The 72,089-nt window shown below is 37.7% G+C and overlaps 3 protein-coding genes, 1 long non-coding RNA gene and 2 pseudogenes across 5 annotated transcripts; 2 read left to right on the top strand and 4 right to left on the bottom strand.

Moving 5' to 3' along the window:
• Window positions 1-35,363: 35,363 nt before the first annotated feature.
• LOC143579268 (secreted RxLR effector protein 161 pseudogene) lies at window positions 35,364-35,819 on the bottom strand (annotated as a pseudogene).
• A 519-nt stretch (window positions 35,820-36,338) lies between these two features.
• LOC143579267 (uncharacterized) lies at window positions 36,339-37,669 on the bottom strand. Its single transcript, XM_077062622.1, has 2 exons — window positions 37,309-37,669; window positions 36,339-36,754 (listed from the first exon to the last, which is right to left on the bottom strand). The coding sequence occupies exons 1-2, from the start codon at window positions 37,667-37,669 to the stop codon at window positions 36,339-36,341; spliced, it is 777 nt and encodes a 258-aa protein (XP_076918737.1).
• Window positions 37,670-46,509: 8,840 nt separating this feature from the next.
• LOC143579274 (uncharacterized) lies at window positions 46,510-46,967 on the bottom strand. Its single transcript, XR_013143431.1, has 3 exons — window positions 46,951-46,967; window positions 46,804-46,878; window positions 46,510-46,608 (listed from the first exon to the last, which is right to left on the bottom strand). It is a non-coding gene; the product is annotated as an uncharacterized LOC143579274 (long non-coding RNA).
• Window positions 46,709-49,128, top strand: LOC143579272 (putative leucine-rich repeat receptor-like protein kinase IMK3; annotated as a pseudogene). The gene is made up of 2 exons (XR_013143430.1): window positions 46,709-48,626; window positions 48,917-49,128. The product of XR_013143430.1 is annotated as a putative leucine-rich repeat receptor-like protein kinase IMK3 (transcript).
• A 285-nt stretch (window positions 49,129-49,413) lies between these two features.
• LOC143579266 (putative leucine-rich repeat receptor-like protein kinase IMK3) lies at window positions 49,414-49,965 on the top strand. The gene has a single exon (XM_077062621.1). It carries the CDS (start codon window positions 49,414-49,416, stop codon window positions 49,963-49,965), a length of 552 nt encoding a protein of 183 aa, XP_076918736.1.
• A 362-nt stretch (window positions 49,966-50,327) lies between these two features.
• On the bottom strand, window positions 50,328-54,874 carry LOC143579273 (sorting nexin 2B-like). The gene is made up of 5 exons (XM_077062625.1): window positions 54,032-54,874; window positions 51,180-51,389; window positions 50,841-51,101; window positions 50,678-50,764; window positions 50,328-50,570 (listed from the first exon to the last, which is right to left on the bottom strand). The coding sequence occupies exons 1-5, from the start codon at window positions 54,833-54,835 to the stop codon at window positions 50,490-50,492; spliced, it is 1,443 nt and encodes a 480-aa protein (XP_076918740.1). The 5' UTR covers window positions 54,836-54,874; the 3' UTR covers window positions 50,328-50,489.
• Between the last annotated feature and the right edge of the window lie 17,215 nt (window positions 54,875-72,089).

Raw genomic sequence — 72,089 nt, 5'->3', positions numbered from 1 at the left:
TGTTTTTTGTTGATATCTAATGCAAACACATGTAAATTTGTTTTTTTTGGTATTATTCATCATAATGTAAGTATGTGTTGATGGATATTAATATATTGAGTTGAAAGGAATTATTTTTGGATAGAAAGAAATTTTAATGTATGAATAAATTATAGCTTGTGTAGGATAAAAATTCAAGAAACAAAAAGTAAGTTATAAAAATAAATGAGTTCTTAATATTTTCTAATTATAATAATTTAATTAGTTATATTAATTAAATAAATAAGTATTATGGTTTATTAGTTATATTAATTGAAGAAATAGAATAATTAATAGTTTCTTTATTTAGCTTTAAGCATTTAAAACTTAAAACAAAACTAGTGGTCCATATTCATTTCTTACATTTCTTGCAATAATATCATTTCTCTCTTGAACCATCCCCTATATATATATATATATATATAACTATCTATATAATTGTCTACCATGAAATCCTCTGTGTCGCTCTCAGATTGTTCCCCTCATTCTCTAGAGCAACCATATTGCTTAAGTTCTAAATGGAGGTTTCTCATGCATTTGACCCGAAATCGCGGATATGATTCTTGCCAAACCCATATAGTTTTTAAATGGGTTATAACATCTCATTTATTTGTGAAACTCTTTCATAATCCAACAATAATTTTCGCGGGTCATGGGTCTCACCAAACCCGGATTACCCTTAAACGGGTTATAACATCTCATTTATTTGTGAAATAATCCCTTAATCATCAAAGAATAATTTCCTCGGGTTATGGGTCTTACCAAACCCTAATAGCCCTCAAATGGGTTATAATATTTTATTTATTGGTAAACACTCGCGGTTAACTTCCGATATCACCCACTATCGTCAACTACATCAACACCCCCTTTTTCATTAGACAAATACTTGTGTTCATATTTGCTCATTTAAAAAAATCAATATGCTCGTGTTCATTTATGTTTGTTCGGTAAAAATCTAAAAAACCTACACATCTCAATTAAAGATACCCAAACGCTAAAAAATATAATAACAAAATAATATATATGCATTGAATTAAAATAAAAATACGTTAAAAAATAAAATAAATCATCATAAAATAGCAAAACGATTAAAAACAAAAGCTTAAATAAACCCTCGTAACACGGGAAGATCAAACCAGTATATATATATATATATATATATATATATATATATATATAATTGAAACAGATTTATAAAGACATTCAATAACGAGAAAACACCAATAACGGTGTCGGGTTTTTAAATAAAATAGCGATGATTTATTATTATTAAAAATATGCTTATAATTCATTCATACATACATACATACGAAAACTTATACGCGAGATTGATTTACGAGAATGTTATCTTTAAAGGTGTCGATTTTATAAAATAAAGCTTACTTGATGATTAAAATAATTATAAACCATTAATATATTTAAAATAAAAAAAAATAAAAATAAAGAACCAAAAAGGGGGCTGGCCAGGCTCGAACCTGAGCTGATGGCCGGCTCAGAAAACCCGCACACACTTGTAGCCAACTGAGCTAAGTGATCAGCTGATTATAAACTGAAAATAAAACCTTAATTACATTACTGACAAAAACCCCAAATATTTATAAACCCTAGATTTTTCAATTGGATAGACGGATTGTTGTTTGCTTAGTTATTGTTAGGGTTAAGGAAGATGAATAAATGATGATTGTAACCATGAATCTAGTTACCTATGGTGCAGATGAATCGAGGGTCAATGGAACCAACAAGCGCCAACGAGAAGAAACTTACAAACTGTTAATCACAGAGTGCGGTAACGAAATTCGTTATGGGGTTTAGATTGGCGAGGTAATAAGGGTTGTATATCTTCGTTTGATAGCATTAAGGTGTACATTATATTATAAACGGATTTTCGAGATGTGTCGGGTCAGTAAATTAGGCACTACGATCAATATTGATTGCTGTTTCTTAATTGATTATGTCGGTGAGGTTCGTATTACGTGCAATATCAATCTAAACAAATCACATCCCAAAATACAACGAAGATTATGGATCAAGAAAGGAAATCGGGTATACGGGTTGAACCAAACGGGTTTGGATTAACATATACAGATTTGATTAAATGTATATTATAATATTTTAGTTTAATTTACAGATTAGTCCTTGAATGTTATGTATGGATACAAAATGAGATTAAATCTTAGTTTAGGATAGTTTTTTCCATATCTTGAAAGGTATATATATTACACAAGTAAATATAATAATGTTATAATAATTTGCTTACTCGATAAACGCTATAATTTTATTGATAAAATTTCCCGAACATATATATGGGTGGGGTAACGATTATTAAAATAATAATATAAAACTAAGTAACTAACTCAAACCATAATCTTCTTCAATCGGATGTGATGTGATTGTTTGATTACGACTATTAGTAATAAACGGAAAACATAAATTAATAATAAACATTTGATCCACAATAGTTGGAATGACAACAATCGATTAAGGACGGATTCTGATAACTTTAGCGGTTAAGACTAAGCCTTCTTTACCTAAAATTATATTTAATTTCAAAACTAAAAGTTTATTCGTGTATCTTGGGTTGACCCGAAACTTATAAATCAAACACGAAAACCAACCCGAATTACTTCTTTCGAGTTCGGGTTAGTCTTTTCTCGGGTACGGGTTTTTTCGGGTTGGGTTTTGGGTTTCAGGTAAAAGTGACAGCCCTAACTTGCTGTCATTATTAATATATACAATTAACATATTTGGTGATGCAAAGCCTCTATTGGGCCACTTTGCATCACCTTATTTGTAAAGTCATTTTTTATTTTGTTTTAGTTCTTGTATGTAAAAAATGTAAAAAAAAAAAAAACTGACCGAAAGCCAATTTTGTTTTTAATTGTGTTAGTTCCATTACCATAACGAAAAAGATTTAATGCCGATTTTTTTTAGTTCCTGTACCATAACGAACATGATGGAACCCAACCGAATTTAAATACACTCACCGCCTTAACTCCCGAGACCGACATGGTTTTACCAATGCTTGATTTTTACCGACCGACACACCATATTAGTCCACCTCAGGCCCGGCTCCGAAAAGCCAATAATTTTTTTGGGCCGAAGGCGAAAACTTTTTCAGGCTTCAAGTAAAATGAGTATTTTGTTAGATTTAAACAATTAAATTTTTAAATGGCCATACTTGGTTATGATTTGAGTTGTGCAAAAAAGATTTATATAAAAATAAGCTTAAACATGTTCTAAATGGGACTAGAACCCACAACCTTTTGATTGAGAGTAATACCTATTTGCCACTAAGCCAAACTAGTTATTATGTAATTAGGTTTAAACATTAAATATACATCTTGTTATTCATAAAATATATATAACTTTAAAAAAAATCAGGTCTAACGGAGTGTCGGGCCGGGGGCCGTCGACCACCGCGCCCTCCCTAAAGGCCGGCCCTGGTCCACCTAAATTTTTATAATTTTTTGTTTTAGTTCCGGTGTAATAACACATGTAACCAAAACCGATGAATATACACCGACTTACCGCCTCAACGCTTGGGTTTCCCAACGCCTAGGTTTTACCAACCTGACCCAGTGCCGAGGAAAACACTAGTTAGTTGTCATGATGTAATCATATAAAAGGTACCATCATCAGATTTATAATAACTAAGGCGGCCAGGCTTCGGCCCTGATTAGGTCCACTTCAGGGCATGGAGGTGACTTTTGGGTTTGCTGGAGATTGACAAATCCAATTGCGGGGAATATACATTAAGGGGGGGTGTTTGGGATTCCTTATTGAACCCTCCTTTTGGCTTTATTAAATTTTGGAAGAAATTAGTAGGTTAAAAGATGTTTGGTAACCCATAAGTTATTTTGGTTTTTAACTTTTCACCAAGTGTAGGAAGAAAGTTTCTATAAAGTTAAGATATTCTGGCTTTTTAGACTTTTGGGTTAGGTGAGGAGTAATGCCATTACGATTTACGCTCCTGCAGGTCTCTCATCATCCTTTCCACCATCAATAACCATTACAGCTTATTGTCAAACACCAATTTAACAACTACATATCTCAACAACATCTCTACCACCTTCAAGTCAACACCAATTTAACATCTGCGCTCTCAACTACATCCCTACCACAATCAATTTAGCCCCTGAGGCTCTCAACCACATCCTTACCACCATCAATTTAACACCAGTTTGACATATGCGGCTCTCACCTACATCCCTACCACCATTAATTTAACCCTACCACCATCAATTAAAACCTTGCAGTTATCAACTACACCCCTGGCTCCCCTCTCTTCAATTGTAAAACACAAGGTCCATTCCAGCCACCAGTTTCTTCTCTTCTCAACTCGTCCCTCCACCAGGTTTGTACAATTCGGTTTTAGTAAATTCATTTGATTTTGTTCTATTTTTTTGTGTATTTGTATGTGAATTTTTCTACTGTTATATATTATTATTATTCTTAATGGGTTAATAATTAGCTATGGGTTTTTTTCAGCGATGTGTGAATTGCTAATATGTTTAATTATATTGCATAAAACAAAGTAGATTTTGTTTTTTTTTTCATAAATCTCATATAAAAAACTATGACTTTTAGGTTGGAAAGCTAAATAGAATTGGTAGAGTTCTTGTAGAAAATAAAAGTGTAGTTATGCATTTTGTAATAGTCAAAGCAGGGGATCATTGTGGTTAAGTATGTTTGTTAAATTGGTAATATTTTCTGCTTGTAAGATTTAAAATTGAGTTTTGTACATTGTGCGCAACTATAAACTCTCAAGTACATTCTGTTCACCATCTGTTGATTATCATATTGATAGAGTCTAGAATCCTGACTCAAGCAAATGATTCGATTACTTAGATAAAAGACCCAATTCGAGAAGGGTTGGTCTCCATATTACAATTAGAATAGAACTTGATATATTTTAGATAACTTAGACTTCTTGAAATAGAAGAAACCTAGCTTTATTTATACTAAAAAGGTCATAAGGAGTTTTTTCACTAAATACGCCTCTTGACTTTGACTCCCCTAATTCAACCCTTGACTCCCCCTAATTAAGCGACTTTGCCTCGATTTGGTACCGATCTCGCGGCCCGCACCAAAACAGTGCTTTACCCCTAAATGTCCAGTCAACTGCTGCACCTCAACGCATTTTGGGGAGAACCAGCTAGCTCTGGGTTTGAGTGGCATTTCACCCCTAACCACAACTCATTCGCTGATTCTTCAACATCAGTCGGTTCGGACCTCCACTTAGTTTCACCCAAGCTTCATCCTGTTCATGGATATATCACACAGGTTCGGGTCCATAAGCAGTGACAATTGCCCTATGAAGACTCGCTTTCACTACGGCTCCGGTGAGTTCCCTTAACCAAGCCACTGCCTATGAGTCGCCGGCTCATTCTTCAACAGGCACGCGGTCAGAGCCCCAGGATCCTCCCACTGCTTGGGAGCTTATGGTTTCATGTTCTATTTCAGTCCCCGATGGGGGTTCTTTTCACCCTTCCCTCACGGTACTACTTTGCTATCGGTCACCCAGGAGTATTTAGCCTTGCAAGGTGGTCCTTGCTGATTCACAAAGGGATTCCACATGCCCTATGCTACTTGGTTCAGAGCGTAAGCTAGTGATGCTTTCGGCTACTAGACTTTCTCCATCTAGGGCGCAACATTCTACTACTTCGCCTAGCAGCACGACGCTTGTATTGCTCTCCCACAACCCCGTTTTCACGGTTTAGGATGCTACCATTTCTCTCGCCGCTACTACGGGAATCGCTTTTGCTTTCTTTTCCTCTGGCTACTAAGATGTTTCAGTTCGCCAGGTTGTCTCTTGCCTGCCCATGGATTCAGCAGCAGTTTGAAAGGTTAACCTATTCGGGAATCTCCGGATCTATGCTTATTTTCAACTTCCCGAAGCATTTCGTCGCATACTCTGCCCTTCCTCGTCTCTAGGTTCCTAGGTATCCACCGTAAGCCTTTCATTATTTGAACCTCACCCTTCATTTTAAGGCTATGCCATCCTAAGGTGTTGCTAAATGGATGGATCTTATCAACGTCCATGAATGATAAATCATAGATCGAACCATCGAATCGGAAAAATTGGGTGCTATCATATAGCCTTGTATCGGCTAAGTTCACGACTATGATAAACGGACTTGAACCGCTGACATCCGCCGCAGGGTAAACCACCGCCTCTCGGGTCCCTCGACTGATTCTACCATAGAGGCCAACGATAGACAATAACTCCCCTCCGAACACAGCTTACAACTTTCATCGTACTGTGCTCTCCAAAGAGCAACTCTTCTCAAAATCTCACTCAAAAGGTTCTGAATTGGGTAGGAAAGCATTTGGTGGTAAATTAGCTGTCATGAGCTGCTGGAAGGTAACAAAAACCATCGTCCCCGCTGCTGTCATTTGTAACTTATGAGTTTGGCCATTAATAGAGAAAACTATGAACATCACCTTCCAATTTCATTGTATTGGAAAGCACCCACTCCCGATCTCCATGTTGTTCAGCATACCCTGAAACTTCATTTTTGTGCTTGTTTCACAAAAGAGTGCATGTAGGCTAATTTTAGGGATGTCTTCATGGTGGTTGATGGGTTCGTCATCTTTTTCAACAATCTGACCTTCTTTCTCAACAACTTCAAGTGTGAGGGTTTGAAGGTCGGTCTTAAGATGGTGTTTGGTGCTGAAATCAGGGAGTTGTGAGGTGTAGATTTGCAGCAGGTGATGATGTTTGGCACAATAGTAGATGGAACCTTGAAAGTGGTAGGTTGCATCCCTTTTATGTGTTGAGCATCATCAAATCTGCCAGAATCGTTACCTGATTTCCCTTGTTGTGGAAGGTAGTGTGCTTTAAGGGCCGCTATCTCATCCCTAAAATGACATTCTATAGCTTCAAGGCAAGAGTTAACGGACGCTAATTGGGCAACAATGGAATCTATATAGGAACCCCCGTCTTCAGTGGTGGAATGTGCCATCGTTTACCGGCAATGGAACCATATGATAGAGTCTAGAACCTAGACTCAAGCAAAATATTCAATTACTTAGATAAAAGACCCAATTCGTGAAGGGTTAGTCTCCATATTACAATTACAATAGAACTTGATATATTTTAGATAACTTAGACTCCTTGAAATAGAAGAGACCTAGCTTTATTTATACCAAAAAGTTCATAAGGAGTTTCTCCACTAAATACGGCTTTTGACTTTGACTCCCCTAATTCATCCCTTGACTCCCCTAATTAAGCGACTTTGACTCCTTATAGATGACTTTGACTAGGTCCAATAAATAGCTTTGACTTTGACCTGACCCTTCTTGTGTGATGGGTTCGTATCACATATATTCATATTCCAAATCATTTGACTTATAGAGTAGTTTTCAATTTTAGTATCTGTGATTTGCTCTCCATCTATTGACTTAGACCTGCATTAGTTTATTATTATTATCCCTACTTTCAAAAGAAGTCATAAAATGTTTGTTAATGTTTTGGAAAGCTAAACAAATTTTCAAATGTTGATAGATTGATATGGTTAGAATATATGTGTTATAGGGTCGAGTTACATACTAAATGAAAAACCGTAGGAAGTGAAAAAAGGAAAAAAACACCCAATGGCAATTTGTTTAGGACTATAAAATGTGATTTTAGGACTACATTTATTTGTTGCCATGTATCAAATAATGGATGTAAACCGCCCAAATGTTGTTGCTTGTGAAAAATCAACTAAAACAAAAAAAACCAAAATTCGTGTGGAATAATGACGCATTCAAGGAGTTTATCGATGCGTGCTTGCTTGAACTTAGAAAAGGGAAGAGACCCGGTAATCACTTTAATAAGGTTGGGTGGGAGAATATAGCAAAAATCATGTATGAGAAAACATGCATAACCCTTGATAAAAAACAAATGGGACGCCATGAAAAGAAAATGGAAACTTTATGACCGCATGATGAGGCTTGAAACTGGGATCGCAAGATACGAGAAGCTTAATTGATGCATCACCTAAGTGGTAGGAGGAGAAAATAAAGGTAAGTTAAATTTTTATTTTTAATCATTTGTTGTTATGATTGCATAGTGAAATCAATTTATATTCACGTTGAACACCGCTCATTAATTAATCCATTTATCTTGTAGGTTGATAAAGACTTTGCCAAATTTATGGGCGCAAATTTAGAAATATTTGAGACTCATTATGCTCCTTTGTTTCGGGATTCGGTTGCCGTAGGAGATCAAACTATGACTCCGTTACAATTTCAAAATATAGAGGGCAAAGGAGATAGTGATGAAATGAGTTTAGATGAGCCTTTGTTTCCTAATTACTTTGAAAGTAGTTCGACTAAAAGGAGTCTAAAGATGTTGGCAAAAAACGTTCAACCAAGAGCAAAACTACATCTTTTGAGAACAAGCTAGATGTTGTATTGGATGCCTTATCAACAAAAAGCACACATACTTTTCCACCAAATGTTACCTTTCCAACAATTGAAGATTTCATGAACATTGTCAACACGTTTCCTGGTTTCGAAGAAGGTTCCAAAGAGTATTCAAACGCATTTCATGCTTTCATCTCAATGAAAAATCGTAAAGCTTTTATGTATCCAACGACTCACGAAGCAAAGATGGAACTCCTTATGTTACTCTTGAAAGAATGATATGTCGTTTCACATTATATCTTATCGTTTGACTCTATGTGTTGTTTTTCTACTTTTTCTAGTTTTATGATCGTTTGACATTATGTGTTATTTCTACCTGTGTTATCGTTTGACATTAATGTATTCTTGTTTTAATCTTAGATGTGTGTTAATAATATAGGTCATGGATTGCATAACAGACGAACGCCATGTGTACCATCACGGGAATTTTTGGCCAAAAATGTCAAGTTTCCAAAGTTAAGGGATTAATTCTGTCAATTTCCAAACTCTAATGGCTAAAATGAAAATTCGGTTTTTCTTGCCCTTCGCGATACGTGACCGGACAAAGGATGAGCCCATCGCGTACCGCGATGGGGCTTGGTCAAAGATTCTAGAATAGGTCAACGGCGATACGCGATCGCTGTTGAACCTACGTCATTGCGTACCGCGATGACGTGGCCTGACACCTCTGACACCTTTTTACCACGTATCCACACGTGGCACACCGGTCTCCACGTGTCTCGACACGTGGCCACACGTGGCATGCCGTCCGCCACGTGTTAACACGTGGCACAGCGTCTGCCATGTGGCAGACCTACGTTGTGACTCATTTGGGCTACGTCGCGCTACGTGACGGGGTCCTTGGTACCCGTCGCGTACCGCGATGGGATCCCAGATTTTGCCTATAAATAGCAAGTCCGGGATCTCATTCAAGGCACACCAACTTCAGCATATATCTCTCTCTCTAAGCATCTCACTACACCTCGAAAATCGTGCCTTCGATCCATCACGATAAATGTGCCCAAATCCTCGTTTTCCGTGCCCTACCTCGATAAGCGTGCCATTTTTTGAAGACGTGTATACCAAGAAGGTGATCCCATACCGACGTCCCGACAATCATTTTAGAGTGCATGCTGTGAAGTGTTGGTGCCTCGAAAAACGTGCCAACGAGCGATAAGGAGTGGTGGTTTCGTTTGACGTAAGAAAGGGTTGATCAAGTGGCGTGGAAGTGCTGCTCAAATCATTAGGAATTCCAAAACGCCAACAAGATTAGGCGTAATGTCAAATGAATATAATATAATATTATATTAAAGGCTTAATACCCTAAGTCGAAATACTATACCTCGAGAATAAATGATATAACAAAGAAAAGAAGAAAGAAAAGAAATGTATATATACTTATGTGTTATATAAATTCTTAGTTATAATTATAATTATTATTTAAGTATAATGAGTATTCTTACGTAATAAAGAAAAGATTACGTTTCTTTAAGAAGAAGAAACGTAAGGTTTTTATAATAAACTAAAGGTTTATAAACAATACTTTTAAACTAAAGGTTTTCAAGTAATTGAGAAATGAACTAAAGGCTCATCGAGGTAAAATAAAGACTAAAGGTCTTAAGCCGAATTGTATATCCGACTAACAAATAGTTATACTCGTACTATAGGTGCGAGATAGCAAGAAAGTGACGACGGTGTTGGAAACCGATCCCGATCAAAGGTGAATACACCCCACTTTTACAAACTTGTTTTCAAACAAATAAATGTGTTATGTGTAAAACTTTACATGAGGCCACGTGTCTCTAAAAACATTGTAAATAAGAGTATGAGCCTAGCCCTCAGGCTGTAGTATACATTTGTCTGGATCCTTACATATGTGGTTAAATGCGGTGGGCACATCGCACCACACCTGGTCACGACCTCCAGCCACGATGGGCCGAACCAAAGTATGTTCGAGAGAGAATGACCTTGTGTATATTTATGGCACCTAAGTACGTCGAAACGCTGCGGTGTTTTGCTAGGGTGACCTAGTGTAGAGACTCGAGTTTATAATGATGTTGTTTTAACTTTGTTATTCCTAAGCCAAGATGGGCCGAGGCTTGTGTAACCCTCTAGGGGTAACAAAGTAAAGGAAAACATTTTTGCGTCAGCATATTCACCAGCAATCATTGTTTAAATATCAAAATATGATAGTTTTTGTAAAACAAGTAAACAAGTAAATGGAACTCTCGTGCAATCTTTTGTAATGTAAATATTTAACTTTAAATCCACATGTTTTATAAAGACTTCCGCTAAAAACCCGTAACTCTGATTTATTTACAAATGTGGTACCAACTGTTGAGTCGCACTCCTAGGCCTAAGATAGGGGTGTGACACCATGTTACACATCGGATCGCATCGGGCGCATGTTTATTAATGAAATATTAACTGGGCATCCTAGACGGTGTTATTAAATATTCAGATTGGAGATACCCGTTTTCATACAGTTATGTGCAGATCTTGTTAATAATTACGGTTTGGAGAAAACCTACAATATATCTGTTGAGGAGTCGGGTCGAAATCTTCTTGATGACTTTGGCTCAAGGGTGTATAAATAGGTTTGTTCAAGAATCTTTTAATCATTTTGGTGAACATTCATAGACATTTCTATAAAGTTTTGCATGTCGTGCTTAAGATGAGTGCTAAAATCATTAAGCCAACCGGAAACCATAATGATGATGTACCGCATATATATTAAATAATCCTCGATATGATCCAATGTTCAAGGTATTATCTAATGTTTAAGGTATGCAATGTTCCAATTACTTTAACAAATTATTTAATTATGATATCTTTTTGTGTTTGTAGGACTGCATTGGCGCTATTGATGGGTTACACATGTATAACAAACTACAAAATAAAAGTAAGGAAATGAAAGAAGGAAAATTCCATCCCACATTGGTGGAGGAAATAAAAGGAGAGGCTTCCACCTTAGTATAAATAGGCTTGTAAGTTTCTTGTCCTACATCGCTAAATTATAAAACTAGTGAGCTCTTTATAAGAAAGAAAATTCCTATGTTAATGTTCTTATAAGACATATCACACCCAGTGGTCCTAGCGGAGGGTGCGAAGCACACGAACGCGCACGGGCACGGGCTCGGGCGAAGTGCGATGGGCGCAATGTGGCGCTTTGATGGCGCACTTTGCCGCTTAAGGGCCGCCTTAGTATTTTTGTCTCCCATCGCGATACGCGACAGGTTTGGGTTAGGCTCATCGCGTACCGCGATGATGTGTAACCTTATCCAAATATATGGCGGCGTAGCGATACGCGATAGGCGGATATAACTACCCATTGCGTACCGCGACGTGGAGGTTACGCAGACGAGACACGTGGCAGGCCTAGGGCTGACTCGACATAGATACAAGATTCTTCGCGATACGCGACGACTTTCTATTTATGGTCATCGCGTACCGCGATGGGGTCCAGAACTTGCTATAAATAGGTTGGCATCGGGACTTCATTCCTTGCTTTAAAATCTGTTTTCTCTGAAATTTCTCACACACATATAATATTTATTAAGAGTATACTGAGTTATTGTAACGATATCCGATCGAAAGAAATATACACGAATCCGAAAGCTCTGCCTGTTAAGGTATGACATTGTGCCATCGTGTAAAGTTTCTACTCTCGTGATTATCGTTATGATTATTGGTTTTATACTAATCTAGGTATACTACATTGTGTTTATCCTAGGTGCTTAATACCAGGAGGTGTTATTTAAGTGTAAATTTGCAAGGTGAGACATTCAAGTTTTTATACCACTCACATTTGCATGAGACAACTACTTTTCCGACACTGTCATGGTGATTTCAAAACCTACAAAACCCATGATAGATTGTCTAAATATTTTCAAATGTATTTATAAAGTATTTTAAATCCATTACAGTGATTAAGTCTCTGTATACTTACGGGATGGTTACTACTGGTATTGTGGGGTTTTGCATACAAGGCTTGTCTATTGGGCTATTAGACGTTACTTATTGGACAAGTGTTAGCCAATAAGTAATAAGACCACAGTCATAGATACGGTCGAGTGACAAGTACCTTTTGGTAATTTGTAAGCATGAAGGTGTAAAAACATCTTAATGTTGTAACTGTAAAATGTGTCATTTACAAATGAATGTACTCACCAGTATTTCTTGCTGATCAAATATTTAAAACATGTTTCAGGTGACTTGTTAGAGACAAAGGAATGATGCATGCGGGCTTACAGCTTAAATAAGTGGCTTGTCACCAGAATAAAGAAACGTGTTTTGTAAATTAGGGTTTAACCATATAAAACTTATGTTTGTATCAAAAGGGATTAAATTCCCATTTTATCATAATAATAATCATGGTGTTTTTATAACTCTGATCATTTTTCCTAACTACGGTTCTGATGAAATTTTCCGCTGCAAAATAATTTAATAAACACCGATACCACCAATCAATGTTCACGGCTCCCCTCCCGGGGTATAGGGGTCGGGGGCTGTGACAACATGTGAGGGCATCAGTTCGTTTGAGCGACCAACCAAAGTAAATTGGTCAAAAGGGATATGCCACACAAAATATAATGGTTGTTTGTGATTTTAACATGTGCTTTACATTTGTATAGGCCGGATGGGAGGGGACTGCACATGACATGAGAATCTTCAACGAGGCCTTATAGAGACCGGATCTTGGTTTTCCACATCCATTGGGTGGTTAGTATAATTTTAGAAATGCAATTTTTATGATTTTAGTACTTGTTTGAAACGGCTAACAACTGTTTGTTTTATTTGTAGATAAATATTATGTTGTTGATGCCGGATACCCAAATACTAAAGGGTATCTTGTTCCATACAAGGGTGCGAACATTGGCTAGCATATACTAGATTTTCAACGCGGACAGACTAGCGCTATGTGTGCTCCTCGCGGACCAAAAGAGACAGTTAATTATCACCATTCATCATTGCGAAATATTATTGAACGGGCATTTGGAGTGTGGAAAGCTAGGTGGGCGTTATTAAGAGATATGCATGTGAATTACACATACGAACACCAAGTGAGTATTATGTTAGCATCGATGGCGATTCATAACTTTATTAGAAAGGTCGGTGGGTTTGACGAAGCATTTAACACGGTACAGCAAGTGTCTTATAATGCCATAGAAGGTAGTACTCGTAATGAAGTTAATGAAGAAGTTCCGACTACAAATTGTACGGGTGATGATGTTATGCATATGGCAGCGAGAAGAGATACTATTGCGCAAGAAATAATGGAATCGCGGATAAGAATGTAGTATGCATTATTTTGTTATTATTGTGCATTTTGGTGTTTTTTAACAATTCAAATGCAATATTATTATGGTCTAATCGAGAAATTATAAATATGTAAACGAATTTATGTTATATTTTTTTCAAAAAAGTCCTTCTGGACTTTTCTTATAAGTTAAACCAAACACTTTTCTTATGAACTCCTTTTCAAAAACGTATATGTTATAAGGCATTTTTACATAAAGTCTTTTTTCTACTTAAAAAAGCAATCCCAAACACACTTTAAATAAAAATTAATCTCACTCTGCAAACCTCAAAGAAAGTTCATTCTTCATAATGCTCTAGATCAATGCCTTGTTTTCATCCAAAGTTGTCGGATCAATTCCTTACATACCTAGGTCTACCAAGATACAACAAGAACAAAAAGGTGTTCAAATTACAAATCTACTTATAAACTTTCACATATTACTTTAGATTGTCAAATTAAAATGAACTCAAATAAAGACTCTTTAGTAATCAATCCTCCAAATAATTTCAGGAATTCTCTTATTAAAAATAAGAAGAGCTATTTTGGAGGCTGTCTTTTAAAGATACCGATGGTCTAAAATTAAAAGCAACAAAATAATATTAATACTTGAATATTGAGTCTATGAAATTGAAAGCCTCATGTAGAGTTCAAACCTAGGATCCATAGACAATCCTAAATTAATGCTCTTGTTGTGTGTCGTAACTTGAAGGATCTTATATATATGTTTGTTTCACTATAAACTTTTGCATCCTAGATTTAAATTGGAATAGGTTGAACTTTGGTTATATGATGCATAAGTTGCCACAAATTTAACCTCATAAGAGATGTCTAAACAACATATCTTGTTCTATGTTTAGAATTTTATTTCTCCCAAAAAAAACACCAAGAAAAACCGGCACCCTCCACAAGCCGGTGAGAGCCGCCAACCACTAGACACGAACAATTAAATAAAGACAAAATTACACGAACTAGACCAAGCTATCGAGTTTCTTTTGGAACTATTCTTGTAAAAAAAACTTAAGGATTAAATCTCCCCTATCATCTCTTCTATGTTTAGATATATCTAACTTTTGAACCATAATAGGTTCATGAATCTATGGTTTAATATTGGTTCTAAATAAATTATGATTTCATAACGGAAAAAAACGAATAGTATCACATATAAATTAGTGTCGTGCTTATAAAGGTCTTCAACTCTGAGAAGTATCATCATCTGTAATGTGCAATTTTCAACTCTTAACCCGTATAAATTTATTATTACTACTTCAACTCACATGTTAATCGTAAAAAACTTTTATGAGTGTAGATGGTAAATCGTTAAATTAAAGTGCTTATAAAGTTTGCATTTGATGATAGCACACACGCATATACTTCTAGTTTAGGTTACTTAGTTACGGAAAATAAAAGAATTCGCTTAAAGCCTTACAATGAGAGAACTATTGAACATATTTTTAGAGAATCCATAAAAAAATATTGCGTTTTCTTAAAGGGAACACGTGGATTCCCTCCCTTAAATAAGTTATCATTTTTTTCTTATTAAATTGCTTTAAAAGTTTGGTACTTTTGCACATCATTTTACATGTTGTAACGATATTATATAAAATATATCATAAATTAACTACAATGAAATTTAAAACTTTTTATAACCTTTATAATTGATTCATTTTTAATTTCCTAACATTTATTTTTAGTAATTTATCATTGAAAATCATAATTCTTTTTATGATCTTCTTTCCCTGGCTCCTCCCTCTCTAAGCAAGGATTAAGCAACATCGTTATACCGCTAGACCACATATGCAGAACTAGATCACCATCGTGTGACGCATGGCACCGCCAACTTAAAACGTACCTACATTGCCAGTCTGTCACGACACTTCCTTCACCCTCATTCTTCATATATTCTCCTCTCCTTTTCCCACTAGAGCTACTCTATTGAACAACCATGTAAGAATTACAATGAAATCGACACTATAAGGAAACCAAGACATCACGATAAAAATACTCTAATAATGAAAACAATAGTAACATTTATCATATGACTCCTCTACTTAAACGTGTGTAATAACGTGAATGTTGAACCAAAAAGTATAAATGTGAGTTGAGGACGTGATCTTTTTATTGGAAGATATGCAGTCTAATTGACAGCAATAATATAACAAACTCTATAACTGTGAGCTAACATCATATCTCGCATGAAAACACAAGTTAATCTCAACTCTGTTAGGATTAGACGGGTCAAACACACGAACACAAATCACACCACTCAACTCACAATCAAGAACAACACAAAGATTTATAGTGGTTCGGTCTGGCTCTGACCTACATCCACTCTCGGTAACTAGGAGGTTTTTATTACTTGCTTGATGATATAAACATATACAAGATCAGTCTCTTATATAGAGATTATAGAGAAATTTGTCAAACAAAGAAATTAATGTTGCAGAAGAAAATGGATAACAAACAGCGTCTTCAGCCACTTCTTTTGACATGCTACAAACATGGTTACAGGTTTCACACATGTTTTCTGCTGCTGCTTTTTGACAAACCACAAGAGTGTCTTCACACTCAACAATCTCCCACTTGAAGCCACTAAACAATCTTCACCTGTGCTTCAACTATGCTTCTGTAATCTTGTAAGAAACTTCTGATCTTAGTACATTCCTAGTTACCCGACCTTCTCTTCAATTATCCTGAAGGCCAGTTGAAGCTATGCAAAGCTTCAACTTCTCTAAGGTGACAACCTTAGTCAACATATCAGCTGGATTTTCAGTTCCTTTGATCTTCTTCAACTTCATAGTACCATCACTAACTGTCTCTGATGAAGTGATATCTCAGTTGTATGTGTTTTGTCTTCGAATGGAAGACAGGATTCTTTGCAAGATGAATTGCACTTTGATTATCACATAATAGTGCACATTCATCTTGTTCTTTGCCAAGTTCATTCAGAAAATTCTCCAACCATATAAGCTCTTTGCTTGCTTCAGCAACTGCCATATACTCTGCTTCAGTGGTTGAAAGAGCAACACTTTTTTGTAGTTTAGACATCCAACTTACCGCAGTGCCTCCCACTGTAAAGACATACCCGGTAGTGCTTTTGAATGATTCTTTGCAACCACCAAGGTCTGCATCTGCAAAGCCTCTCAGAAATACATCTTTCCCCTTAAAATGCAATGCCACTTTTGAAGTCCCCTTCAAATATCTTAGCAACCACTTAACTGCTTCCCAATGTTCTCTACCTGGATTAAACATAAACCGACTAACAACTCCCACTACATGAGCAATATCTGGTCTCGTGCATACCAATGCATACATAAGGCTACCAACTACAGATGGATACGGAACTTTAGCCATTTCTGCTTTGTCTTCTTCTGATTTAGGTGACTGATCTTTGGAAAGCTTAAAGCGACTTCCCAAGGGTGTGCTTCTGATCTTGGCATCTTTAAGGCTGAATTTCTCTAACACTTTCTCAATGTGTTTCTCTTGAGAGAGTGTCAAAGAACCATCTTCTTTGTTTCTGAAAATACTCATCCCGAGTATTTGGTTTGCAACTCCTAAGTCTTTCATTTCGAACTCTTCAGACATTTTCTTCTTTAACTTCTTGATTTCTGTCATGTCCGAACCTGCAATCATCATATCATCTACATAGAGTAGTATAAATCTATAAGAACCCTTGAATTTCTTTATGTAACAACAATGGTCGTTGTCACATCTCTTGTAACCAACTCTTCCCATGAAGTTATCAAACTTCAAGTACCATTGTCTAGGCGCTTGCTTTAGACCATACAAACTCTCCTTCAATTTACACACCAAGTTTTCTTTACCTTTAACCTGAAAATCCTCTGGTTGTGTCATGTAGATTTCTTCTTCTAGGTCACCGTGTAGAAAAGTTGTCTTGACATCTAGCTGCTCAAGATGCAAGCCTTCTGCTGCTACAATACTGAGAACAAGTCTGATAGTGGTCATTTTCACTATTGGAGAGAATATATCATTGAAATCGATCCCTCTCTCTGCTGAAAACCCTTGACTACTAATCTTGCTTTGTACTGTTTTTGTACCATCATGTTCATCATTGACCCTGAAAACCCATTTGTTTTGAAGAACCTTCTTCCCAGCTGGAAGCTTTGTTAAGTTCCAGGTCTTGTTCTTCTCAAGCGACTTCATTTCATCTTTCATTGCTATCTCCCACTGCAATGAATCTTTCAACCCCATAGCTTCAGAGTAACACTGAGGTTCACCATTTTCAGTCAAAAGAATGTAGTTGACTGATGGTGAGTACCGGTTTGGCGGTCTAGTGGCTCTAGACGATCTTCTTGGTTGATTTTGAGGTGTTTCTGAGGATTCTGGAGTTTGAGGAGCAACTTCTTCTACTTCTTCTTCCTCAAAATCATTACTATAATCATCCCCTGAGCTCCCACTGTCGCTTGACTCATTCCCATTTTCTGGAATGTCAACTGAAGCTTCTTTTCTTTTTTCCTTTCAAACTCAACACTTTCTTTCTGAACTTCTTGTTTCTTGGTGTTTCTGTCTTTGTATAATTCATTATCATTGAAGACGACATTCTTGCTTCTGATTACTTTTCTACCTTCATTATCCCAAAGCCTGTAACCCATTTCTTCAGACCCATAACCAATGAATGTGCACTTCTTGGACTTTGAGTCTAGCTTGTCTCTTTCACCACTTTCTAACAAATCATAAGCACTACAACCAAAGACTCGTAAGTGTTTGAGACTTACCTCCTTTCCTTGCAACATTTCTTCTGGCAATTTAAAACTCAAGGAAACAGATGGTGAACGGTTGATCAAGTAAGCTGCAGTGTTAACTGCATCTACCCAGAATGTCTTGGGCATCCCGGCATTCAACCTCATGCTTTTAGCCCTTTCATTCAATGTTATGTTCATTCTCTCATCTACACCATTCTGTCGAGGAGTTCCGGGAACTGTCCTGATAATCTTTATCCCTTCCTTGGCACAATAGTCAGTGAACTGCTTTCTTATGTATTCACCACCATTGTCCGACTTTAAGCACTTTACCTTCAAATTAGTTTCATTTTCAACAGCAGATTTCCATATCTTAAAAGCATCAAATACACCATATTTATGTTTAAGAAAATATACCCATACCTTGCTTGTTGAATCATCGATGAAGGTAACATAGTATCTCGAGCCTCCTAGAGATGAAACTGAAGTTGGTCCATATACATCCGAGTGAACAAGCTCCAACTTCTGAGCTTTCGGTGTCCTCCATGTCTTCACAGAAGTAACCCTCTTTTGTTTTCCGAGAACACAAGGTTCACAAAATTCAGTTTCCACTTTCTTCAAGTCTGGAAACTTTCCTTTCTGAGCCAACATCTTTAATCCCTTCTCGCAAATGTGTCCGAGTCGGTTGTGCCATAAATTTGATGGACTCGGACCGGTGGTCATTGCATGAACACCTTCAGTAGAAACTTATGCCATGTATGGAGTGCCTTTCTTCTTTCCTTTGGCAATCACCAAATTACCTTTGTTCACTTTCCATTGTCCACCCCCAAAGTGAACATTAAACCCTTCATAATCCAGTTTACCAACTGAAATCAACTTCCTCAAGTTAGGAATAACCCTGAAATTTTTCAATGTCCATATAGTTCCTAATGAGGTATTCAAGTCTACATCTCCAATACCTGTAATATCAAGCATTTGATCATCTGCTAAACAAACTTTACCAAAGTTACCTGTTCGTAGATTCTTGACCAGATCTGGGCATGAGATAGCATGGAAAGAAGCACCCGAATCCATAATCCAAGATGCAACTGAATCTTCAACAAAACAGATGAGAGCATCACCTAATTCTTCCGACGATACATTGTTTACTTCTTTCTTTGCAGCTGGGTTTGTACATTGGCTTCTAAAGTGACCTTTTTCTTTGCAATTCCAACATTCAATGCCTTTTCTGTCTTTTCTGTACTTTGACTGACTCCTTCTTCTGGACTTTGATCTGCCTCGACTATGTCCTCTTTCGTTTCTTCTTCCTCTACTTTATGTATGCAATAGAGAACTAGAATTAGAAGTCTCATCGTTGCTTCTAAGTCTGATATATTCATTTATAATCAAGTCACGAATACTCTCGAAAGTGAGTTTGATAGTGCCGGATGCACTACTAACAGCTGTGACTGTGCCTGACCAACTGTCGGGCAAAGATGATAAAAGGAGGAGCGCTTGTACTTCATCTTCAAACATTATTTCAACTGAGGCTATACGAGAGATAATCGTGTTAAACTCGTTTATGTGAGCGGTAACTGACATGCCTTCCTTCATCTTGGGGTTAACCAATTGTTTAATGAGGAACACTTTGTTGGAAGCGGACGGCTTCTCGTACATGTTGGATAAAGCCTTAAAAACTCCATAAGTAGTTGTTTCATTGAAAATGTTATACGCAACACTCTTTGCCAATGAAAGCCTAACTACACCCAAGGCTTGTCGATCCAACAACTTCCAATCTTCATCGTAAATGTCATCCGGTTGTTCGCCCAACATAGGCAAATGCAAACTTTTCTGATATAATAAATCTTCAATTTGCATCTTCCAAAATCCATAATCACTTCCATCAAATTTATCAATCTTGATTTTACCGTCTTCTGTTATTTTAACAAATTACCAAATTACTTACCAAACAGGTTCGTACTTTTAAGTGGTAATTTATACGAGCGGAAGCAACAACTGAAACAAGAAACTTATCTTTATCGCGAGTTAACGATGATGGATGGAATTTGATGAAATCTTGGTTAAATGGTTGAAGGGTGGTTTATGTCAAAGTATAAAACTTGTGGAGTTGGTGGAGGAAAAAAAAGGAATCTTTTCCTTTTACTTTTTGACAAAAAGTGTTCTTCTTCTTCTTCTTGCTTGAGCAGACAAGTAACACACAAAAAAAATCAATCTCATTCTTCAAGCTATCTCCCAAGAAAATGAGAAGACTATGGTGGCATGCACGATTTCCGGTGAGGAGAGCAAGAGACGGGTTCGTCGGAACCCTAGGTAGTCGCGGCGGCGGCGGCGGCCGCTAGCGACGGTGACAGCGGCAGCGGGGCTAGTGGCAGCGACGGCGGTTGCTGATCGGAACTTTATTTCCGGCTTCATGTAGGTTCCCAGCCGGATCTACACGGAAGTATCTCGTACTACGTAGGTGCGGAATCCCTACGTAAGACGATACGAGCGTAAGATGTAAACTACGTTAACACCGAACATGAATACACGTTACAATACTCAAAAGACACGTTGTATTGCAACACTTTAACACGTGACAATCAATCACAATTACACGTTCTGGCCGAGTCCTATACAAGCCGTAACACATGAATATATATGCTACGACAACTTCGCCTAACAGCGTAGGCGAAGTTGTCATTAACTTCGCTTGTCCACAAGTTCGCTTATATCAGGCGAACTTGTGAGACAAGTTATCTAAAACACCAAAACAAAACAAACTAACACGATTACAGACACCAGATACTGAACTACTGACATCATGCACCAACAGTCTCCCCCTTGGCAGTAGCTTCATATCTCTATCTTCAATCACGTGTCTAGTAATCCCATAATCTTGTATCTCCCGTCTTCAAGCATGAACTCCCTGTCTTACACAGACAGAGACAACTCTCTGATATTTCTTGGCTTCTTCTTTCCATGCAGGAATATAGAATATCTTTTTCTCGTTCAGCACCTGCAAGTCAGCCTGAGACAAATTTACCAAGTGCATGGGATCATACACTCTCAACACTTCTTGTTCATCTTCATCCTCCATAACCGCCTCAGCAGTGTGACTATCGACATACCACCATTTAAGATTCTTTAAGACATCCTTGGGCATTTGTTTCATCGGCACTTCTTTTAAACACCGGATCGGCTTATACTTCATTACCATCCAAGGTTTGCCATCAGCTCTCATTCCTCTGTCTTTATCTTCAACAAGTTTCCCTTTCTGCGGCATTAACAACTCGAAACTTTTCTCTTTTATACTTTCTTTCCACACAATCTTCCCGATAATTCTAGCCATATTATCATCACTTCTGTTTATCAACCCCAACTTGGCCAAATCCTTCACCTCACATTCAGGTAAGGTATTCAACGATCTCAACAACCTCTTAAAGTACTGAATCCCATCAAAGCGTTTAATCACAAATAGCCTCAACTGCTCATCATATAACCAGCATATAATACCCTTTTTCGATTCAGCATACCCTTTGATATTATAACTCTTTTTAAACATAGTTGGAACCGCTGGCTTCTTTGTCTTTACGAACCATTGAGCGTAGCCTTCTTTCCATCTCGACTGCTCTTCCCATTCAGTCTCATCACTTCCCATATCTTGACCCACATTTGACTTATCAACATCTGGAATTTCATGTTCTACATTATCCTCCACAATCTCTCCCTCTTCAATCTCACTGTCAATCACAATCTCGGCTCCTATCTTTTCAATCTCTTCAACCGGTAACACATCGTCGTCACCTACAATATCGTCATCCAACATCTCCTCATCATCCACTACCACCACATCATCACCCCTTGATCCACCTGTTGCACCAGTTGACTCCCCCTGAGATGTGGAAGACCCAAGAGTTTGTTCAGTTCTTGGCAAATCACCACCTGCACCTTTCGATGCATTGGGATCATCGTCTCGATCATTTCTCTTCTTCGTCCTCAACTCATCGCCCTTGCAGCTCGTCTCCCCCTGAGATGCTAAGAACTGTTTTAAAGCATCAAAAAGTTTACCGTGCTCAACCAAGAGGGACGACTGAATCTGATTTTCTGCAACGAGGCGCTGGATAGCCTGAGTCTGGATCAAGTTGATTCTTGACTGTTCTGCCACGACCCTTTCAAGAGTTGCTATCCTTTCTGAGTCAGGTAAAGTTGCATCAAAATCAAACCTCATATGAGGAATGTCTTGAGCATAAGGTGGAGGGATTCCCAAGATAGCCGGAACATCCGACACAGGCTGAAAAGTAACCGCAGGTGGTATTGTATCAGATAAACCGGCGGTGGCAACCAAAGTCGACTCAACAAATCTTGCCACAACCTCCGATGGAGTAAGAGTAGGAGGTGGCAAGCAAACAATTTCTGGAGTCGAAAGCTGAAAAGTAGTGTGTGGAATGCCAAAGGAAGATGATGTAGTTATCACGGGAACACCCGAGGTGGTCGGTTCTGACACAGTCATCGATGCAGGGACCATAGTCATACCAGATAAGGCGGGTGGAGAGAAACGAACCACCCTCGAGCTTTCACCAGCTCCCGAGCCTTCACCCGTTCTGACCCTTTTCGATCGACGAATCAACCGATCTAACTCTTCCTCAAAGTCTGATTCACTGTCATCCGTGCCTTTCTTTCGTTTTCCATGAATTCTTTCTTGGGCGACCAGAATATATCTTGTTTCAGCAATATCATCAGCTGAAGAGTCAGAGTCGGTTCTCTCAGAATCAGCTACAGACGTAGCTACCATCGACACATCAACACCAGAAACCTCCGCTACTGAGACCTGAATCTCTGCCTCAGGATCAACTCGCTCCATATCAAAGAACCCTTGGCCACCAAAAGCAGCTTCAAGGTCTACCTGTTCCTCCGGTGCCACAACAGGAGTAGCAGGCAATGCTTGCTGTACCACAGGTGGTGGTTGAGAAACAACTGCCTGTTGCGGTGCCAGATCCCGAAACTCGTCTCCACGAGGAGCAACATACGCCGGGTTTATCAAATAACCAAATAACGGAGTATGTCGTGGACGAAGCTCTGGTTTACTTCGAGCACTCGACGATCTGCATTGTGCGAATATCCTCTTGCTGACACTCTCTACATATCAAATTGGACGGCGCTGAGGTAGCGTAGGAGCCACATGATTCAAGATCATTTGTAAGAATCTTGGATACATCAAGAATATTTCACGAGCTACCGCATGTCTCTGACGATCTATTTCATAAAACACCATCTGACTGATGCTGTAAGGCTTATTGTAAGTCAGTGCTGTCATAGCCGATTGCATCGTTGCACCCATACCGTCCGTACCAGCCTTACGACCCGACATGCACACGATCATCACATGCATGAGAAAACGCCATTGATCAAACAAAAATCCCTTACGCCTCTGAGTGTCACCCAATGGACCAGAATAGCCCATTTGTAAAAATGCACCATCTCTGAAAGGAGCAGTAAAGTCTGTAGGATCATCTCTAGTTTCATTCCCAGACTGCAAGGCTACCCTTATCTGTTCCGATGAGAACTGCACCTCCTGATTGTTAACTGTGGCGCGCATGACTGGGGGCTCGACTCTACAATCATATTCTACCGTTTGCCAGAAGTCTTCAATGTTCGGCAGAGAAATGGGCAGAGTTGTAGTAATAGCATGGAAGATACGCAAGTGAATAAGGAAAGAGATGATCTCGCGATAATCGTCTACACCGCTAGCATCCGGATCCAGCGTGATGTACATATTGTGACCCGGAAAGAATTGACGGTTGTTATCACCCCCTTCGTCACCACCATGACCACCGGCTCTTGCTACAGCTGCCATATCTGCAAAACAACCGGTCTAAGGTAGAAAATCGTCAAAGCAGATCACAACTTCGCCTATTACCATGAGCGAAGTTATGATAGCTTCTGGTGTACAGGCGAAGTTAGGGAAATGGCGAAGTTGAGTACAACTTCGCCTTTACTGTGACAACTTTGCCCTTCAACTTCGCCTTAAATTTACAAAATCAGCCCTCAAACATTTGAACAAAATGCAACTGTCTTTTAAAATCCTCCGTGAAAGATTTAAACTTTATAATCAAAGAACCAAGTAACCAAGCTTTGAAACATAAAACGAAATATACATGAAAATTTTAGTAATTAAGTACACGGGATCAAATTTCAGTCTTGTCAGGGACCAACATGTTTTAGAAAAGATCCGAACAGGAATCATACTAATCAAATGGCTGTCACAGAGATCCATGTTCAGTGGTATTACGACATAAAGAAACAGGTTGTAAGCAGGTATACAACTTAGTATGGTTTTCATCGCTTCAGTGATACGGATTAGGTTCAATTAAGCTCAAAATATAGATGGACATCACCTCAGAGATTGTGATGCCTCCTATCTATTCTCAAAGCGTATTCGGCTTTCCCCAAGTCACCCCGAGTTGACCTCGACCCGTAGTGTCTGATCAAACAGGTAAGTACATATTGATCATTAGAGTCTTCTTCCCGTTCTCTTTCTTGCCTCTTGATTGACAATGATAACACAATAGGCTTCAGAAGGCTTAACAATTTTTTTTTTTTAAGATTTACATATCTTCAAACAGTAAACTACTGCAAGTCCCGAATCTGGATCACTGCAGGTACTTGACACACTACCTTCTCAGACATCAGAACACTCACGGGCTCGTGTATGACTAGATAATCGCTTTTCTGCCTATCATTCGGAAAGATGTATATGGAGACATACACAACTCTGAATGAGTCTCCACTTTAGATCGAGAAGATTTAGTTAGTATCACTTCTACTTTTACGCACCATAAAAAGCTACCATAACATACAATGACTGTTCTAGAGTCTTTTAGGCCTAATAACTTCACTAGTTAAGCACACAGAAATAGTTTGCGTATCACGTTCCAAGGATGGATCAATTTTCTTAAAAACATTGTATTGAAACTTCTTACGAAGTTATAGACTTGAAGAATTATATCATCTCCCAAAAAAATTTTAGATTCTATCGCCCCGATCAAGTCAAACTCTTCAGGTAAAGGCTATCCTGAAGATCCAATGGATCAGCTGGACCGACCACATACGAGTATGTGTCCTTCTAACTAAGTATGAACGACTATTTTTCAGCGAAAGAACAAAACCTATCATAAACCGCCCCGGTCACTTTCAGTCATCTGGTCAATGGCTATCCTCATAATCTACTAGTAGAAGTAAGGACCAAACATATCCAAAGATGTGTCCGTCAAACTGAAGCAACCGACATAATTTTAAGTGATAGTGACGTTTTTTTTTAAATAAAAGAACCGAGAAACACGGTTACTCGGGATTGATCATCCCATTAAGCTCAACAAGATTTTGAAAACGAGTTCGGTCAAACGCTTTAGTAAAAAGATCAGCGAAATTATCTAACGAATCAACCTTTTCGAGCACTATTAATTTCTTCTCAGAACAATCCCGTATAAAATGATGACGAATGTCAATGTGTTTAGTTTTGCTATGTTTTACGGGATTGTTAGTTACTGAGATTGCAGCAGTGTTATCAATGCAAATAGGAGATTGAGCAAAATTCAGACCGTAATCGCGCAATTGCTGTTGTATCCAAAGAACCTGGGAGCAGCAGTTTGATGCTGCCATGTACTCTGCTTCACAGGTGGAAATGGCTACCGAGGTCTGCTTCTTACACTGCCATGATACCAATCTTCCTCCCAGAAACTGGCATCCACCGGTTGTCGACTTCCTGTTCTGATTGCAACCTCCATAGTCAGAGTCTGTGTAAGCAACCAAGTCCAGGTCTCCTCCTTTTGTGTACCACAAACCCAGCTTAGGCTTGACTTTGAGATACCGAAATATCCTCTTCACTCCTTTCAAGTGAGATTCCTTCGAGCTTGCCTGAAATCGAGCACAAAGACAAACTGCAAACATAATATCAGGTCTAGATGCAGTCAAACACATTAAAGAACCTATGATTGGTCGATATTGGGTGGGGTCCACGTCTTCATCACTGTCCGAATCAGCACCCAATTTGTGGTTGACGCAAACCGGAGTATCAAATGGAGTGTTGTCCTCCATCTTGAAGCGTTTGAGAACGTCTTTGACATATTTAGTTTGATGGATCAACATCCCATCTTTCTTCTGATCAACCTGCAATCCTAAAAAGAAAGTTAATTCACCCATTGCACTCATTTCAAACCTCTTTTTCATGACTTCTTCAAACTCCTGACACATGACGACTTTTGATGCAGCAAATATGATGTCGTCCACGTAGACTTGAACCAGTAGAAAACACGATTAAGGATATAACAAGCTGTAGCAACAGCTTCAGCCCAGAACACCACGGGAAGTTTAGCATCAGCCAACATGGTTCTGGCTCCTTCAATTAGCGTTCTATTCTTCCTCTCACCCACCACATTTTGTTGCGGAATGTACGGGGCGCTGTACAGATGGTCTATCCCTTTTTGTAAGCAGAACATCTCCATCTGGTAGTTTTTGAACTCTGTCCCATTATCACTCCTGATGTACTTAACCTTTCTCCAAACAATGTTTTCAACCTTGGTAATCAAGTTAATCACCAACTGAACCGTCTCATCTTTTGCCATCAGAAAATATACCCAAGAGTATCGAGAGTAATCATCGGTTACTACCAAGCAGTATGAAGTTCCACCTAGACTCTTTACATTCACGGGACCAAAGAGATCCATGTGAAGCAGGTCTAGTGTACTGACGATTGAGGTAACCTTCTTGGAGTGATGAGGTTTCTTGTGTTGCTTTCCCTTCTTGAACGACAAGCATTGATCTTCAGAGTTAAAATTCTTCAAGGGAACACCCAGCACCAGGCCATTCTTGACAATGTAATTCATTTTGCGAAGATGTATATGCCCCATTTTTCGATGCCATAATTCTGACTCAGATTCAGTTGCCTTGGACAAAAGACATGATTCTTCGGTTGTCATCTCAGTTGACCTCATATCCATTACATACGTGTTCTTTTCTCTTGGAGCTCTCATCACCACCCATGCCTCTGGTATCTTGAAACTAGGATAAAGGACGATTGCCTCGTTTTTAGTAAAATGCACCGTGTAGTCTTTATCACAAATCTGAGATACACTCAACAAGTTATGCTTCAATTCTTCAACAAAGTTCACCTTCTCTAACTTCATTTTACCATTTGTCACAGTTCCAATACCAGTAATTCTACCGCCACTCTCTCTAGCAAAACTTACCCTACCTCCTTGAACAGGTTTCCATTCGTGTAACAAATTCTTGTTACCAGTCATGTGCCGGGAACAGCTACTATCCACAACCCACAGATTGTTTACAGCCCTGTTCAACTGTTCCTGCACAGATAAAGAAAAGAATAAAATCTGGGTACCCAAGACCTATTGGTCTTGGGTTGATTAAATCTGTTAAACGGCATCCCATACTTTGGTTGTCCAAAGTCAGTTTGAGAATGATTTCTGTAAGTCCTAAAAGGAAACCTTCTTGAGGATTGACTATGAGGCCTACCAAACCTTAGTGAATTAACCGAATTATGATGGTAGGTTTGGTTGTTAACTGGGAAAAACTGAGATTGATATCTTTGAAATCTTGGTTTAGTCCAATGTCTGAACTTTGGTGAGTTAGCATTCTTACCATTATAGTAATTACTATTCGTTTTATTCTCAGTTTTCGGAGGCTTCATACCTCCGAATCTCTGATTTAGAGGACAATAAGCAATCAGGTGTCCTATTTGATTGCATCTGAAACAACTCCTGTGTTCAACTTTCGTCTCAACCGTTGTTTCAGATGTTGAGGTTGCATTACTATTTGTTTGTCTAACATATGGTGGGACAAACGGGTTTAGGGGAGAGTTCTTTTCAGTTGGCTTATATTCCTCCCCACGTTTTAGTAACACTACCTCTTCTTTTATCTCACTAGATTCGAATGTCTTGTCCGAATTTGATGAGACAGAGCTAGGAATAGAAATCTTAACATTCGAAACAGGCTTACTCGTTTCGTTTTTACTCACTTCAGGTTCTTTAATCGAAACTTTGACAGGAACTGTCTGACTAATCTCAACATCAACAGATTTCTGATTACTAGGATCATACGTATAGTTATGGTTATATGGTGGCGGAACTTCAGAAAGTCCAATTCCCCCTTTGTTAACTGGGGAACGTTGAACACTTACGATGTGATCAAGCATTGCTGAGGAATTTCTAAACTGTTCAAATTTTCTGTTTAATTCCACCACTTTTACCTGGTAATCAGCTATCTGTTTATCCCTTTCAGCAATTAGTTTGGTTTTTTCCTCTAACACTTCATAACTAAGATCAATTACTTGTATTTTATCAGCTAGACTGGCTTTAAGACTTCTGATATCTTTATCACTAGCTTTTATTTTTACCGAGTAACTGTTTTCTCTAGTTTTAGTGTAATGATGATCTTCTTTTAACGTTTTAAATTGAGCGTCCAAACTAACAAACTGATCAGTTACTGTTTTCAATTGTTCAGATAGATTTTCACATTGCATACAATGAGGTTCAGAACTTACCTCAGAGAGCTGATCGTTCACTTCTGCCATATAAGCTTGATTTTCTCCCGTCTCTTTCTCACTTCCTGCAGTTTCGATGTTCACCAAATTTGCCTGTTCGAAGACTTCCTCAACCTGTAGATTCCAGTTGTACCCACCATTGTGTCTAGATACCATAGCCCTATTTTCACTACCTCCCCCATTCTGTTGTGCAGGCCTGTTCTGACTACGTTCGACTCTCTCATTTGTACATTCCTTGGCAAAGTGACTATTTTGTTGACAGTTGTAACATCTAACCTTTGATTTGTCAAAACCTGGTCTTTCGCCAACAAACTTTCTACCCGTTTTCTTCATGAATCTTTTAACCCGTCTTACTATCATAGCCATCTGCCACTGCAGGTCCATCTCTTCTAGATCATCAGCATCAATTTGATCATAGTCTTCATCCAAAGTTGCGGGATCGACTATTTTACCTTTGATGTAATTCTCATAAGATGCAATGAAAGATACATAGAAAGCAAACTGTTGTTCAGCTGATTTAACACTCATGGGCATCTGTGAGTAGTCGTTGGTTGGAACATTTGATGAAAAGTTACCAGTTGTGGCTTGAGGTTTTGAAGAATTACTTCCTGCAGCTACGAAACATACATCACCATCCATGTTGAGAGTCACATGACCATCATGAGTTGAATTTGAGTTTGAGTCTCCTTTTGAGTAATAAGCAGAGGATTCTGACTTTGAACTTGAACTTGAAGTAACTTTCGCACCATACATTCCCGGATCCTGAACCTGATCAGTTGGTGTCTCTTTCCGAACCATGTTAAGTTCAAAAGTTCGTAATTTATTGACTGCTGTTTCTAAATCAATATTGGCAAACTCTTTATCTTCTCTCATCAAAACCGTGTACATTTCCCATTTCGGTGGAAGAGCATCAAGAAGTTTTTCTACAATCTCTTCTTCTTTATAGTCAATTGAGTAATTTCTAAGTTCGGTCATCAGGTGATAATATCTTATGATGATATCATCAAGTGATTCATTTTTCAAATATTTGAACACCGAGAATTGGGTTTTGAGTAGCTTAATTTTGGATGCACGTATCCCCACATTACCTTCATATCGATTTTCTAGCGCTTCCCATAGCTCTCTAGCGGTTTTGTATTTCCTGAAGGTGTGAAGAATCTCTTGTGGAAGAGCCATGGTGATTGCCGCATGAGCTTTACTCTCTGCCTCATACATTTTCCTCTCCTCCTCATCCATCTTACTGTACTTCTTTATTGGTCATGACCTTCAAACAAGGATGTTGGTGGAATGTATCCGTCTTGTATGCACACCCACATCTTAGCATCTTGATATTTAACATACTGTTCGAACCGATCTTTCCAAGCAACGAAATCGGTACCCTTAAGCATTTTCGGAGCCTTAGTTGCTGAACCGGCTTCAACTTCCATTTTCACCAGTTCCGTAATGTTTATCGAAGTCATCGCTGAAAGAAACACGACTTGAACACACACACAAATTTTTTTTTTTTTTAATTTGAACAGTGACCAGTAGGCGAAGTTATGCTTAACTTCGCTTAAGCTTAACTTCGCTTGATTCCTTAACTTCGCTGAAACTCTTAACTTCGCTTGCTACTTAACTTCGCTGCTACTTAACTTCGCTTGATGACAACTTCGCTTAAACTTATAACTTCGCCTAAACCCTACGAACAGTGACGGCAACTTCGCCTGATGAACACAAGGTTTTTGCAGGTTTTAATTTGACGTATTGCGAGGTATGCGAAGGTGTAATGGGTAATATTTGATAGTGGGAGATGGGTAGGGCACAAAAACTAGGTATTTCAACGTAAACTCGTCCCGCGAATAGTCGAACGGAACGATTTCTACACTCGTGTGATAATCCCGAACCACACAATCACGAGCAAATGCTCTGATACCAAATGTAGGTTCCCAGCCGGATCTACACGGAAGTATCTCGTACTACGAAGGTGCGGAATCCCTACGTAAGACGATACGAGCGTAAGATGTAAACTACGTTAACACCGAACACGAATACACGTTACAATGCTCAAAAGACACGTTGTATTGCAACACTTTAACACGTGACAATCAATCACAATTACACGTTCTGGCCGAGTCCTATACAAGCCGTAACACATGAATATATATGCTACGACAACTTCGCCTAACAGCCTAGGCGAAGTTGTCATTAACTTCGCTTGTCCACAAGTTCGCTTATATCAGGCGAACTTGTGAGACAAGTTATCTAAAACACCAAAACAAAACAAACTAACACGATTACAGACACCAGATATTGAACTCCTGACATCAGTATCTTCTTTAACTCTAACCTGGTTCGTGTGATTCAATCGATCCTGTGCTCTGATGCCAGTTGTTAGGATCAGACGGGTTAAACACACGAACACAAATCACACACCACTCAACTCACAATCAAGAACAACACAAAGATTTATAGTGGTCCGGTCTGGCTCTGTCCTACATCCACTCTCGATAACTAGGAGGTTTTTATTACTTGCTTGATGATATAAACATATACAAGATCAGTCTCTTATATAGAGATTATAGAGAAATTTGTCAAACAAAGAAATTAATGTTGCAGAAGAAAATGGATAACTCACAGTGTCTTCAGCCACTTTTTTTGACAGGCTGCAAAATATACTAATAATGAATTAAAAGATTATATATATATATATATATATATATATATATATATAAACACTCTCTCTCTCTCTCTTCTACATTCTACATTCTGCAATCCCACCTCCACCATCAACAACCCACCACCTCCACCTTTAACTTACCGTCATCAACCACCGTTGTCGGAAATTAATCTCTCCCCGGAAATTAATCCCCTCCCCCAAACAAACATCACAACACAGATCTGATAATGGCAGAAATCAAACCGTTGCCACCGAGCCCATCGGAACCCACTACTTCCACCTTCACTTTCGCCGGAAATCAAACCGCTGCCACCAGGCCCTATCGGAACCCTAACCCAGAACAAATCTGAGACGGGTTCTTGGATTGAGTTTACAGATCTGACAACGGCGGTGCTAGTTTCTTAAGGTGGATGCAGTGATAGTGGTGGAGCGTGATGCTGACAGTGATTTGATTTGGAAACATTGTCGCCGGAAAAGAAAAACGTCATTCGGAAACATGATATAGAGTTGCCGGCAACCCTAATTCAGGTTCGATTTGGTCCGATTAAGATGTGATTTGGTCCATTTAAGGTGTTGTAGAGGTTTGATTGATGAGGGATATGTAGACCAACGAGTCGTTTGCAGTTGTGAGAAGGTGCTCCCGTGGTTGTATGGGGTGGGGTGGGTTCTGGTATGGACACGGCAGGTGGTTGAGGTTTGGCCTGTAGAAGGAGAAAACGGTGGGTGGGTTTCGGTGGTTGTGGTGGCTCGCTGGAGAAGACGATGGTGGTGGTGTATGAACAGAAGAGAGATATATTTTTTCATATATATATATATATAGGGGTGAGTTATTGTAAAATAATCAGTTATCGTACATTAGGTACGCGAGCTTTATAAACGTCGATTTAATTTTTACGCGGTGGCATAATCGTAAATAACCTAAATCTAATTCTACGATCTAATTCATCGGACGTCTATCCATATCAATATAATTCAATCGTCAATCCATATCAAACTAATCTACAGATTGAAATCAAACTAAATTGAGTTATCTAAACCTAAAAATGTTCGTTACATGCAAAACTTCAAACACAATCAGTCAATTTTTTTTACAATTAAACAAACGATTGTTGTTTGTTCTTCAATTTTTCGCCTAATCATACAAATTTGAGCCTTCAATTTTACAGTTGTAACTTATTTTGGATGTTAAACAAAACTGAAGACACTGTACTTATAAACGTTCTGACAAAAAACGAACACCTTTAAACGTTCAAGTTTAGAAGTTTTGTACCAAAATTTTAGAAGTTCTAACAAAAAGGTTTAGAAGTTCTAACAAAAACATCAATTGATTATGGAATTGCAGAAATAACGCACTCAATCGAGCTCTGATTAGGGTTCAAAATATTATATTTAAACGTTCTGAATCAAAATTGAAGACCTTTAAACATTCTAATACGTTCAAAGAGGTTCTAACAAAAAAAGAACATCTTTAAACGTTATGAAACAAAACTGAACATCTTTAAACGTTCTAAGAAGTTCTGACAAAAAAAGAACATCTTTAAACATTCTAAGAAGTTCTGACCAAAAAAAGAACATCTTTAAACGTTTCAGCCTTAAACATTTAAACGTTCAGGGCTCAAAAATTTGAACGTTCAGTTAAAACCCATCACTCAAAACTCAAAATTGATCAACTGAAAGTTCATATTGATGATAAATTAGACCAATTTCAAAGTTTAATTGATCAATTAGTTCAACAATTTCAATTTCAATTGGCCAATTTTATCAACTGACCTGTGAACAAGTCGACAGAGGAAGACGGTGTACGGTGGATGGAATCGTTGGATGGTGCACGGTGGGCAGAATGTTGGATGGTGACGAATTGTTGAACAGTCATGTTGAAGGGGGACGGAATCTATGGGAGCAGTGGATCAGATTTGATGAAAATTACAATATTGCCATCGCGTGTTATTTGAAATCGACGGGGATACGAGTCTCGTACGTAATGTACGATTAGGGATATTTTATTGGATCCAATATCTATATATATATATATATATATATATATATTATTTTTTAAATATTTTTTAATAAGTGGGTAAAAAGACCAATATGCCCTCATGAGCAAGCATGTGACCTGAGTTAACGAGAAATACTAAATGAGTTAGGGCCAAAGGGCAAATGGTGTAACATTTGGAAACATAAAGTACAAATTATGTTATCTTTAAAGATAAAGGACAACCACTGAAATTTGATGTAAACATAAAGGACAATTTCTGTAATTTTGTCCCGATTATAATCCATATTAAAATTTTATTATAGTAATTCATAACAATAATAATGATTATAAATTTTTTTATAATAGATTTGTTGATCAGTTCTTCATGTATATAATAGAAAACATGAATATTACGATAAACCTACAACTAAAATATACCTGTCACAGCATAGAGAGAGGTCACGGTTGATGAGAACGATCCAGACGACATGACAGTCAGCTTGGTCGGGTTCCCCTTTAATATGTATATTAGTGATGGGGATTAGGGTTCTTGAGAAACCGAATAATATAGAGGGAGAGAGGGTCACGAATTTATTTGTGAGGTTTAGGTTATGTTCAATGATGTTAATTAGTCTCTCCATATATTTATATACACCCAAGGGGAAACCCTTGATTAGCAAGTCTTTGGCTTTACGAGAGAAAGCTCGTCGTAGAAAAAAGTCTTTCTCTTCCCGTCCCGGGTCATAGGTGCGTCCACAGAAGAGGAAATCGCAATGCATCTTGCTCAGCAGGTGTAGCTTGGTGTGAGAGTGTAGCGGGGGTAAGGTAAGGAGTCCGGCAGAGAGGAAGGCAAACCGGCCTATTAAGCGCAGCTAAGCTAATATGCGCCGGAGAAAGCCAGGTGCCGTAGGTAAGCTCTATTCGGCCCGGAGCATTGATTCCCCATAACGAATAGGCTAGCTCTATCTCTCAATTACCTATGAAATGGTAATTTGGTCCATCAACAATTACCTAGCTAATATAATAATAAGGTATAATTAATTAACTTTGATCTTATTATAATATAAATGATCATGTAGGTCATTCATAAATATATATATATATATATATCTATATATATATATATATATTCTTACATTCTGCCACTTGGCCAAATATCATTTATTATGAGCATTAGATTAGTCTGCAGATTTTAACACTCATTTTAGCTTTAAACTCAAACTGGAGCAGAGAAATACAATCATTGAATTGAACATCAGCTCAAGATCCCCATTAATCATATTGCAGTCCTTGTTTAAAACCTAAGTAGTTATGATCAAAAGTATATAAGTAAGCCCTTCAACTATTTGATTTGTATAATAATTTGTCTATATGTCATTACGCATGCAGAACATATTAAGAGACATACAAAATCAAAACTGAGGAAATTTTATTAAATAAAATGTAAATAAGTACAATATGCAATTAAATAAGGTCTTCAGTAAATCCCATATTAGCACCATGTTCTTCAAAAACTTTAGGTGGGAGACCTTCAGTCATCGGATCCGCTAGCATATTATGCGTACTAATATACTCAATACAAAGTTTATTTTCCTCAAGTCGTTCACGCACGAACAAATACTTTGTATCAAGATATAAACCAGCTCCAGTCGAACTGTTACTGTTTGAGAAATTAACGGAAGCTGAATTATCACAATAAAGCTTCAATGGTCTAGAAATGGAATTGACTAATTTGAGTCCAGAGATCAGATTTTTAAGTAACATTCCACAGCATGTAGCATTATAAACAGCTATATATTCTCCATCATAGTGGAAGTAGTCGTTAGCTGTTGCTTATGACTCCTCCATGAGATGGGCCCGCCTGCTAACATAAAGATATACCCCAAAGTGGACTTCATGTCAACTTTGCATTTAGCAAAGTCAGAATCGGAATAACCTACCACTTCTAAATTATCACTTCTTCTATAAGTCAGTTTGTAGTCTTTCGTCCTTTGAAGATATCGAAGCACCTTCTTAGCTGCTTTCCAGTGTTCAAGGCCAGGATTAGTCTGATAACGGCCTAACATTCCAGAAATATAAGCAATATCTGGACGAGTACAAACTTGTACATACATAAGCCTCCCGACTACAGATGCATAGGGTATCAATCTCATTTGTTCCTTTGCAACCTCTGTTTTCGGACATTGGAATGCCCCGAAAACGTCTCCTTTAACTATTGGAGCTGCAGTTGGGTTGCAATGTTGCATTTTGTAACGAGTAAGGACACGGTCAATGTAGGCCCTTTAAGATAATCCTAAGATCCCTCTGTGTCTGTTTCGGTGAATTTCGATGCCAATAACATAAGAAGCATCTCCGAGATCCTTCATGTCGAAGTTATGCGAGAGTAATCGCTTCGACTCATGCATCATGTCTAAACTATTACTTGCCAATAGAATATCATCTACGTAAAGGACAAGTATAGTAAACTTACTCCCACTGATTTTGAGGTAGGTGCATTGATCCACTTGATTCTTTGCAAAACCTTGTTTCTTCATGACTTCATCAAACTTTAGGTACCATTGACGTGATGCTTGTTTCAACCCATATATTGACTTCTTGAGCTTACAGACTAGATGTTCTTGACCTTCAGGTTTAAAACCTTCAGGTTGCTTCATGTACACCTCTTCGTCTAAAGTGCCGTTAAGGATAACGGTTTTCACGTCCATCTGATGCAGCTCTAAGTAAAAGTGAGCTACTAGGGCCATAACGATCCTTAATGAATCTTTTCAAGAGACAGGTGAAAATGTCTCTTGATAGTCAATTTCCTCTTTCTGAGTGTAGCCTTTTGCAACCAATCTCGCTTTATAGCATTCAACGTTCCCATTTGGATCAAGTTTTGTTTTGAACACCCAATTACATCCTACGGGTTTGACACCGTTGGGCAATTCTACCAAATCCCAAACGTCATTTTTCCTCATGGAATGAAGCTCATCAATCATCGCTTTATTCCATTCAGAAGACTGATCATTGCTCATGGCTTCATTATAAGAGATAGGATCATTATGCTTTCCGGCGTCAGCTTCAGTCAGGTACGTGACATAATCATCAAAGTTAGTGGGTCTTCTAGACCTGGATGACCTTCTGAGTTGATTAGCGGGTTCAGCATTGTCTTGGTTTTGAGTGTTTGATGTGCCTTCATTTTCTGTTATAACGGGTTCTCAGTGTGTAGAAGGTGGTGCAGAAGGTTCAATTGCATGAGGTACAAGAGGAATAACCGGAGTTACAATAATCGACGAGTCTTCCCCCCATCTTGTATTTCTTGCAATTCTTCATAAGGGTTAGTACTGCTCCCACTGATCTTGTAATCCTCCAGGAACACGACATGCTTGGTTTCTAAAATACGAGTGACATGAGAAGGACAATAGAAACGGTAACCCTTTGAATTTTCAGGATACCCGATAAAGAAGCAGGTAACAGTTTTAGGGTCAAGTTTCTTTAGGAAAGGGTTATAAAGTTTTGCTTCAGCAATACAGCCCTATACTTTCATATAATTAAGACTCGGTTTCCTTCCTGTCCAAAATTCATAAGGAGTTTTAGGGACAGACTTAGAAAGAACTCTATTGAGTATATGAACGGCTGCTTTTAAGGCTTCAGTCCAGAGAAATAGAGGTAAATTAGTGCTGGCTAACATACTGCGTACCATATCCATAAGGGTTCGATTTCTCCGTTCAGCGACACCATTTTGCTGAGGAGTACCTGGCATGGTATATTGGTTCACGATCCCATGGCCCTTACAAAACTCATAAAATGGACCAGGGGCCTGACCCACATCAGTATGTCTTCCATAATATTCACCTTCTCTATCTGATCTGACAACTTTTATTTGACGATCAAATTGTTTTTCAACTTCAGTTTTATAATCTTTAAAAGTTGTTACAGATTCAGATTTTTCTTTAATGAGATACAGGTACATATATCGGGAATAATCATCAATGAAAGTGATAAATGAAGTATGTCCAGCTATGCCAGCAATGTGGTAAGGACCACTAATATCAGTATGAATGAGTTCTAATAGATTAGAGCTTCTAGTGGCACCTTTCTTATTTGCTAATGTCATTTTGCCTTTAAGGCATTTGACACATGTTCCAAATCGGTGAAATTGAGATGTGGTAAGACTTCATTCTTCACGAGACGGGCTAACCGGTCTCGTGAGATGTGGCCTAAACGTTGATGCCACAACATAGAAGAAGTCTCTAAGTCTCGTTTCTCTTTAATCTTTGTGAGTGATTCATTAATATTATATGACAACAAAGATTTAGAAAAATTATCATCTAGTTCTAATCTATAAAGACCCCCATCCAAAAAACTATAACCAAACACTTGAGAATCTAAAGAAATAGTAAGTTTGCCACGACCATGAGAAACATCAAAACCGTCCATGTCTAACTTTGAACCTGATACAAGATTCCGAGTAATCTCAGGAATATATAAGGTATCATAAAGTTTAATACATAAACCAGTTTTCATTATTAATTGTAAAGTTCCCATAGCCTTGACTTCAAGCTCTTTATCATTTCCCAGTCTTAGTGTTCTTTGGTTTCTTTCCAGCTTCCAGATTGAAAGGAATCCCTAAGTAGAATTGGTCACATGAACCATAGAACCAGAATCAAACCACCATGTATTAGCAGGAACAGTTAAATTATAGGACTCAAGTATCATAAAGAGATCATTACCTTTCTTAGCCAGCCACTCCTTAAAGTCTGAACAGTCCTTCTGCTTATGAATGTACTTCTTACAGAACTTGCAGAAAGGCTTTCCAGTGGAGTTCTGAGAACTGGTTGAGGCACTTGTATTAGTCTTCTGAACTTTAGCAAACTCCTTTCTTGGATTAGTGTTCTTCTGCTTCTTGGAACTGGTGGCAAGGTAAGCAACTTCATGTTTGTCCATCTTCATACGCTCTTCCTCTTGCACGCACATAGCAGTCAGCTCACTCATAGTCCATTTGTCCTTCTGGGTGTTGTAATTGATCTTGAAAGTTTCATAGGCAGCTGGAAGAGAGGTCATGATGAAGTGCACCAGAAAACCATCACTGATCTCCATGTCTAATCCCTTCAGCTTATGGGCCATGTCGTTCATCATCATAATATGCCCACGAATGCCACTCCTACCATCATACTTAGTAGTCACCAACTTGAGAATCAAAGTACTGGCATGCGCCTTAGACGATCCTGTGAATTGCTCCTCCACAGAAGCCATATAGGTTTTAGCATTTTTAGAGTCTGGAATGGATCCTCTTATGGACATGCTAATGGAGTTTTTCATAAGCATTAGAGACATACGGTTACATCTCTTCCATTTTTCGAATAATAAGTGTTGAGCAGGGGTGCTTTCAGTGGTTAGTGCCGGAGGTTCATCCTCATTTAGAGCAAAGTCGAAATCCAGGAAGGCGAGATTAAGCATAAGAGAGTCCTTCCAGGCAGCAAAGTTATCTCCAGTTAATGATGTGATTCCACCATTCGGAACTATTATTGGAATTTATATGAGAATGTTAAGATACTAAACTAGAGGAAACTTAGAGTGAACTAGGGGCAATTTAAACTAATGCAGGTATATATAAGAACCATTTAAATTATGAAGCTGTGATAATAAATATTTATTATTATCATCAAAATAATAGACTAGTGTAATTAATAAAAGTCTACTTAAATAAAAGATAAATCACATTTGGGCAGAATTAAATTTTACTTAAGTATATGTGCAAAACAATTGTAACACATCATCTTTGGACATAAGTGAAACAACCATTTTAATCATGCACGAGTTAGTTTTGCTTTGATATAGATGTATCGCATCACCTTTGGGCAGAAGTGATACATTTAAATCATGTTTAAGCTAAACTAACACAGCCTGTATTTAGACTTGAATGATATGTTAGATGTATCACAACACCTTTGGGCAGAAGTGTACATCATCATTCATTCAAGTTAAGCTTTTTATATGTTTTGTAAAAGTAATCAATATGAATTTTAAGTATTTATAAAACATTGGTACAGTTAATAGCAAACAAAATTTTAGTTTACTGTTCACTGAAAAAAGTTTTAGTCTCGGGAAATTACTTTTCTGGTTTGATGTGTTTTCGGGTTTTAGTGTTTTCGAAAACTGTTTTAACCGTAACACATACACCCATAAGTTGATGAACAGTTTATAATATTTGATATGAATTCTTAGGGATTGTTTGTTTATCCAAGATTTGATTATTTTCAAAGTAATTCCTTTATTAAGTTGACAAAATTCGAAATATCTTGGTCTAAATCTTAATAAAATTTAGTAAAACATTATAACAATCCAGATCTTAAACCAGATTATATCAGATTTTTGAAAAACTGTTATGAACACGAAGATCATTAATTTATCAGATTTTGAAAAAACTATCAGTTTATATCAGATACGAGTTTTAAAAACCGAAAAATTGTTAGGGTTTTTATAAATTCGGATTTTTTAATAATGATAATAAAATAAAACGAATTAATAACATAACCGAAAATTGTTAGGGTTTATCAGATAGGAAGACAGAAAAAATAAAGTTTTACTTGATCTTCACTAGAAACTTGAGTAAGGTGTAGATCTTTATGGAGTTTTCTAGAATCTGAAAGCGAGAACTCCTTTCTTTTTCTTTTTTTCTTTATTTGACCTACTTTAGCCGAATGAAAGGAAACTTTCACGTCCGATTTTGAGGGGGGGATCCTATCCCAATTTTTATTTTGCTAGGCCCATAGATAAAAAAACCCATTTTTTTACGATTACGGGGTTTATTGGAATATGAAATTCAACCCTGGAAATATAGGATCCCTATTTTTTTTACTACCCGGAGCTTTGATACATTTCGAAATCGAGAGATGTCTATCGGGGGGAGTTCTGTCAGACAACAATTAGCAAATCTAGATTTACGAATGATTATAGATTATTCATTGGTACCATGTCTTCCGGTTTAGATCCTGAGTTAATGGAAGACATGAAGAACTGATTAATCAATATCGCTCTGATACCACATGTTGATCAGTTCTTCATGTATATAATAGAAAACATGAATATTATGATAAACCTACAACTAAAACATACCTGTCACAGCAGAGAGAGAGGCCACGACTGATGAGAACGATCCAGACGACATGACAGTCAACTTGGTCGGGTTCCCCTTTAGGATGTATATTAGTGATGGGGATTAAGGTTCTTGAGAAACCGAATAATATAGAGGGAGAAAGAGTCACGAATTTATTTGTGAGGTTTAGGTTATGTTCAATGATGTTAATTAGTCTCTCCATATATTTATATACACCCAAGGGGAAACCCTTGATTAGCAAGAAATGGTAATTTGGTCCATTAACAATTATCTAGCTAATATAATAATAAGGTATAATTAATTAACTTTGATCTTATTATAATATAAATGATCATGTAGGCCATACATAAATATATATATATATATATATATGTATATATATCCATATATTTATTCTTACAAGATTGAATAAGGAGAATATTACATTATTCACGTTGCAATATTATAAAAGTATATATATATATATATATATATATATATATATATATATATATATATAGGGGGTGGGTTATAATAAAAAGAAATAGTTTTCTAGGAAGAGTAAGAATAAATCTAAGCCATTGGATCATGTTAATCAATTATTGAAATTTAAAATTACCAATAACCGACATAGTTTCCTAGAATTACTCTTTAATTATTATAACCGACATAGTTTCCTAGAATTGTTCTTTCACCATAATTTGTAATGCCAAAAGTCAAAAATTTGTTGGTTCTTACCATTTTTAAGAAACTTCTTATTCTTATTTGAACCATTTTCTGTTTGGTACTCACCCTTTTCTATATATATATATACATATATATATATATACATATATATATATATATGCTACTCTATTTGGTACGGTTTTAATTTTTAAATTATTATACGTAGTAAAATTGCAATGTTGATGTTTTTCAAATCGGTTTACCAACTATTTTAAGATCACTCATTTGAAAAAAAAAACATCACATATTTTTCTGTTTGTTACCATAAGAACCCGTTTTTAAAACGAATCCTTCTGTGCTAATCGGTACACTTTAACACCATGTGTGTATAACTTGGTAACAACTTAAACATGAGTAACATCACCGTGAAAAGGACTTAAATAAATAATGATGAAGCAACAATAAATTATTAGTTTCATAAAGAATTATGTGTACCTTAAATTGGAGTTAGTCCTTCAAAATTATGAAAATACATAAGACCAAATCTTAAAGTGATGTTAATCATAACCAACAATAGTCAACTAAACATACTTATGCAAATGAGTGGATAACTGAAATTGGCATCAACAATATTTAAATTTATCCAACGAACGACCTGATTCCATCTTGCGTCACATATTCAACTGTCAGCGACAAATATTACTTTTCAAAAGTAAACTAAAAATATTATAATTAGCTAACGTTTAAAATAATTTAATTTTAAAGTAACACTGTGAAATACAAAACAGTTATTGTCTAAACACTAATAGGTATTTATTTATTTGGTATGTGTTATCTTTTATGGAGTATAGTGATACTCTTTATGTTTAATATTATACTTTTGTTTTTTCCCCTATTTTAAGTGTAACTGAAATAGCTTTTTTAAAAGTATAAAGAAGTAATTGATTGATATAAATAGTTTATTAAACATCTTAGACCTAGTGTAGTGGTTTAATAGTCAAGAACTCAAGGCACCCTCATTGTGCCTCCCCTCTTTGCCCCTTTTAGCGCTATTGTGCTCACGCCCAGCCATTCGCGCCCCCTTATGTGTTGTGTTTACAAGCCATTCACGCCTCCATGACGCCACCGCCGCCCACACCGACCAAAGCCACTTGGTACTTGGTACCCTCCTCCTTTTCTCCCTTGTTAGCCCGAGCATTACCCGTTGAAATTTTAAAGGTTTAAAAAAGGTTTCAATTTCGATTTTGAAGGTGGCTATTTAAAAAACGAAAACATTATTATTTATATATATTTATAAATTTACAAAATTACCCTCATGTGGGATGCACATGACCAAATTTAACGGAAAAAGTTAATTGGGTTAGGGTTAAAGGACAAAACGTGATAGAGTTTTCAAATATAAAAGATGTTTTCAGTCATTAAGTTTGCCAAATGACGTCTATTGAAAAATCGTGCAAACATAAAAGACTTCTTTTACCATTTTGTGTACTTATTTTTAATGTCCCTGTCAAACGTGAAATTAATCTACATGTTTTAAACTTTTAACCAGCCTTTTATCTTGAACATTGAGTGAAATATATAAACTCATGTCTGCTAATTTTAAATAGAGAGAATACTTTAATAGACACAAAATAATAAGTTATACCAAATGATCATTTGACCTCTAGTTAATGATTTTTTAAGCTATTATTTACTCACCAAATTACACGTCAACTTATTAAATATGACATAATTTAATGCTTGTTTGAATCAGGATAGGTATTTTTTACAACGATAAATATACGAGTCATACTAAAGTTCGCCTAGCCAGCTTAACAGTTCGAAATTTTTTAACATGTCAATCCAACACAACAAAGTTGACATCCATATCATAGATTGTATTAATAATTTCATCGTTGGGATCCAGAAACCTAATCGTGTGTCTGTGGATAGGGACCCAGGTCCATCTGTAGAAGTGGCTGGGGATGTATCCCTTTTGGAACGGGTTTTCTCTCTTCCCATTCAAACGGTTAAGAGCATCCCCCCAAGTTGTCATTGGTGTTTGCTCAGACTTTGGCATGCGCTTTGCGCAAGGTAGTGGATTCACCAGGCTCGATTGAGAATTGGGTCAAATTACTATTGTTGCCGCGTTGTACTTTAAGGGTGGTGAAACCTTCCACTAGGCAGGAACGCAGGTCAGGGAATCGAAAGTCTTTGCAATGTAGTAGCATTCAGCAAGCACTTGCGGTGTGGAAAGATGGATCTGGTTTTGCTGACTTGGTTCTTTCTCTCTTTGATAACGTGGGGGGAAGCACTTTTTCTAAAAGAGAGGTGGGAGGGGAGGAGGGTTCTGAAAACAGCCTCAATATTAAATAATGTCTCAGGAAAGTCAGGGATGGTCATTTCACAGCTGCAATCAAGGTATTATGCTCAAGTGGGGTTGCCCCTCTCGGAGATTCAACCATGAAAGCCCTCATTGATAAACACCCAGTGGTGCCGCCTCCGTCCTTGCCTTCTAGCTCTGTCGCCCTGCCTACTCTCTCTATGGATGGGGACTGTGTGCTTCGATGTATTCGATCATTTCCTAAAGGGACCTCATGCGGGAGAGACGGGATGCGGGCGCAACACTTGTTGGACGCTCTTAGTGGTGAGGGATCAGTGACTTCCATGGGTCTGCTCTCGGCCATCACTGAAGTCGTCAACTTATGGCTAGGGGGTCTGTGCCCCAAGGTGCTCGCTGAGTTTATTGCTTCGGCCCCCCTTACCCCTTTATTAAAGCCGGATAATGGAATTCGGCCCATTGCTGTGGGGGCTATCTGGCGTAGGTTGGTTTCTAAAGTGGCTATGAAGATGGTTGGGAAGGAAATGACTCAGTATTTAGGGGACTTTCAGTTTGGGATAGGGACCCCTAATGGGGCAGAGGCGGTGCTTCACAGCGCAAACCGGTTTCTTAACTCCTTTCATACGGACGGTTCTTTAGCTATGCTTACCTTGGACTTCTCCAACACCTTCAATATGGTCGATCGCACAGCCCTTCTCCGGGAGGTTCATCATCATTTCCCGTCTATCTATCTATGGGTCCAGTTCCTTTATACCCAGCAGGCTAGGTTGTACGTTGGTGATGACTGTATAGGGGCTACTACTGGGGTTCAGCAGGGAGACCCCCTTGGGCCCCTCCTCTTTGCCTTAGCATTACACCCTCTTGTTCTCCGGGTATAAAATGACTGTAACCTCCCATTTCATGCTTGGTACTTGGATGATGGGACTATTATTAGTGGTGCCAACGAAGTCGCTAAAGCCCTAGACATTATCAGCTCGGAAGGGCCATCATTGGGGCTGCAACTTAATATTAAGAAAACCGAGGTTTTTTGGCCAGCATGTAATGGGGTGAAAGTCAAAGATGGGCTTTTCCCTAGTGGGATTGGTAGACCAGAGAGAGGGGTAAAGCTCCTTGGAAGGGCTGTTAGTCGAGATCCCTACTTTATTAAGGAGTTGGCGAGGCGGAGAGCATCTCGTGCGGTTGATCTTATGAAACTCTTACCTTGCCTTAGGGATTCCCAGATCGAACTCCTCCTGCTTAGTTCTTGCATGGGGGTTGCTAAGTTGCTTTTTGGGTTACGAACATGTCACCCCCATATGATGGATGATGCGGTATCCTGTTTTGATAAGGGGCTTCGAGAAGCCATCGAAGACATAGTTGTATGTGGAGGCCCGTTCTTTGGTGATCTTCAGTGGCGACTTGCATCTTTACCGATGTGCTTGGGGGGTTTAGGCCTTCTTTCGGCTCATGATGTTGGGGTTTACGCTTTTGTAGCGTCGAGGACTCAGTCTTGGAAGCTACAGAATCACATCTTAAGGAATAGCGGAGTTGTCGACCTGGACTCAGACTACGTGCAGGCCCTGGAACGCCTAAATGGCGCTCTCCTAGACTTTGACATTGGCGGTTTCTCTAATAAGGACACCGCCCCACCAAAGCCTCAAAAAACTTTGGCGAATGCCCTTTTTGGCAAAATCGCTCAGAGCCTGGGAGAAGTTTTTGGATTATCCCCCCGACAGAAGGCGGTTATTGAATGCTTACAAGGTCCTCATGCCCAAGATTTTCTGACCGTTATCCCGATTGATGGCTTGGGCCAAAGCATGTCTGCGGTCGAGTATAGGGTCATTCTTAAGTACCGTTTGATGGTCCCAATGTACCCAGAAGACGAAACATGTCCGATCTGCCGTAAGGCTTGTCTGGATAAATTCGGAGAGCATGCGGTACATTGCAAGGAGATGCCTGGGTTCAAATACCGACATGATTGGGTGCGGGACGTTCTTTAGGACATCTTAAGGCGAGCTAGGATATCAGCTAAAAAGGAAGCCCCCGTAAACTTCCTTACAGACCCCACGGAAGAGAGATCCACTCTACGACCGGCAGATTTGCTCGTCTTTGGTTGGGCCGAGGGAAAACACACTTGTGTTGACCTCACTGGGGTATCTCCCTTAGCTGGTTTGAGGGATAATGGGTTTGTAGCTGGGCAAGCAATGAAAAGGGCTGAAACGAATAAGGTGGAGAAACATGCTAAAGCCTGCGAAGAGAACCAACATGTTTTTGTCCCTCTGGCTTTTGATACCTTTGGCTCCTTAGCAGCGGAAGCTATCTGTTTCCTAACCTGCGAAGAGAACCAACGGGTTGTGCATAGCAATGTGTCGACTCAAAAGGGACGGGGGTATGTCTTTAGCAGGTTAGGGTCTGCAATTCAAAAAGGGGTGGCGGCGCAGCTTGTTGCCCGCCTACCTGCTATGTTGATGTAATATCTATGTTTCTATTTAATGAAAGAAATCAAAATAAATAAAAAATTAATTTGTTAAAAACTAATAACTAAATACTCCTATGTTATTAACAGTCTTGGCAGACACGTACAATTTTATATTGTTAATGATAAGATTTATATAAAATACTAGTTGTTTCTTATACCTTGTGTGCCTCTTTAGACTTTATACGGTCAGTACAAAAATGAGTTGGAGTAGGCAGTATTTGTGTATATATATATATATATATATTTCCCTTGTTTGTTAAACAAGAAGATACCTGCGTTGATATCTGAGTCCGGTAGCGTGCCCATCACGTGCAGACATCAGCAACTTTCATCACCCATCACATCCATCCCACTACTCTCTCACTATTCATCTTTCACTCCATTCTTCTTCTTCTTCTTCTTCTTTTTCCTCCTTCCTTCATCAATGGCCTACATTTTCACTTTCCAAAAATACTCTTCTCCCAAAACCCTCCATTTTCACACACACTGCTTCACCTTCACTCTACACCTACTCTGTTTCATCACATACCCATTTCAAAAAATCCAATCTTTACACCAACCCCTCACTGGTTTCAACAAAAAGATTCAAGAATGCAAGAAAAACACACAAAAAATCCAATCTTTACACCAAAAGTGGAAGAAAAAGATTCAAGAATGCATTAAAAACACAAACTTTTTCACCTTTATTCTACGCCTACTAATTTCCACATGTTTTAACACATATCCATCTCAAAAAATCCAATCTTTACACCAAAAATGCAAGAAAAACACAAACTTTTTCACCTTCATGCTACACCCATCACTAAAAATCCAATCTTTACACCAAAAATGCAAGAAAAACACACACTGTTACACCTTACTAAAACACCTACTATTTTTCTGCTTACCCTTTGTTGTATCAAGCCAATCTTGGGATGGGATTATAGTAACACAATCAGATTTTAAAGCCCTCCGATCTTTCAAACTAGGGTTAACTGACCCAAATGGTTTCTTGAAAAGCTGGAATGACAGTGGTTATGGAGCTTGTTCTGGTGGTTGGGAAGGCATCAAGTGTGCTCAAGGTCAGGTTATTGTGATACAGCTTCCATGGAGAGGTTTAGGTGGTCAAATCACTTCAAAAATTGGTCAGTTTCAAGCTCTAAGAAAGCTTAGTCTTCATGATAATGGAATTGGTGGTTCAATTCCAAAGGAGTTAGGGTTCTTGCCAAATCTTAGAGGGCTGCAGTTGTATAATAATAAGTTCACAGGTTTGATTCCTGCCACATTGGGTTCATGTAAACTGCTTCAAGATCTTGACTTTAGTAACAATTCATTGGTGGGTGGAATCCCTGATTCCCTTGGGAATTGTACTTTGCTTTCTAATATCAATCTGAGCTTGAATTCATTGTCAAACTCCATTCCTGTGTCACTCACTCAGTCCAATTCACTCGTGTTTTTATCTCTCCAGTACAATAATTTTTCAGGGGTTATACCTGATTCTTGGGGTGGTGGGGTGAATGGTACTAAACCCTTGGTCAAAGGTTTGACTTTTGACCATAATTTCTTCACTGGAAGGATTCCAGTTTCTTTGACCAAGTTGACTGATCTTGAACTGATTTCATTCAGTCATAACCAGTTTGATGCTGAAATCCCAGTTGAAATAGGGAATCTTGTTAACCTTAAAGGCTTGGATCTTTCTTATAATTCCATTAATGGCAGCATACCAAACAGCTTTAAAGATTTGAAGTCACTCACTTAATTAAATTTAGCTCATAATAATCTCACTGGTCAAATCCCAGGTTTCTTGGGGGGTCAACTAAATCTTGCATCATTGAATGTATCCTACAACAATCTATCCGGTCAAGTCCCGGGTCAACTTAGAAAATTCGACCCGAGTGTTTTCTCAGGTAATCGTGATCTTTGTGGGTACAGCCCGTCCGCCAAGTGCGTCGGCACGTCTCTGCCGGAGAACCGCCACCGGAAAAGAAAGTTTAAAGAAGTCTTGCTCCTTGTAGGTGGAGCTTTAATAGCAGGCTTTCTATTATTATGCTGTATAGTTTTATGTTGCTTGTTAAAGAAAGAAGATAAAGTGAAAGAAAAGGACAGAGAACAAGTGGGGCCCACGAAGGAAACTCCGACGGAGGAAATGGCTGCGGAAGGGGCAGGGGAGGGTGGAGGGAAGCTGGTGCACTTTAAAGGTGGGGTGCAGTTTACGGCGGATGATTTGTTGTGTGCAACAGCGGAGATAATGGGGAAGAGTACTTATGGGACCGTTTATAGGGCTAGATTAGTCGAAGGGATTCAAGTGGCTGTGAAGAGATTGAGAGAAAGAATTACAAAGAACCAAAAGGAGTTTAAAAATGAAGTTAGTTCACTTGGGAGAATTAGGCATCCGAATTTGTTGGCAATGAGGTCTTATTATTTGGGTCCGAAAGGGGAGAAACTTCTTGTTTTTGATTATATGCCTAAAGGAAGCCTTGCTTCTTTCCTTCATGGTACTTTCTTCACACATATACATATGCATATACATACACACACATGCAGGGGTATATGTTCAAATCCATATTTGACTGGTTTTCTACCGTTAACCCGCTTGAAGACTGCCTTTACCCTAGCATGACCCATATTTTTATTTCTGTTAAAAACATCAACCCTAACTTGCACACTTAAATTCGTGTAATACGAACACGACCTGTTTAACCATTTATCTTAACTTGTTAAATGGGTTTGCAGGTGATAACCAAGTTGTATTCACGTTAATCGAGTTGGTTAGATGTAAAAAATCGGTTGAATTGGTCATATACGGGTTAGTGGGTCAACCTGTTTAACTATATGGGTTAAGCAGGCAACCCGAACACGACCTGTTTAGCCAATTATCTAGTTGTGTCAAACGGGTTGGCGGGTGATAAATACGTGTTATTTGAGTTGTAAAAGTTGGGTTGATAAGAGTCATAAACGGGGTAGTGGGTCAACCCGTTTAGCTGAATGTGTTAAACAGGCAACCTGAGCATGACCTGTTTTTTAAATGGGTTAGATATGCCAACCTAAACTGATTATTTCCGTGTCATGTCGGATATTGCCACCTTAGCAAGGTATTAATAGGGTCTGTGAGTTTACTTGTAATAATGTAATGGGTTATTATGTTAAGCAAAACACATATATAGACGAATAAGATCTAATACCATCATTAATTACATGACATTTGATTATATTCTTGGTTTTTGTTATTTATTTTATTTTCTAGCATTCATGAATCTAATCTTTTATTGTGTTTTGATGTTAGCTCGAGGACCGAATACACCGATTAATTGGTCGACTAGGATGAGAATAATGAAAGGAATGGCAAGAGGTTTAGTTAACCTCCACACGCAACAAAACATAGTCCATGGAAACTTAACATCAAACAATGTTCTTGATGATTATCTCAGCCCTAAGATCGGGGACTATGGTTTGTCACGGTTAATGACGACTGCTGCGAATTTGAATGTGGTTGCAACTGCAGGGGCACTCGGGTACCGGGCACCTGAGCTTTCCAAGCTGAAGAAAGCCAACACCAAGACTGATATGTACAGTCTTGGTGTTATTATGTTGGAACTCCTAACCGGAAAGTCGCCGGAAGAGGTGGCTGATGGTGTTGATTTGCCTCAGTGGGTAGCTTCTATTGTTAAAGAAGAGTGGACTAATGAGGTTTTTGATTTGGAGTTGATGAAGGATGCTACTGCAATTGGTGATGAATTGTTGAATACTTTGAAACTTGCTTTGCATTGTGTTGATCCAACTCCGTCAGCTCGGCCTGAGGCGCAACTAGTTCTTCAGCAGCTTGAGCAAATTAGGCCAGAAACCGCCACAAGCTCTGGCGATGAAGGTGGCGGCCCTTCGACTAGGGAATGAAGTTAGGTGAGTAGTTTATGGACCATCAGTTCATTCTTGAGGTTTTTAGCGTGATGTTGTAAATACAAGTTCATCAGTTTTATTCAGTTTCTAAAAGTAGAAAGTTTTGGGTTAGCATTGTTTGGTTTGGTTACGAGTTAAAACTGAACCTGTAACCAACATTTTAGTTTTCTTTTTAGTTTTATAACAGATTGGTTTTGTTATTTTTGTTGTTTCAAATACGGTTCGATTAATTCAGTTAACTGTTGATTTTGTGTGCGGGTCAATTCAAGTCCAATTCAGTTGATAAATTCAATCAGAATTTGGTTCGAATGAAACGGCAACAAGTCGCTTACAATTGCAAGTAATGTATTACTTAAAAGAAATTAAAATTGTGACATTGTTTAAAAAGTGTAAAATATAAAGACTAGGCATTTTGAACACTTTAGAAACAATATTGGGTTGGGTACTGCACAAAATTTAGGTAGTGGAAATTAATATGCACTTACAATATCATTAACAAAAACATAAAACATTGCTAGCTTTCAGCTACTATTTTGTGCATATCCACTTGTTTCCTTTGCAAATGTTTCCCATACACTTGCCATCTTTTCTGCATATCCTGCCTGTTACACAAACAAACCGCAGTATGCTTCATTCAAATATTTCTAATCAAAAAGCATGATTAAAGATATGTAGCAAGGATTAAACATAAGATATAAGAATATCGTACCTGATTAACAACAAATCCTTTCAACATCCCAAAGAAATCTTCACGCTTCTCTTCATCAAGCCTCTCAAATTCCGTCTTGTTAGTATCCTGCATTTTAGCATATTATTGTTACTATTGTTATCATTTAAACACCAATAATCAAGATCTCTAAACACTGTTTTACCTTTATACGTTTATATTCTTTGACTGCGTGGTTTTTGGCATCTTCTGCAACTCTTAATGTTTCTTTCAACTCGTCTATTTTCTGAATTCTAGACCTGTCAGCACCAAATACCTTGAATGCAGCTGCTTCAAGTTTTTCAATTCTTGAATTTAGAATTGAAATCTCTGTTACAACGGCTTGTAGCGTCAACAAAGCGTTTGATCGATCTGAATATGCATTATTCACATCTAACATCACCCCTAGATAGTCATGAAGCTTGTCCTGTGATCATTAAAACAATATGCTGCTCTTACTGAAATGAACTTATGTAACTGTAATACTAAGGTATCTAGAAGTTACCAGATGTTTAATGGTTTGGGAATTCAGTTCCCGATACAATCTGCTTGCTTTAACAGAAGAAGTGGCAATGTTTTTCATATCTTTGGCTCTTGTTTTCTGAGAGATGAACACAGCTTCTTCAGTTTCAAATTTGGTCAATTTCACAAATACTAAACCTAATTGTCCCATGGTTTCACCTATGTCTTGTTGAGCTTTAACAAGAGACTCAGCCTGCATTTGAACAAGATCATGGAATTAAGTCATGTATCGGTTAAAAGAAAACATACCAGACTTTAATATGGTCCCTATATAGCTCACATAGTTTTAGCCATAGTGATGCAGGAGCATCTCCTAATTTAAATTCTGATTTTTATTATCTTTTATTATTTTATGTTTATCTAGTTTCCATGTTTATCTTTTCCTGTCTAGTATAAATAGGGTTGATTGTAAACGTTTTCATTTGTTTTTTGATTAAGTTTTATTGATAAGAACATTGTTCTTGGAACCTTTGGTTCTGGTTATCGTCTTTTGATTAATCATGAGTCTCTCGAGCCATTGATCGCTTCCGAAACTGCATCAGTTGGTATCAGAGCTTTGGTTGTTCAAATGGCTCTACGTGAAGGTGAGTGTTTTCTTGTTCGAAGAGTCGCCGACCGAGGCATCGACAAGAACATTGGTGGTTCACGTGCTCGTGGTGAAGATCGGCATCCTACTCGCAGAGTCGCCGATCGAGGCAGAGACGGAGTCTATTATGACCCATGGGATCGTAAGATGATCAAACGGCTCCGGAAACGAGTCCGAGATCTTGAAATACAACAAGAGATCAAGCAGCTCCGACAGAGGATTCGAGATCTCAAGTTGAAAAGGGAGATGTGCAAAGCGGAAACCGAGTCGAGAACCGTCGTCTAGGACGAGGGTGAAGACGGAGAGCAGCATCCGTTTGGCAGTCACCCACCTCGGTTCTTTGAACCAATTTATCCAGAAAGTGTGTCTGAAGACAACCCCGCGTTTGATGAAGACGAAGTTGATTTCGATGAAGAAGAATATTCGTTTGTGCAAAACGTTCTTAACGGGATTACTGTCCAAGAGACCGAGCCAAAGAAAGATAAAGAAGTAAACGACTGTGATACAAGGACTGATGCGCATAAATATATAACAGTTTTTTCAAATTTTAATGAAGGTCTTACGTTAGTTTTGGATGGCGAGACGGTGACTAAATGTGACAGATCATTGGCCGGAGGGGATGAACCAACTTTGGAGTCACTAACAATAATGCCAACAATCTCGGAAGAATTAAAAGGTGTCTCGCAAGTTATGGAGTTAATGGATTTCAAATTTCAATTTGAAGATAATGTTTTGACTTTTCAACCAAAACTTTCGGAATTTAATAAGGAATTAGCTATTCAAATTGGTGACAATAATATTGTTTCCAAACCTATTGATGACTTGCCTAAAATTCATGCTTGCATAGATGCCATGCCTAAAGACATTACACTTGGAAAGGTTGAAGTATTATTTTCTAATAATGCATACATGAAAACCATGAAGCAGGAAATAGTACGTGGTACAAATTTACAATGGAGCGAGACAACCCGTGAAGTTGTACTAGTTATGCGATTCGTGATGATAATAATAAATCGATATCGGGTTGATTTTCCATTTGATCCAGGTGGCTTTGCCCGAAGACAAAACTCGAGGACGAGTTTTTTTCAAGAGCGGGAGTATGATGCAGGAGCATCCGGTCCATTAAGTTGGCCCAGCCCAGCTGCTTATTTTTATTTATAAATATGGTTGTTAGGTCTTTAGTTTAGTTAGTTGATTATTTTGAATAAAGAATTTGTAAGCTTTTAAGCTTGTTCACCGAATCATTCGGTTTGAATCGTTTGAATGAAATCATTGTGTTCTTGAGCCATTTGATTGCTAGTCGAAACTGCATCAGTTATCATGTTTAATTATTGAACAATTTGTTATCTTAAAACACATTGTGGTATTTGGTGATCTCATTAGAGAACAAAGTGACATAATTGTGGGCGTCAATAATTGATTGATAATTGGTAGAAACCCCTTCTAATAATACAAAGTATTCGGTCTAGAATCGTTAGAAGAGTTATTGTTTGGTTGAAGAGTATACAGATTATCCAATTTATGAATGTGATTATCTAAGCTATGTCTATGTAGTATATCATATGAATCAGATTGTTAGCATTAAATGTATTGAACCTGTAACTTGGTGTGATCACTTTCACTTTTTTAACTCTTAATCAGTTAATTTGTTCCTTGTTTATACAAATTTTTAATTTCAACAATCCAATCAACAAATCAATTTTAAATTATGTCTGTCAATCAACTGGAACTTACCACTAACCAGTAACTCATCGGGTTCGGCACCCTATTTTCCCAGCTAACTAAGGTAATAAAACATAATTCTCTATATCCTTAATTGGAACCTCGACGTTGATCATTTACCCTTCTCAATGTTCTACAATTAAGCCTTATTAACATAACAGTTTTGCTAATGATGGCATAGTTTTCAATCCTGAAAATAACATTTACAGTTGAAGATAAACAAAACCTCAATAAGGATCAAACTGCATCCATCATCCATGGTAGCCCTCACCTCAATAAGAACTAAACCACCATAATAGCTTGCAACGTGTACTCATAATTTTCAATTCCTATCTAAACTGTTAATATGCATATATTTCCGAACTTCCCGGTCACCAAATCCCACCCACCCCCTAAACTACTACTTAAGTACTTAATACGCATCAATGGCATGATGTAAAAAAATAAAACTCTAGATTCTAAGCAAACAATCGATTAAATTAACTGTAAACCAGTAAAAATGCAAACACAATACACAAACAACTAACCTGCAGAGACACATTACTCAACTGCGCCTCGAAATCCTGCAACTTCATCCTCCTCTCCAAAAAATCCTTATCCTCTTCCACCAAAGGCGGCTTCGTCCCGCCCCAACCATACGTAACCGACTGCCTCAACTCCTTAAACCTCCTAACCAAATCCCCCCCCCCTGTCCCCCGATTCACCACCGCATCCACATTCTCCGTCTTCATCAACGGCAGATCCCCCTGCACCTGCAAAAACACCCTCAAATCCTCACTACGCCTGATAACCGGATGCGCAGCCAGCTTCCTAAAATACTTCTCCAACGCCACCCGTCTCTGCTCAACAAACTCATACTTCTGCATCACCTGGCTCTCCACCACACCTTTATCCGGCCTCGTCGGGATAAAAAACCCTCGGTACGACTCCGATAACCGGTCCGACAACATCACAACCTCCTTAAACCGTCTCCGAACGCTAAACTCCGTCCCGTTAAACTCGGGAAGGTTCGTAAATGTAGTTATCAAATACGTCAAGTAATTCTTCCCACCCGAACCGACCGAGTCGGCTAAATCGTGTTTCTTTCGTGGATCGTTAACTGAGATTTCTAAAAAAGTGTGACTGGCGGAAGGTGCTGACGTGGAAACATCATCATCATGATCATGGTGTTGGTTGGTTTGAGTGCTGTCGAATGATCTGAACACTGCTTCGGCGTACGACGGTGGGTCAATGAACGAGTTGAAGGAGTTAGGGTTTTGGAAGGATGGTGAATGTGTAAGAGGATCATCGGAGGTCGGAATCTCAGCGAACTGATCATCGTATGACATCATTGGTTGGTGAAGTGGATTGAGGAATTGAAGAAGAAATGATTGATTCAGATGTTAGGGTTTGAAATTGGGGATAATAATGTAGACAATTAGTGGCGGATTGATAGAAGATATCGTCGCCGGCACTGTTGTTTCGGAGTTTACACGGCGAGTGTTAGCGTTGACATTCAATCTACGTATCCTTCTTATCTTTTCTATATAACATTAGAAAACCCGCGCGATGCGGCGGCGCCGAAAACTTACAACACGATACTTATTTCTTGTTACTTTAACAATCCTCTAGCGGTATATCATATAGTATGATAGTCGACATTTATTTTGACATGGCTTTTCTACATTTAAGACGATACTAGAAAGGTGACCGCACGATGCAGCGGAAAACTGGAAACACATACTTTGATAATCATGTAACAAATTTTTTGGTGTTTATTATTCGTTTAAAACTGTGAGATCATTCACCAGTTTGGTTTCACGATTGAAACCGGAGCTGGCCGTACATATTGAAATGTTAATTATTTACTTATTTAGTATTAGATATAATATATATTAGACATAGTTAAAATATAGTTAACCATAGTTTTATTTAATACGAGCAAACTCGTCTATTACAACTTTAATTTAGTCAAATTTCCAGTGGTTTTTTTTTATATTTTTTGTTCTTGTTATTATTTCGCCTTCTATTTATTCTAATAAGGTTTATTATTTATATGACCAAAGTTGTCTTTGCTCATAGTATGATTTTTTTAATAATGTATTAGTTGATGATTGGTTTGAAGTGAATGTATATGCAGATTAATAATTCTTGTTTTAAATTTTAAACTCAATTTTTTTAGCGAAGTACAAACTAAATCAGAACCTAATTGTTGGTAATGGTTCGGTTTAGTTAGGTTTTATTTAGAAACAGTTTAGTTTCGGTTTTCGACGACAAAAAAACGTGTAAAGTTGACTCATTGTTTAATTAAAAAACCATCAAAAGCAAACCGCACAAACTTTCGCATAATTTTTTTTTACTTCGAAAACTATAGCAATATGATACTCAAATTAAATATAATAAAATGCTCGTTTTTATGATGCCATTTATTTTAAAAAATATTAACGTACGAAAAAGTTATGACCATTTAAAAACCGTCGGGTAGTTGGGTTAAAAATGAAAATAAAATAATATATATGTAAAAGACCAAGGACCAATTGTGTAATTTTAAGGGATGAATCTTGTAATTATTTGAAGACACGTGAGATTTGATGTACAATGACATTTGTGTCCCTAATCAATGTTGTACCTAGGAACATCTAGTAATAAAATAAGAGGGCACGTTTCTTTTTTCTTGCCCTTCAAAGTAAAAATAGATCAATTGTTATCTATTACAAACTTTTTCCTATTTGATATAATCAGTACCCTTTCCCGAAAGAAGTTGGGAGATAGTATATTGTACTTTTGACGAGGGGTTAAAAAAAAGAATAATTTTTTCACGTTTTTTTCTATAAATTATCCATCTCAATCTAATAGTGATTGAATGCCTGAACACTCAGAGATTCTCGCGAGTCTATATATGTAGATTACCTCATACATTAAATATTGAAAATTAATTAAACAAAGGTCTTAATTTGCCCATCATTGATATATTATATATAGTATATATATATATATATATATAAATGCATATATATAGGATGAGTATCATTACAGAACTGTAAAATTATTTAAGAACTTGAAGGGTCTCTTGAAAACTAACGTTTTTTATAAAAAAATTTTATTTTAATGTTCTTTGAGATTAGTTTTATCATTGTTTATATCTATATCTACAATTACAATTTTGAAAAATAGTTTTTATGCACATCTATGTTTTGTTTGACACTTATGTAAATTTGTTAGTATATAAATTTTATATATACGTAAACTTGTGATTAATATATATAATCAAAAAAATTTATATAAAATATGATAAAGCTACTATTAAATAATGTTAATATATAAAAAAATTTTAAAAATTGTTTTGTTGTTAAGGGTTCCCAAGAATTCTTAACTTTTTTAGAGTTCTTAAATGATACCAACCCTATATATAATTTTTATAAAAAATTAATGTCTATATATATATTTTGTTACCTTCTACAGTCTCTCTAACTACTTTCCTCTTTATAAAAATAAAACAAACACACAAAATGTAAAATTTGCTACATCCGAATCATGATGAACAAGTTAACAAAACTGTGCGATGTGGCAAAGCTTGGGTTTGTATATTCTATAACATATTTAAATATTAAATGATATACTTTGTTGCTAAGAACACCAAGATTTGTTTCACATGATTTTTGGCATCTTCATTATGAAATAATAATGATCAATTGATCATCCCACGACCATTTGTTTGCCACTTCACCAAAATCCGAAGCTTCACATATCGAAAAAAACAAGAAGAAAATTACAAATATATATATATATATATATATATATATATATATATATATATATATAAAGCTGCATAAAAAGTTACTAAAGGATATTAATGGTCAAATTCATGTAAGAAAATATAAGAAAGATATTAAAGGATGCCTACATTCTTGCATTAAAAATACTCGAACCATCAATTTTGTCAGTCCCTTGATAAGTTCCTATGCACGTTCTTAATCTTCATGTGCATAAGAAAAAGAAGTTACACGTTAGTGAAAGTTTCATTTTGGTTCTTCCCTTATCATTATGAAAAACTGATAAAAATGTTTGGCTCCCATATGACTTTTCTATTGTCATTATTGAGGGCATACACAAAATTTAGCTGATAGTTGGAAGTATGTTTCTCTAAAATGTGTAATGTATCGTATACTGAAATGTTCGCCGGAAGGTAAGATCTCTTACCATGGTTCTTTAATTATAAAATAATTACTGCAGAAAATCACTTACGTGACAAAACGATATCAGCTAGTAACAATAGATGACTTCCCATTATTCGTGTAAACCACACTCAATAATTGAATCATTAAAAATAACTATTATTAACAAACGATCATAACGTAAGTTAAACACACAATACAAGGTTGAGCACCATTATAAGTGCACAAATTCATTTGAGAACAAATTTTACCAGGTCACGACTATAAAAATCACAAAAAGAAAGAGTTTTATGAGATAAAGTATTAAAACAAAATATTGTATGTGTACCTCAGATAACAATATCTCAATTACAGTCCTTCCATAGTGGTCAACCAAAATATTTAATTGTAACAATTATTCACTACCCCTACATCAGCAATAGACGTTTGATTTGAGTGACAATGTCTGTGAGTTATTCACATGTTTACCAAAACTGAAATTAACAAAAGATAAAAATAGAAACAGAAGCATATGATATTTTAAACGTACTGTTGGACCTGCTAACAGAGAGGTTCCCGAGTCAGAAATTGCTTGACAACCGCCATTACAAAATCCTGAAACATAAACAATGATCTCTAAAATCCTACAAAGTTCACAACTTTAACAAAAAGGTTAAAATAGGAACACTGCAAAACAAGTAGATGTATCTCAAATAAGAATATCACCCATTTCAAAGTAAGTACAAAGCAATCAAAAATATATTCAGCAATGAATGAATAATATAAACAGAACAACAATATACAAATGGAATTTGAAAAAAGTAATAATTTACCTGCCAATAGCCCTTTTGGGTTTGGGGGACATACGTGTGCATAACCTCGAGTTGATTAGGATCAGCCCAACCAAACACAAGTTCACCCCTTTTCTTTTGTCAACATGGCGGTTAAATTAACCATAAGGAAAAAACAAGTCCGTTCACAAGATCCTGATTAATTATGTTGTACCTAAAAAGGATATGTTAAAATATATCGATTTAGTGAAGGACAAATGTGTACACCAAACAAAAATCATATGTGTCAACAATCAACATAATGTGAAACATAAACAGAAATGTCAGTTACCAAATCGGTAAAGCTTTCACAATAGATATCTCCTAAAATCCAAGCTCGAGTATATCATCAAACTTAGCTGCAAAGAAAGTGGTGCACTGGTGCCTGGTTCTCTTGTTGGCTCAGTTAAATCCTCAATATTAAAACCATTAAAAGTAAGTAATTGATGAAAACATTTTACTCAAAAACCATAAATTCTCAAACTTTACCCGCCCTTTAACAACCAGATTACCAATTTGACATAAATTTTGCTAAAAGAAAACGAGATCGCTCCAGTTCCAAAATGAATGGCAGCGTATGTCCCTGAAATAGTATAAAAAACATTACCAACACCAATTATTAATCTTGTAAATACCACAAAGACCAGTCACAATGAATTTAATTACCATTCTTCTTGTAGATACTTGAACAACTGGCTATAAACCTAGAGTGAAATAGGAAATGTATCTGCACTCATTAAAAAACATAGGAACGTGTAAAAATATTATTTAAATCATACCAACAAAGCAACTTTAAACCCAAACCTAAAATTGTTAATAAAATAAACTTTCAGTTTGAATTAAACAGGAAGTCAAAGCAAAACACGGTGATTTTGTAGAAGAAACATGGCGTCATAGGGCAAGAAATGTTGGTCTTTGATATTAAGTTGGACGTTTGCTTAATCAGAGCAAGATCAAACATTTAACGTGATTCATCTCCATCAACCGCCACCGCCTATGGTTCTTCTTCGTCCACCAGTGCAAACAATGGAGATAAAGGATTTGGTGGGGGAAATCAAAAGAGTACTTGATGAAATGTGTGATTCACAGCGATCACCAGTAGTGTTGGGAGGTTTACAGCCACGATGGAGGGAACAAAAAATATAAACACTTAAAATACTTGTACATTAACGCAAAAATGACTTGTACTTTATGATTCATGTCTCGGTTTTCAGTAAAATTTACGTCAAAATATAGACAAAAATAAACACGTGTTAGGGATGTGCTTGAAATTTAGAAAACCTTAATATATTACAAGATATAAAAGAAAAACAAAATAGAGGAACATGAGAGAAAACTTAAAGGAGTGGAATGGTAGTTATTATTAATATTTACAAAAGTTAGATTTAGTTAAGGGGTAAAATATGTAATTATAATTTAACAAAAAAAATAAATCGTTAAAGGGTATGAATAAAAAAACCTTAATGCCCTCTTAACTTCTTTATTACATGCAATAAAGATAGTACTTAAAGCAATGAGATATGTATATCTTAAAATTTAAGAGGTCTCTAACTCATACTTTATGAGATAAAAGAAGTCCAGCCTTCAAATTAATAAATGTAAACATGCATATTTGTTGATAAACTTACAATCTAATTTCTATATGAATTAAATTTCTTCAATTACACAAACACTTTATAAAGTTCAATTATACAAAACAAAAAAGACGAATGGGAACCTCATGCCTGTCCTTAAAACTATTTAATCTCCAAATAGTCTAAGCATTCAAAATATAACAATTAACATATAACAATAAACGCATGTGTATCTTGTATACTTGAATCAAGGTATACTAACTATTCTAGTGGTGACATCAAATCTTTGATTTTAATGCCACTAAATTCTGATACAAAAAATATAAATCTTATTAAGTAAACGTTATTTAAAGTTTACATTCATAGCATTATATTAAAATGTTATAAATAAATGTCACGTATCAATAAAATTGCTAGTATATATAATAATACCTTTGTAACGAAAGTCATGTTCCTGCTACTGTTATCTGGTATAAACCACTACTCATAGACAAAATTGTAATCTATGATTTATCATCTCCAACTTTTCATGCTATACAAGCTAGCAATAACACGCGTGCCACTAATTTAACATATATTGGATCGAAAAGAACTTATCAATAACACCAAAAAGGAAACTATCGAATCAAATTATACTTGAAAATTAGATGTTTGAATTCGAATAAACACATATAAACTGGGTATTGAAAACCAAAATGATTATAAAATTAAAAATCATTATAGATATTAGTTTTATATGCCCGAGTTCGGCTTATTTAATTTACAAGAGCTCAATGCTCATTCAACTTACAAGAGCTCAAGCTCGATCTCATCTCAAAACGAGCTATATTTATAAAGCTCGAGCCCGACTCGTGATTAGTGTTTGAGCTCGGCTCAAGATTAGTTTTTAAGCTTGAGAACTTACAAGGGCTCAAGCTCGGTCTCACCTCAAAACGAGCTGTATTTATAAAGCTAGAGCCCGATTCCCGATTAGTGTTTGAGCTCGGATCAAGATTAGTTTTTAAGCTTGAGCTTGTCTATATCATTTATTAATTAATTTATATTCATTTTTATTACTTCATTAATATTCTAATAATAAAATTTATATATGACATAATATATTTTTATTTATTCTATCATAAATTCATACATAAATAATTTAATATAAACATAAACTTAATATATTAAACAAAAATACATAATAGCATATTTGTTAGGTTTGCGAGACAACTCGATAAATGAAGCTCGAGCACGGGCTTGTCTACCAAACAAGTTTATACAAGCTTGAACTTGTTTAAACTCAGTTTGATTCAAGCTTTCTAGTTGAAAAAGGAAATGTCTTATTATGAACAAAGTTAAGACATGTACTTTTTCCTGCCACATTATCATCATCTCTGTCAAGCATAAATTATTATAACCTATTTAGTTGAAAAAAACCGGTGGTACGATGTTATATCAAACCACCCAAAAATACCGGGCTCTAAATACTGGTTATCTTACGAAAATTCGGTATAACCGATTCAACCGGGCGATATGAATTGGTTTTTAAAACATTGGATTCAACACTTTAAAAATCAACGACTTCACAAGTGTACATTCAAAATCCCTATTAGTTTAATTGCACCTTTGCTATCATTTTGAATCAGAAAAACAAAAGCATATAGCTACATCTTTTTTGTTTGAACGGCATAGTAATTAAAATATGCATGGTAACTGTAATATGTATTTATTTGTGATTTGAGTTGGATTCTACCCTGAAACATAAGTAAATAGTGTAGAACTGAAGGAGCACTTTGAAACTTTGAACTTAATCACAAAAGATATTTATATTAATAGAGTTGTACATGTCGCAATGATATGTTCAAAATTTATTAAAACTTAATATATTAAAAGATATAAAAGAAAAACAAAAGGAAAACAAAATGAAGGAATATGTGGTTAAACTAAAGGGGGTGGAATGGTAATTATTATATATATTTTCAAAACTGTAGTATAATTGAAGGGTAAAAAATGTAACTACAATTTAAGGAGTCATGGATTGGTGATGAATGAAAGACAAAAATACCCTTTTAACATGCATAATGGTTAGTACAATAGGCAATCAAAGTTATACCTCTTAAAAGTTAAGAGGTCCTCTACTGCTTTATATATATATATATATATATATATATATATATATATGGTTGATATCATTTAAGAACTCTAAAAAGGTTAAGAACTCTTAGAAACCCTTAACAACCAAACAATTTTTTAATTTTTTTTACATATTAACATTATTTAAGAGTAGTTTTATCATATTTTATATAAAAGTTTTTAATTACATATATTAATCACAAGTTTACATATATGTAAAATTTATGTACTAACAAATTTACATAGGTGTAAGACAAAACATATATATGTATAAAAACTAATTTTTAAAACTGTAATCGTAGTTATAGATGTACATAATGATAAAACTACTCTCAAAGAACATTAACATACAAAAAATTTTATTAAAAACGTTAGTTTTCAAGGATTCCTTCAAGTTCTTAAATAATTTAACAGTTCTGTAATGATACTCATTATATATATATATATATATATATGGTTAGATTAATTTGAGAACTCTAATTTTATTAAAAACTCTAAGAACTAATATAAACCACATGTTTTTTTGAGTTGAAAATTTTAGAAAATAATTAATAAGGACAAGGTGGTAAATTATGCAATTGTTTCTCTTTCCAAACTAAATAACTAATTTTCTCTCTCATATTTTCTTTATTTACGTTCAAATATGTTGCACTATATAAAAAAATCTGAATAGTTGTCTTATCCAATAATTATCTATAAACTTATATACAAAATTAATTATTCCTTATTTCCTTTATCATCTCCAAGGAGGACGAGGACATAAAATAAGCAGAAGCCAGAAACTACATCTGCATATTTGTAAATATTTTATTTACATATATGTTAAAGATGAGTTTTTACATATATATGTATATATATAAAACTAAAAGTTAATGTTTACGCATATGTATGTAACAAAAAGTTTATATAAGAAATATGTTAATCTACTAACTCGAAAGACATTTTTAGAATCGATAATTACACATGTGCATAGAATCTAGATGTATAATAGATGTTTAGGTATGTGCACGACTACACATTCAAAACTATTCAAAAATTAAATAGATTTCATTATTTTTTCCCCGTTGATTATCTTAATAGTGAACACCTCAGTTGGATAAAAAGCTTAACAACATTAATATCAAGATGTGTAGTTTGATTATTAAAATTATATATAACTCTAATGTAAAAATCGTTTTAAAATACATATAAAACAAACTTGAACAAAAACAATAACATGAAATCTTCATGAAAGTTCGTTTCTTTGTACGTGTAAGTTATTAATTAACAAACATTTATATATACATAATTATTTTACACATACATAAGTTATTTACATATATGTATATATGAGAACGTATTAATAATAAAAGGCACCTGAGCAACATGAATGAATTAGTTACGTGATTTTGATATGTAAAAGGAAATATAAACGAATAAGAAAACGTGAAAAGAAATAACATTAAGAAAGAGGGTATGTTTGGCATGAAGCTTTTAGGAGCTTTTAGGAGCTACAAGCTTCAAAGCTTTTAAGAAAAAGCTCAAACTCAATTAAAAGCTCTGTTTAGTTCAAGGAGCTTGAAGCTTTTAGGTCAGGAGAAAAAGCTTAAAGCTTAAAGCTTCTACTAGTAGCGTTTAGAAAGAGCTACAAGCTTTTAGTATGATAATTTACTTAAATAACCTTCCAAAATAAATACAGTTATTATTATTGATTTTAGTTATGCCCATTTTAGTAATTTTATACGTTTTATTAAAAGCTCCAGCTACTCTGCTAAACATCTAAATATATCTAAAGAGCTACAGCTAACACCACCAGCTACAGCTTCCAGCTACCAGCCAATAGCTTCCAGCTAGTTTTGCCAAACATACCCAGAGTATGAGAGAGATGGATCAAAAAAGAGAATAAATTTATTCTCTATAATACCCTTTTCTAATTTAACAATTATCCATAATCTTTTATTTAATTACACAAATACCACTATTCTTTTAAACCATTGATCAAATAATTTATGGTCTAGATTAGTTCCTTAAGTTCTTAAAGTTTATATGAGTTCTTAATTGATACTCATTATATATATATATATATATATATATATATATATATATATATATAGGGTGAGTTAAAATAAGAAGTGAGTTATTTGTAAGAAGTGTGAGAAGTAATATCGGAGTTGGATTTTGTGACACCCGGTAATTTCCCAACCCCTTAAACCAAGTAATCAACCTAATAATTAGGTGATTGTTAATATTATGCGCGCTAAATTAGAATCAGCGCGGGCACGTTATATGCGCCCTGCGCGAGCGCGCTATGTTAGTCAGCGCGGGCATGTTATGTGCGCCATGCGCGAGTGTTTTGGTTTTATGTTTCCATAACTTTATATTGTCTAATGGGTTGACCGTCCCGCATGATGCTAAGGCGGGTGCATCCCAAATCGTTTATGCGCGTGCGGAAAGGGAACTAACCTCCCCGCATGGCGGGAACATTGAGAGCTAGTTTGTCTGAAGCTCCAAGATGGAATTGACTTCAACATAACTGATCACTATGTTGAAATACCAAGACCACCTGGAGAATCTACAAATGAAACTCAATGTCCCTGACTGCGAGAAGGTTACGTACCTACCCGCAGCAAAGAAATGTCCTTCACGCAGAAAGCTATGCGCACAAAGTTATACGCGCAGAACACTTAGCCTAATCCCCAGATATAAGGGAATTACTCCCGCCCAAAAGGAAACAGTAGCGTGTTTCAGAGATTTTCCACTTTTTACTGTACACTGACAAAAGTACCTGAAAAAGCACACTGTAACATGAAAAGTCAACTGTCAGCCACCCTACTCCCACCAACCACAGACCTGCATATCCTGTCCAAATCAAATCAAAATCTTTTATCCACTCCTCCACTTTTAAATAAATAATAATAATTTCCATACTTTACCATCATTGCACCTAGATATGGAAAGATTACAATCCCCTAAAGCAAGGGATTGTGTTCCCTTGAGTTTGCCTATAAATATGTAACCTAAATTATCACCCAAAACACACTTCAAACTTCTCTCTTAAGAACTGCAACCTTGCACTAATCATCTCCCAAGCATCCGTTGTTTTCATTCCCGATCCTGTTACTAGGTAAGCCGAGATTATAACCTTGAGATCTACTTTCCAACCCTTATATTCTCCTATTTCTTATATACTTCTTGTTATTTAATAAAATTCTAGACCTTCAATTCAAAGGCCAACACCAAGAAAACCCGAATCTCGATTAATCCCTTAACAAGAACCACAGGTGAGTCTCACAGCCCCTATTTTCACTGTTTTCACTACTTTTAAACTGTTTTCGGGGCGAGGGACACGTACTTAAATAATGTTTTATCATGGTATACTTACAAGCTATGCAAGCGATTATGTGTTTAAATTATATTTCATGATGAGCAATGCGAACGGTTATCTATGGTTTTCGATGTATGTGCGCTAGAATTCGAGTAAGTGATCACTTTACCATTGAAACTCTAAGGGTAGGGACTGCTGGTTTGATCCACCCACTCGTAGGGGTCGCACCTCTTTGCATGGACGAGTTCCTAGTATGGTAATGGGGCAGTACTATGGGATTGAGCCCGCTCGTAGGGGTCGCACCTCTTTGCATGGACGAGCGCCTTGTTTTCCGGCACAACGTCCGCGCGTAACCCGCGGGACGGAATTATTGATTAGCTCGTAGGGGCAGCGCCTCTTTGCATAGACGAGCACGGTTTTTCAGAAATGTCCACGCGTAACCCGCGGGACGGCATTACATTATTTAGCTCGTAGTGGCAGCGCCACTTTGCATGGACGAGCACGTTTTCCAGAAACGTTCGCGCGTAACCCGCGGGACGGTATTACTTATTTCGCTCGTAGTGGCAGCGCCACTTACACAGACGAGCACGGTTCCCAGAAATGTTCGCGCGTAGCCCGCGGAACGATTTTATCAGAATATGTTATCAGAACTATGTTTTACTAAGCACGCGTTTTAATGATGCTATCAGAATTATGTTTCAGAATGATTTTTATCAAGACTATGATGCAATACGATTTATCAAGTTACTAAAACTTGTGAACTCACTCAGTTTATACTGATTCAAATGTTTTTACGTGTCTTTCAGGAGATAACTAGGTAGCGCATGGAGTCACACTTAGAGCACCTCACGCTGAACATCTAAAACTAGCTTTTTGGAAGATTTTAGTTCTATCCCTTCGATGCGCGTGGTTGTTCCCGCCGGGCAAGGGGATATGGCGTGGAAATCTTCAACAGTTTTTATACTTGGATGTTTTTATGTAATTTTTAAACAATGTAATGTATTTGTATTAAACATTTCATGCGCCATGAAAATCTTTGAATGTTTGCAATGGCCCGTGCTTAATTATCAATCCCCACTCGCGCGCGCCCGGCTGTTTCCGCCGCTCAGGGCCGGGTGTGACAGATTGGTATCAGAGCACTGGTTATAGCGAACTAGGAAAAGAAGTTTTAACCTAGACTATAACCGTTGGGGAATCGCATGAAATATTTTTCAAAGAAAATATTTTCAAAAGAAACTATACACACACTTAGGAACACGGGTCACACAGTGTCTAGTGAATAATGATAAGAACATTATGTGCTCTGAGTACATGCGCTAAGTTTGATATATTTTCACTCTTTTAAAGCGAGAATGCCTCCAACTAGAGCCAAGGGAATTACCATGACACCCGAGGAACTCGCTGAAATAATCGCGCAAGCGATCGCAACACATGAGGCCAGCAAGGCCGAATCTAGTCAGGGTCGTCAGGAGAACGAGACCCCAGAACCCGAATCAGGAGCTTTGGACAAAGGATGCTCCTACAAGACATTTATGGCCTGTAAGCCTTGGCCATTCAAGGGTACCGAAGGGGCCATTGGGCTCTACAACTGGATTGACAAGATGGAGACAGTTCTCTCCATTAGCGGATGTAGTGAGAACCAGAAGGTCCTTTACGCGACCTGCATGTTCCAAGAGGCAGCTTCGTCTTGGTGGAAGCTTCAAACGAAAACATTGGGGCGAGAAGTTGCTCTCCACAGGACCTGGGAGGAGCTGAAAGAGATGATGATGAAAAAGTTCTGCTCTCGCGCAGAGGTTCAGAGCCTGCAACAGGAATTCTGGAACCACACCTTGGTAGGAACGGATATCGACGCCTACAACAACCGGTTCAACGAGCTTTGCCAGTTGGTGCCAGACATGGCAAACACGGAGGAAAAGAAGATCGAGAGGTATATCTTTGGGTTACCTCCTGTTGTTAGGGTTCCGCTCAACGCCGCAGCACCTCCAACCTTTGATGAGGCGGTAGCGCGGGCCATCACCCTTACAAGGGATACGGTCCGTGCGGGTATGTTGACTACGCGCGGAAGCGAGCAGCGAACCTCTGATCCCAAGAGGAAGTGGAACTCTCACCACCGAGGTTCTGACTCCAAGCAGCCACCGTTCAAGAAGCAAGAAAGCGCAAGGACTTATGCGATTCAGGCCGCGGAGCCACCGCGAAAAGGATACGGCGTGCCTCGCCCATGGTGCAGCAAATGCAAGTATCACCACGAGGGTGAATGCGCAAGAATCGAATGCGCCAAATGTGGCAGACCAGGGCACAAGACGATGAATTGCCGTATCAGAGAAGCTGGAGCGAGCGACAACTGCTACGCATGCGGGAAGCCAGGGCATTTTAGTCGGGATTGCCCGCAAAAGGGAAACCAAGCTCGCGGGAGAGCTTTTGTGATCGGCGCGGGCGAAGCTAAAGAAGAGCCGAATGTGGTAACCGGTACGTTTTTGCTTAACGGCCATTTTGCATCTGTCTTATTTGATACTGGAGCTGACCTAAGTTTTATATCCGCTGAGTTTAAAGACTCCCTAGGCCTAGCAACCAGTAGGCTAGACACACCTTATACTATAAAACTAGCCAATGGTAGGCAGTTATGCGCGAACGAAAGAACTGAACAATGTGTAATAGTCATGGGAGGTCACGGGTTCAATATTAACTTGTTGCCAATAGACTTGGGAAGTTTTGACATTGTGGTAGGTATGGATTGGTTAGTCGAGAACCACGCGGAGGTTATTTGCCATGAGAAGCAGGTTCGGATCCCACTGTTGAACGAAGAAACCTTGGTGATTCAAGGGGAAAGAAGGGGAGTTGCGACAAAACTGATTTCGTGCCTAAAGGCGCGCAAGTGCCTAAGGAAAGGGTGCTATGCCTTCCTGGCGCATGTAGTAGAGAAGAAAGGAGATGAGCGAAGAATTGAAGACTTACCAGTAGTGCGCGAATATCCAGAAGTTTTTCCTGAAGATTTGCCCGAATTGCCGCCGCCACGACAAGTCGAATTTCGTATTGATTTAGTCCCAGGAGCTGCGCCAGTAGCTCGAGCGCCTTATCGACTAGCTCCATCTGAGATGCAAGAGCTATCCAATCAGTTACAGGAACTATTGGATAAGGGTTTCATACGCCCAAGCTTTTCACCTTAGGGAGCTCCAGTACTGTTTGTTAAGAAGAAGGATGGTTCGTTCAGAATGTGTATTGACTACAGGGAGCTGAACAAGCTGACAGTCAAGAATCGGTACCCCTTACCGAGGATTGACGACTTATTTGACCAGTTGCAGGGATCCAATTATTATTCGAAGATAGATCTACGGTCAGGATACCACCAACTTAGGGTCCATGAGGAAGATGTGCCGAAAACAGCCTTCCGAACTAGATACGGCCATCATGAGTTCTTAGTGATGCCTTTCGGGCTAACTAATGCGCCGGCTGTATTCATGGATCTGATGAACCGCGTGTGCAAACCATATTTGGACAAGTTTGTGATTGTATTTACAGATGATATTCTGATTTACTCTCGGACCAAGGCCAAGCATGAGCAACACCTGAGATTGATTTTGGAATTGTTGAAGAAAGAAAAGTTGTATGCGAAGTTTTCCAAGTGTGAGTTTTGGCTTAGAGAAGTTCACTTTCTCGGTCACGTTGTAAACGAGAAAGGAATACACGTTGATCCTTCCAAAGTCAAGGCCATCGAAAACTGGGAAGCGCCAAAAACCCCAACTGAGGTGAGGCAATTCCTAGGACTAGCTGGCTACTATCGACGCTTCATTGAGAACTTCTCCAAGATAGCTCTACCTCTGACCGCGCTAACTCGGAAAGACAAGAAGTTTGTTTGGGGCGAAAATCAGGAAGCGGCGTTTCAAATGTTGAAACAGAAGTTATGTAGTGCGCCAATTTTGTCTCTGCCCGAGGGGACGGATGACATCGTCGTTTACTGCGACGCTTCACATCAGGGACTCGGATGTGTCCTTATGCAGCGAGACAAAGTCATAGCGTATGCCTCGCGCCAAATCAAGACCAATGAAAAGAACTACACAACGCATGATCTGGAACTTGGAGCGGTTGTCTTCGCGCTAAAGATTTGGCGCCATTACCTATATGGTACAAAGTGTATAATCTTTACGGATCACAAGAGTCTTCAACATATATTTGATCAAAAGGAATTAAACATGAGGCAACGAAGATGGGTTGAATTGTTGAATGATTATGATTGTGAAATAAAGTATCACCCTGGAAAGGCGAATGTGGTAGCAGACGCGCTAAGTAGGAAGTAGCGAATAAAAACGCTACGAGTCAAGGCTCTAAAACTGACCATTCGCGCAGAGCTCTCTACCCGCATCCGAGACGCTCAGCAAGAAGCCTTGAAACCAGAGTTTGCTAAAAACGAATCCCTTGGGGGTATGATTAAGAGTTTGGAACTTAAAGAGAACGGCAATCTATATTTCGCTAACCGCATATGGGTCCCTCTCAAGGGAGGATTGCGCGAGCAAGTATTAAACGAGGCTCACAAGACGCGATATTCCGTACATCCTGGCGCAGACAAGATGTACCAAGATGTTAAAGCGATGTATTGGTGGCCCAATCTTAAAGGCGCCATCGCGATGTATGTCAGTAAGTGCCTGACGTGTTCAAAGGTAAAGGCTGAATACCAGAAGCCGTCGGGGTTACTTCAGCAGCCAGAAATTCCCATGTGGAAGTGGGAACAAATCTCTATGGACTTCATCACCAAACTGCCAAGGACACCTGGGGGTTACGACACAATCTGGGTTATTGTAGATCGGCTAACTAAATCAGCACACTTCCTGCCGATCAAGGAAACCGATAAGATGGAAAAGTTAGCCCGATTGTATATTCGGGAAGTAGTTTCAAAACATGGAGTCCCAGTGTCCATCATTTCTGATAGAGATAGTCGGTTCACCTCAAGGTTTTGGAGATCGTTACAAGGGGCTTTAGGTACTCGTCTTGACATGAGTACGGCATATCATCCCCAAACGGATGGACAAAGCGAGCGAACAATCCAGACATTGGAAGATATGCTGCGCGCATGCGCAATCGATTTCGGAGGTAGCTGGGATACTCATCTCCCATTGGTTGAATTTTCATACAACAACAGTTATCACACAAGCCTCAAGGCTGCGCCGTTTGAAGCTTTGTATGGGCGCAAGTGTAGATCTCCACTGTGCTGGGCTGAAGTGGGTGACAAGCAAATGACTGGTCCAGAATTGATCCAAGAAACAACAGACAAGATTTTTCAGATACGGGATCGCCTTAAGACAGCGCGCGACAGACAGAAGAGCTACGCAGATGTGCGAAGGAAACCGTTGGAGTTTCAAGTAGGGGATAAAGTACTTTTGAAAGTCTCTCCATGGAAAGGAGTCCCCCGTTTCGGCAAGCGAGGAAAGTTGAATCCGCGCTACATTGGACCATTTGAGATCCTGGAAAGGATCGGTCCGGTTGCTTATAAACTCCGTTTACCCGCCGAACTCAGTGGAGTTCATGATACGTTTCATGTGTCCAACCTCAAAAAGTGTTTATCTGACGAAACGTTGATTTTACCGTTGGAAGAGATTCACATCGACAAACAACTGCACTTCGTAGAAGAGCCTATAGCCGTAACCGATTGGAAAGAACAAAAGTTGCGCAGAAGTCGAATCAAGTTAGTAAAGGTTCAATGGAACTCAAGGTGTGGGCCTGAATTCACTTGGGAAAGAGAAGATCAAATGCGCCAGAAATACCCACACCTCTTTCAGAACATGGCTTCTGCCAGCGACGTCTCCTAAATTTCGGGACGAAATTCTCTTAACAGGGGGAAAATGTGACACCCGGTAATTTCCCAACCCCTTAAACTAAGTAATCAACCTAATAATTAGGTGATTGTTAATATTATGCGCGCTAAATTAGAATCAGCGCGGGCACGTTATATGCGCCCTGCGCGAGCGCGCTATGTTAGTCAGCGCGGGCATGTTATGTGCGCCATGCGCGAGTGTTTTGGTTTTATGTTTCCATAACTTTATATTGTCTAATGGGTTGACCGTCCCGCATGATGCTAAGGCGGGTGCATCCCAAATCGTTTATGCGCGTGCGGAAAGGGAACTAACCTCCCCGCATGGCGGGAACATTGAGAGCTAGTTTGTCTGAAGCTCCAAGATGGAATTGACTTCAACATAACTGATCACTATGTTGAAATACCAAGACCACCTGGAGAATCTACAAATGAAACTCAATGTCCCTGACTGCGAGAAGGTTACGTACCTACCCGCAGCAAAGAAATGTCTTTCACGCAGAAAGCTATGCGCACAAAGTTATACGCGCAGAACACTTAGCCTAATCCCCAGATATAAGGGAATTACTCCAGCCCAAAAGGAAACAGTAGCGTGTTTCAGAGATTTTCCACTTTTTACTGTACACTGACAAAAGTACCTGAAAAAGCACACTGTAACATGAAAAGTCAACTGTCAGCCACCCTACTCCCACCAACCACAGACCTGCATATCCTGTCCAAATCAAATCAAAATCTTTTATCCACTCCTCCACTTTTAAATAAATAATAATAATTTCCATACTTTACCATCATTGCACCTAGATATGAAAAGATTACAATCCCCTAAAGCAAG

This window comes from Bidens hawaiensis, unplaced genomic scaffold (genome assembly GCF_021521415.1).
Source record: "Bidens hawaiensis isolate Kalapana, Puna unplaced genomic scaffold, B.hawaiensis_p1.1 tig00029644_1, whole genome shotgun sequence".
NCBI classification, from domain to species: Eukaryota; Viridiplantae; Streptophyta; class Magnoliopsida; order Asterales; family Asteraceae; genus Bidens; species Bidens hawaiensis.
This window is presented reverse-complemented; position numbering and strand designations above follow the sequence as displayed.

What these genes read in the sequence shown, in the direction of transcription:
- LOC143579267 (XM_077062622.1), bottom strand. Translation starts at nt 37,669, where the DNA reads ATGACATTAGCAAATAAGAAAGGTGCCACTAGAAGCTCTAATCTATTA. An exon ending in GAACCAATATACCATGCCAG is followed by an intron (nt 36,755 to 37,308) that starts GTACTCCTCAGC and finishes CCGTTATAACAG; the next exon opens with AAAATGAAGGCACATCAAAC.
- LOC143579266 (XM_077062621.1), top strand. Translation starts at nt 49,414, where the DNA reads ATGGCAAGAGGTTTAGTTAACCTCCACACGCAACAAAACATAGTCCAT.
- LOC143579273 (XM_077062625.1), bottom strand. Translation starts at nt 54,835, where the DNA reads ATGATGTCATACGATGATCAGTTCGCTGAGATTCCGACCTCCGATGAT. An exon ending in AAGAATATAAACGTATAAAG is followed by an intron (nt 50,765 to 50,840) that starts GTAAAACAGTGT and finishes GCTAAAATGCAG; the next exon opens with GATACTAACAAGACGGAATT. An exon ending in AAGGATTTGTTGTTAATCAG is followed by an intron (nt 50,571 to 50,677) that starts GTACGATATTCT and finishes TTTGTGTAACAG; the next exon opens with GCAGGATATGCAGAAAAGAT.